Raw genomic sequence first — 70,326 nt, forward strand, 5'->3', positions numbered from 1 at the left:
AAGTTTCTTCAGTTGCACGCATACAGAACTTTACTTTTTCTTTAGCAAGACTGAGTAAATTGTTTTTTACATATGAGGTTTAAGTAATGACAAACTGTCAAAACATATTTTTACATTCTGTATAACTGTTTTAGGAAATGACATCAAAATGAAATAATCTACTGAACCTGTTCAAATTTAATGCTTAACCGGGAACAACATTCAGTTTTGAGTCTAGCTTGTTTGCAACAATTAAGATGCGTTAGAGGTTACATGTCCAGCAAGGCCCGACAGTGATAACTGAATAAGCCTGAATGCGGCCTTCTTCTTCTTCACTGCCATTGTTGGTGTATTCAGATGGTTCATTGTGTAATAACAAGTGCTCACCAGCAGAAAAGCGTAACATTTACAGCACTGACACACTGTTGTGCATGTGAGTCCTGCATGTGAATACAAAAAACTATTAAGTATTAAAAAGTATTGCTCTATCTTGGGTGTGCTTTTTGCATTTTCTTAGCATTGCCCAATAGCTGCTGCTCTATTACCAAACCACAAACACTTTGTCTACCATTACAAAAAACACAATAATAACTATATTTAGTGATGACGTCATGGGAAAATGAAACTGCCAGCTTGTTGAACGTATCTGGATGAGTATCAGTGTATTTTGTGAGAAAGGTTAAGTACACCACTGGTAGTAAACAACATCACCCCCTTATACGCATAACACAAACTGAAAACCGGTCCATGAAAATCGTCTCTGTGCAAGAGTGTTTAAGGGTTTTCGCTCAAAGTTTTAATGGGATTTTTGAAAAGGATTTCCTTTGATCTTTTTTGATACTATTTATTTGTAAATTTTCATCGTCCTGTTGAAAGGTCCAGTCCATCTTCATCTTTTAGTCAAGTTATCCTGAGCTCTCTGAATAGATTAATTGAATCGTTGAGTCAGTGACTGCACACTGACCATTTCCTCATCATGCTCTACAGTTAATATATGAGACCCATTTTATTGAAAGCTACCTTTGGTCTGGTGAATATATCTCCTTTTCACTCATCTGCACAGATAATTTGACTAAATTGGATTTTAATTTAGGGACGTCATGAGCTTTCCTCTATCACTTCTCATAAACAACAACCGGTGAACTAGTAAAACTGACTGTTCTGCATGAATACTTTTATTTTAGGTGAACTCATAAAGCGGCCTTTTAATATCTAGCCTATATGCACTTGAAATTTACTCCACATATCTCTATGCATACTGTACATTAATATAATAATGTACAGTATGCATAGTGCAATCTACGTGAAAAATCGTGCTCATTGTTTTTTTACACCCATCATCACTCTAATGCTGCTCGTGCTCGAAAAACCGGTCGGTCACGGTCAGCACGTGCCAGTGTTGTGCCACAAACTCCCGTCTGTCTCCTCCCGTCTTTGTACCTTCAAGACATTTCGCTGTGAAGGACTGTTTACGTCTCAGCGCTGTTGTGAATGCAAACGAGACATTTCCGGCGTTTCTTACTTCAAGTTAAAAGCTTTGAAATGGTGATCCAGCTTGATGCTTTTATTGTGAAGGAACTATCGGAGATGCACACAGGTGTGTTTATCGAACTTCAATAAGTTTTTCTTTTCTTTTGTCCTCAGCGCGGGTGAAAAACTCGGGCTGCACGTAACCGAAGCTGCTCACTGCAAAGGTCGGTGCTGGTAACCAGAACACGGAGGGCCCCCTCCCCCTCCACCGACTCATACAACTTTTTTGTCGCCTAGTCGTCGCCAAAAACCAAAAAAACATCTACAGCTTATACAAATTTAAATTACATACATACATTTAAATCCTACACTCCTCTTGCAGGATTGAGGAAATAGTTCGTACGTGCATGCGTGCATGGATGTTTTATGGTATTTGTGTTCTTGTGTGTGAGGCTGTGTGTGCATGTGTGTGATGTGGACTCAGTAGGATTTTTTTTGTGGTTTTTTGTATGTCTGGCTGGAGTCGTGCAGGGAACAGACAGGGTTGAAGAAGAGGTGGAGCAAGAAATGTTCTAGACAGTATTGCTAAGAGCAACGTGTTCTTTCATCTGAAAATCTTTTTAGGATCTCAGGATGGCCTGTGCACACGGACAGCTGTTTTCAACTGTGATGAACCCTGTCACTCCATTATCCCACTGTGCAAGACTAGTTTCTTGCACGTTAACTGCTGTAAACATGCACGTTTCAGTCAGCACAGGATAACTACATTTAAAGCACGATGTCAGCATCATCGGGAACATTATGAATCTCACATTAAAAATAAATCCAAGTAGGTCCTCTTTGAGTCGATTATAACAAGGAGGTAGGAGTGTTCCTGCAGGTGTGTGCACGCGTGTCAAGCTGACATTGCTGACTGAAGAATGCATCAGTTGTGTGTTTTTGACAATAAGTGCATGCATCTGCTTGTTTGCACGTGCATTTACTGTATATACTCATATCTGTCCGGGTAAATCTATGTTTATTGATCTGTGTTTACTAATCAATCCTGTCACTGTGTCACAGTGGACACTGTCTGAATTTTTATCTTTTTCACTCTATTGGTTTTGTGTAAGAATATCAAGGCTGATTGCTGACCCCAGAATGTACCCATTGTAATCTTCTGACCTCTTCGGCTGAACATGAACAAACCTATGTCATTATTGCTGAAGAAAATTGTGGAAAAATCTGGTCAAGAAAGTGAAGTTATTTGGAAAGTACAAGCTCAACTCAGCTCTGAACAAATTGGATTACTGAATCAACAGCTCAGCGTGTTCAGATCATTTGGGGCCCTTGAAACATTTGTTTGTTAATCTAAATGGTCAGCACTGAAAACTCATCTTTTCTAAATGGTCAATACTACAGTTGAGGTCCTTTTTGTTAAGACTTTATAACAATCTTATAAGAAATGGGAAGGATAAGATAAAAAATCATAGGTGCAGGCAGATGTCATTGCAATCATCAAGTCATTCAATATAAAAATGTACTGAGGTAGCGTAAACCCAATAACTCTGTTCTAACTGGGTGTTTTCTACAGACCACCTTCCTTTATTGCCTCATCCTTGCTGATTTGATGCCAAGCCGTTGACCATTTCCCCCTTTATATTGTTCAAAGGAAACCTGAGCGAGCAAGCTGCAAGAAAGTCCTTGTCCACTGTCATAATCTTATATATAATTTCTTATATATAATATCTTATATATAATTTCACTGTTTTAGTGATGCATTTACACATAAGGAGCTTTTCAGTATCTGGTGTTAACTTTGCTATGCATGATTCATTTTAGTGTTCTGGATCATTTTGCACTAGTTCTTTAAAATCTTCATCTGCAAAGCTCTCATGAAGTGTAGCTGTAAGATGAATGTACTGGACTGAAAAGTGCAACAGTGGTGTCATTCACCACTCATCCACATCTTAGCTTTGACACAGAATTCAGCTGTGCTCCTGCTAACCTTAATGGTAGAGCTGCAGAGCAGGTCAAGCTAATGTATCACTAGCTTTGGCTTTCAGGCGCTGTTGTGTAATCCCTGCATGAATACGTGCAGCCCGTGTAAGCTGTGTGAAGAGGGAGTGGGAGGGTTAATGTTCACTGAAGCTTGATTCAGCAGTTGTCCTGCTCATATAAAAAGCGGGAATGGCAGAGACTCAAGTTCAAACGCTTCATCAGCGCTGAGAGTCCTGACTGCTTCTTTAAGAGATTTTTATCGGGACATTCATCTCCATTCAGCCATGGGAGTTGCATATAGCGTTGGAGAGTAAGTAGAACAAATCAGTATATCTATGAGCATTGTTATGCTGGGTGCTGGGTGATTATGGTGGTGCTAACTGCATTTGAATCAGACAAAGCTTTAGTTAGTTTCAGCTAATTCAAAGACGTAAACGTGCCCTAAAACTGCAGAAACGTAAAAGATTTTGATTGCACGTCAGATTTCAAGTGCATGCAAAAAGAAACTGTCATGTGAAAATGTTGAAATGAGTGGTTTTTTATGTTGGATGCGTACATTGTGACATACGTTGAACCAAAGGAAGCAGTCTTAGTCATTGAGTCACTGAGATTTCCTTTCAAGAGTTTGCTGGCTTGCAGCAAAGAGTCTGGCATGGTAAACCAGAGAGGGATGGAAGAGACTAGAGGGGATTTCTGAACTGTCAGTCATGTCTGATTGAAACTGTAGACAAAGCAGACTCCAACATGGACAGATGGAAATAGTGATTTCTCATTCCCACACATGTTCCAGGATTAACTCAAAGATGATAATTGCTCAAAAAGGTTAAAACAAGTATAACTGTTGCAGTTTATTTCCAGGTACATCTTAGATTGCAGAGGCTTTTTTTTTTTATAGTTGTTATTATATTGTAACTTCTATGGAAAATGGAGAAAATGTAGCCTGTGTTATTATTCAGTATGAGTAACTCTTTAGTTTTCTGATATTGCCATGTCATTGTGCTTCTTAGCATTTTACTTGATCTCAGGAACCCTTTAAACTCTTTATCTAAGGTATAAGAAGTCAACCATCTACAGCTATATAAGTATACTGGTAACCTAAAAACCCCCTAAATTTTATAATTTTTTTTTACAGGGTTGACCACCTCTACACATTTTTTGCGCAGTGGTCACCAGAGGTCTGCCACAAAGGCGACAAGAACCAGTGGAAACCGCATTACGTCATCAAAGACAAAAATCAGAACCACATTCTGGTTGTGGAGAAGGACATCGCAGCGATCAATAAGATCCTCAGCAAGCCCATCAACACCGCCGCTAAAAAGTGGGAGGTAAGATATACACAAAAACATACATTATTATATCTCGAAGGTTAAGCACACACAGAACACTCCAAGAATCAGCTCTCTGATGCTCAGGTGTTCTTACGGTGCTTAAAAATGTTTTTAAACCACCTTTCATTAAAACAAAAAAACCCAAATACTTTTTAGTTTGAATATTCATGGATAGTTATACTTTAGCTCTAAAAAATATACATAATATTCATATTATGTATTATTCATTTGCACATACTGGTAGGTTAACAATTACAGAAACATAAAACATGATTTTGTTAATTACCAATACTGTTAATTTAGTGCGGCTGTGGCATAAACCTTATAATGAGTGGTGGCCTGACAAATTTGTTGGCAGTTATTGTTAAAAGTTAAAAGTGAGGCTGTGGGAATGCCCTCTGTCTATATATGGACATCCTGTTTCCTTCTACAAACCTAACCCAGATTTTGTTTTCCTGTTTAGTGAGAAAAGAAACTGTTCACTGTCAGAGTTGACCAATGTGCAAACGTCTGCTAAGATTTCCAACCAATAACACTTCAGACATTGAAAGGGAAAGTAACTCAGTGTATATAAAAGAGCTGCTGGATGGCAGTTTGGTTAGCAGACATGTGGTACAGCAGAAAGCAGCGCTTGACAGGGAAATCAGGAGCTATGAAGCACCTACCAGAAAATATTAAGGTGCTTTACATTGCCAGTGACTGTATGGAGCCTTATGTTGAGGTAAGATTACTCTGCTGAATGTATTCATGTTAGGAAGTGCAGTGAAGTTACTGTGGAGGTTCAAATGTTTTTCTGTCACCATACTTTGCTGCTTTGTTGTCATCCAGTAGTTCAGTTATTGTGGTACTTGTGCTCAGTTTTAAATAAATCAAAACTTTTTAATATGCAAGGCCCCTAAACTTTTCTCGAGTAACAAAAATGCGACAGCAGTGAGTATTACTGTGACAGTAAGCAGGGAGCGAATTTGTTTGATGACAATGAATATATCTTTGCAATTTTCTGCTTGCCTCACAGATCATCACTGTGAAAGACTCCAAACGCCGCCAGAGTCTGTGCAGCTCAGACGACTCTGAGGCAGAAGAACTCAGTTACCACGATGTTCTCCCTGTCCTCAGCGACCACAGCCTTCTGCTAGATGACCACCACCTGGAAAAAGTTAGTAAAACTAACCTTCACATTAAACTAGCTGGACATTTGGTGCAGATCGCAATCATCAGAGGTTTTTCTCTGAAGGTATTGAGAAAATTATTATTAGTCTGTCAGGACATAATCTGATGAGCAACTCTTTGTCAAACAGCTTGCTGCTCAAATGCCAGCAAGGACCCAGGGTTATCAATGGCAGCTGGTCTACAGCACAGCCATCCATGGGAGCAGCCTGAAGACTCTGTACAGGAACATGGCTGAGGTGGACAGCCCTGTGCTGCTGGTGGTCAAAGACATGCACAAAAAGGTTTGTATCCTGCTCTTTAGTCTCCAAGAATTTTCTGTACCAAGAAAATGAGACGCATTCCTCCATTACCAGCATCTCCTTTAACAAACTGGTGTCTTGGTGTATTTTCAGGTGTTTGGGGCTTTTTCTTCAGATCCATTCAGAGTCAGTAAATACTGCTACGGTACTGGAGAAACCTTCTTGTTCAGCTTCAATCCCGACTTCCAGGTAAGAGTTGAACTTTTATTAATGTTTTACCTCTAGTCTATTTACAGGATGATTTTTCATGAAATTATTTCACTTATTGTAGAAATCTGCACAGAGTTTAAGATGTTTTTATGTCTTTGTTATCTAGGTATACAAGTGGAGTGGGGTGAACTCGTACTTTGTGAGTGGAAACTGGGATTCATTGCAGCTCGGTGGAGGAGGGTAAGTTATACAGTTATTTATTTATTTTCCTATCAGTGAGTTTTCAAAGATCTGATATTAAAGTTCTATTGTTCTCTCTGTCTTTAGGAGTGGCTTTGCCCTGTGGCTGGATGCTGATCTGTACCGTGGTTCAAGCTTTTCCAGTCCAACTTTTCACAATGCACCTCTCTCCACAAATAAGGACTTTATTGTACAAGACCTGGAGGTCTGGACTGTGCAGAATTGACTGTGAACATCTAAAAAGCCGAGCTAAAATCAAAGCAGGATCTGTTGTTCTGTGTGGAGCTCCCAGACTTCAAGACGTGTGGGCCGTTTAGCCACTACTGTACGTATCCTGATGGAGCGTCTGCTGTCGTCTCTGCACATGGTTCAGAGTTCCTCTTGTACAGTATGAAGCCTGCTGACGGGGCTCTCGGGCTTTCTGCCTGCTGGAGCTGTGCCTATTGAAGATGAGTGCCTCCCTGTAATTGTGTAGTTCAGGGTCATGCCACTTCAGCTGCAGCCTCTGTGCTAAGCCCAGTCAGTAACTGGCACCTGAAGCTCAAAGACCTCCTAGACTTTCTCTCTGATTAAAGAGAGCAGCATTGAATGAAAGGTTTGCAGCCGCTGTAATGAGATTCAAGATTTAAGAAAGAATCTATTTTTATTTTATTTTTACATGAATGCATATTTATAAAAAGATGATTTTAAAAGGATTTTTTACAGTTTGCATTTCTGTTGAAGTATCAATGTGTTGTCATATTAAATTAAGTATTTAATAGTAAATCACTGTAACACTGGTAGGACCAAAAACAGCTGATCTGGTTTTAACATTTTCCATGTAAGTGAGGACCAAAATAGGAGCGCTGAAAGTAATATAAGGACAACATTGCACTACAAAAGCTGATTGTCTGCTAGATGTGCTGCTTGAGGAAGAAGGGACCTTAAGTGAAAAATGTTCTGCTTTATGTAAATGAAGCAACCAGACTGTGAAAAACACTTTGAATAAAACGTCAAACACATGGATTTGACGTCAAATAGACAGATGTTTATCATCTGTGCATTTAAATACACTGTTCAGGAAATGGCAAAAAATGGTACATGACCGTCAGGCAGTGCTGGCACTGCCACTGTTTTCTTGTGAAATCACATTAAAAGTTTGTGTTTCCTGTTATACTCGAGTAGAGGTGTCATTTTTTACTATACGCACTTTCACCACATCACTGAGTTAGTTACTTGTTATGAGGAATACAAAGGGACTAAACCTTGTGTGTCATTTTTAGGTGATTTCCTTATTTTAATCGGAAGCTGAGCTTTCGTGCAAAATTATGAATGAATATAAACAAGGAAATATTTCCGATTGAAGAAGCCTAAATACACGTTTACATTTTAAATCAAACTGGTAGTCTCACAGACATGAAAACTTCAGATACTTAAGAAAGCTTATCAATCCAAAACATTTTGTACAGTTTTGTAGTAAAATATATTTGTGGAAATTTTAGTCTCATTTCCAGCAACATCAAAATAGTTTTAAGCAACAGAGGACGAAAGAGATATTGTTGTTTGACTGTTGAAAAAAAGGTAAAATTCACACTTAGCTCAGAGGGAGGAACTGTTTTTCAGATCTGTGGGCCAAAGTGTGTATTATCATTATTACTGGAACATTAGCTAACATTTTAAAAGTCTCTCTTATCAAGTGTGTTTTATCAGCTGTGGTGTTGATGTCAGACGTCAGAGTGTTCACATACCCACTTATGATTCTCTATATTTAGCCAAGGCATCTCAGTCGATGAGATAATAGTCCCATATCAGTCTTTCCGTATTATTCTGACTTATTTCACATGAGCAATCTTCATTGCCAAATGTTGGTTTTCCATTTATTCTTTTCTTTTCAGCTACCTGATCTTAGCTCAGCCGAGATCAGGGATGTCAAACTCATTTTAAATCAGCTGCCACATAGAGCGCACTTTGATCTTAAGTAGGCCCGACCAGTAAAAATCCCCTTTTTGTCAGTGGAAAAAAGTTTACCTACACAGCCGATCCCTGTGATATCTAAATATAAGAAAAGAAGTGCAATTTCAACAGCATTTCTCAGTTTTACCACATAAATAATGAAACATAATGAAAGAAATCTGTCAGCATGACTCTTTGGGCTTCATTTGTAAACAATACATCTGTGAAATTACAGAAAAGGTTCAGATAGCTCATTGCCCAGACTGCCTTGTAATCATAAAGGAGTAATAGCCTATCTACCTTCCTATAAAGATGTTGATTTAGTAACAAATCTTTTTACTAATCATTGTCTTTCTTTTTTAGACAATCAAAACCAGATTAGCTCCTGTTTTAAAGTCACCCACCTGGATAATTGACAGGATTCCCTTTTGGAAAGTTGAGTAATTATGGAGGAAAACTCATTTACATGTTCATCTCCTTCATTTTATTTAACACTTCAGTTCGAGATGCGAGGGCTGCCTGTTTCTCAGACTTGGTTTCAAAGAGCAGAGGTAACCCCAAGGTACTATTTGACACCATAAGTGATATTGTTGCTCCTGCTCCACCTGTTGTCCCAATTTCATGGAATGAAGATTAGATTAAAAATGTTTCTTTCTTCGTTGAAAAAGTTAGTAATGTGAGGAACAGTATCTCTCCTTCTCTGTCTCTGTTGTCTGCTCCAACTCAAGCTAGGCCTGTTATTTTAGAAAGATTTTTACCCGTGTCCTTACCTGAGCTTGTCAAATTAGTTACTTCAATGAAAGCATCCTCTTGCTCTCTTTATATTTTTAGCTGGATCTTTGTTTAAAAATATCTTTCAGTCTATCGGTCCCTGTGAGCTTACAATTATCAATACTTCTTTGGTTTCTGGTCAGGTCCCTGTTTACTGTAAGCATGCTGTCATTCACCCACAGTTTAAGAAAAACAAGCTTGACACTTCTTTGCTTAGCAGTTATAGACCAATTTCAAAACTACCATTCATCACTAAGACTTTAGAAAAGGTTGTGGCTAACCAGCTCATAGCTGTTCTGGATGACTACAGCATTCTGGAAAAATTCCAGTCTGGCTTTCGTACAGCTCACTTTACTGAAACTGTACTTCTTAGAGTCTCCAGTTACACCTTGATGAAATGTGATGCAGGAGAATGCTCTGTTCTTTTGATGTTGGACCTGACCTTTGCCTTTGATACTGTCAACCATCACATTTTGCTAGATAGGCTGAGACACTGTGTGGGTATATCTGGGTCTGCTTTGATCGGTTCGCATCTTATTTGTGTGAACGATCCTTTTCTTTGGCTACCTCTAAGTTTATGTCTTCTTCTGCTTCTTTTGCATATTCTGTGCCACAAGGTTCTGTATTGGGGCCTTTGCTGTTTTTGTTGTATTTACTCCCTCGTCTGCACCTTCTGAGCAGTTTTAAGGACATTTCTTATCACTGCTATGCAGATGAAATTCAGTTGTATATCTCCTTTAAGCCCCAAGGTGTTTCCAAGTTACAGATTTTGCATAGGTGCATAGACTTTATCAGAGGTTGGATGGCTGACAACTTTCTTTAACTTAATGAGGAGAAAACCAAAGTCCTTGTATGTGCTTCTCATAATTGTTTGCCCAAGGTTATGGAAAATTTAGGTCCTCTTGCTACATTTGGCAAATCTTCTATTAGGAATCTTGGTGTAACTTTTGATTCAACTCTGACTTTGGACGCTTATGTTAAATCTCTGGTTTGATCCTGTTTTTATCACTTCCCCAGCAGGTCCCTGAGGTCATGTGATCAGGGCTTGTTGGTTGTCCAGCACACAAGGCTGAAATCGAAAGGTGACAGAGCTATGGCATCGTGGCCCCCAGACCCTGGAACTCTTTTCCTTTGAGCTTGAGATCTGTAGACTGAGTGGTCCTCTTTACAAATCAGCTAAAAACTCATCATTTTAAACTTGCTTTTGGTTCGTTTTTGTTTCTATGTTTTAGCTTCTGTGAAACACTTTGTGATTTTTATCTTGAAATGTGCTATACAAAGCCATCTTACAGCTGATATAATCAAAAATAAAAAGTTAACTCATGTAATTACAAACTCAAACTCATTTCTTAGTTTAGCGACAATTTTTTTGACATTTAAAAAAAAAAAAGCATATCATATTTGTCCTTGTCAATCGACTGGCCTGCTCCCCTGCTTCTTCTGTGTGTATGTGTGTGTGTGTCCAACATGCCAGTTTATGGGCAAACATCAGGCCAGAAGGATTTCCCGTCCCGTGAGTACGCCAAATTGATCATCACATTTTTTCTTCATTGGAACCTGGAAAGGAGTGTGTCACGGGAGCGGAGCTGTTGGGAATTATCAAGTGTTGGCGTTTCACCACCAGACGAGCACTGTGCAGGAGTTTGGAGCACCACAGAGGAAGCTACGTCGTTGGAAACGGTTAACTTTATTGTTCTCTATTTCACTGTAAATAAACTCACTGTTGCTAACTGGAAAGTCCTGCATTTGCATCCTGTTCTTGCACTGAACCTGACAATAATATTACATTAATCATGGAATAAAAGTACAAGATTTCTGACATAAAATCACATAGTAAAATCCAATTAATAAAAGTACTTTCCTGAAATTTTAAGCCTCATTAATTGCATTACAACAGTATAGGACAAAATTATTAGGTAATTTCACTGATTTTACACATGCAAATACATTTTTTAAATATGAAAATCTGTAAAAAAAAAAATAGCTTGTGGGGATAGGTTAATTGGATAATCCAAATTGCCACTAGGTGTGAATGCGAGTGTGAATGGTTGTCTGTCCCTATGTGTTAGCCCTGCGACAGACTGGCGACCTGTCCAGGGTGTACCCCGCCTTTCGCCCTATGACAGCTGGGATAGGCTCCAGCACCCCCCGCGACCCTGAAAAGGATAAGCGGAAGCGAATGGATGGATGGATGGATGTAAAAAAAAAAATACAATTTAAAGTTAAAAATCTTTACGTTATTATCCTATTAAAAGCACATGAATTTACCGTATTTTTCCATAATGGCAAATTTAAATTCTTTTTTTTTTCTTGCACCCGAGTTGCTGAAATCCTACCACTTTTTACATTTTTTTTTCTTTTTTGCTGATGTACATGATGACTCTTGGATTTAAAAATCCACTCTGGTGGTATACAGATGCAATACTATAAACAATTTTGTTACTGAATAATTTTTTCGGGAAATAATTAACAAAGGTCTTCCAAAGTTGATATTCTCAAGCTCTCTTACACTCAGGCATTTTTACACAGCAAGCCCTCCTTAGTGACTTACAGTAAGTGCAATCACAGAGCTTGGTGGTTATCCCTGAGGGTGTAGGGTCTATATATGGACATCCTCTTTCCCTCTACATCCCAGAACCAGACCTCACTTTCCTGTTTAGTGAGAAAAGAAACTATTCACTGTCAGAGCTGACCAATCAGCAGACATCTACTCAAATGTCTGACCAATAAGCCTGCAGACAGAAAGAGAAAGTAACCCAGTGTATATAAGAACTGCCTTCATGGCAGTTTGGTTAGCAGACATGTGGTACAGCAGAGAGCAGCGCTTGACAGGGAAATCAGGAGCTATGAAGCGGCTGGCAGAAAATATTAAGGTGCTTTACATCGCCAGTGACTGTATGGAGCCTTATGTTGAGGTAAGATTACTCTGCTGAATGTATTCGTGTTAGGAGGTTCTGTGGAGGTTCAAATGTGTTCTGTCACCATGCATTGCAGTTTTGTTGCCATTCAATAGTTCTGGTTTTGTGGTTTAAATGATTTGCAACCTTTGTACTTAAGGCCATTAAACGTATATATGTAATGCAGTAAAAACTTCCCAAATAACAAATAAAAGGAGAGCAGTGGATAGCAGTGTAACATGATGACACTTTTTCTGCTTGCCTCCTTCAGATCATCACAGTGAAAGAGTCCAAACGCTGCCAGAGTCTGTGCAGCTCAGACGCCTCCGAGGTAGAAGAGCCCGAGTACCTGCTGGAAGTTGATGATGATCTTCCTGTCCTCACTGACCAGAGTCATCTGCTAGATGACTATCACCTAGAAAAAGTAAATAACACTCATTTATATATATGTGTGTGGATCACAGCTATCAATGGTTTTTCTCCTGAAGAACTGAGAAAATTGTGATTAGGGCAATTCCTCTCAAATCGTCCAATTGTTCAGAAAATTTTCTGCTTCACCATCTCCAGTTTCACAACAGTCATTATTTATGACATAAGCGGCAGCATTGCCTGGAAGTTGTGCTCAGACCGTAAAGTTTTTTATGCAAATTGTAGACAGTCAAGCAGAAGAACAGTGTTGATTTTAGATGGAGTGATGCATTAGTCTGTCAGGACATGATCTGATGAGCAACTCTTTGTCAAACAGCTTGCTGTTCACATGCCAGCAAGGACCCGGGGTTATCAATGGCAGCTGGTCTACAGCACAGCCGTCCATGGGAGCAGCCTGAAGACTCTGTACAGGAACATGGCTGAGGTGGACAGCCCTGTGCTGCTGGTGGTCAAAGACATGCACAAAAAGGTTTGTATCCTGCTCTTTAGTCTCCAGCACTTTTCTGTACCAAGAAAATGAGACGGATTCCTCCATTACCAGCATCTCCTTTAACAAACTGGTGTCTTGGTGTATTTTCAGGTGTTTGGGGCTTTTTCTTCAGATCCATTCAGAGTCAGTAAATACTGCTACGGTACTGGAGAAACCTTCTTGTTCAGCTTCAATCCCGACTTCCAGGTAAGAGTTGAACTTTTATTAATGTTTTACCTCTAGTCTATTTACAGGATGATTTTTCATGAAATTATTTCACTTATTGTAGAAATCTGCACAGAGTTTAAGATGTTTTTATGTCTTTGTTATCTAGGTATACAAGTGGAGTGGGGTGAACTCGTACTTTGTGAGTGGAAACTGGGATTCATTGCAGCTCGGTGGAGGAGGGTAAGTTATACAGTTATTTATTTATTTTCCTATCAGTGAGTTTTCAAAGATCTGATATTAAAGTTCTATTGTTCTCTCTGTCTTTAGGAGTGGCTTTGCCCTGTGGCTGGATGCTGATCTGTACCGTGGTTCAAGCTTTTCCAGTCCAACTTTTCACAATGCACCTCTCTCCGCAAATGAGGACTTTATTGTACAAGACCTGGAGGTCTGGACTGTGCAGAATTGACTGTGAACATCTAAAAAGCCGAGCTAAAAACAAAGCAGGACCTGTTGTTCTGTGTGGAGCTCCCAGACTTCAAGACGTGTGGGCCGTTTAGCCACTACTGTACGTATCCTGATGGAGCGTCTGCTGTCGTCTCTGCACATGGTTCAGAGTTCCTCTTGTACAGTTTGAAGCCTGCTGACGGGGAAGCCACTGTAATGGGATTCAAGAAAGAGTCTGTTTTTATTTTATTTTTACATCAATGCGAGGCGTGTGTGCCGTTTAGTCACTCAGATGTGCAGATGGAGCATTTGCGGATTTTAAAAAACAGCATTGAATGATAAGTCTACAGCTACTGTAATGATATTCAGGGTTCAAGAAAACATTTATTTTTATTTTATTTTTGTATCAATGCATATTTATAAAATAATGTGTTTTTTTACAGTTTGCATCTTTGGTTAAGTGAGTGTGTATTAACAATAACTGGTTAATTATATTAACCAGTTAGTGTTAAAATCGGTATAACACTGTTAGGACAAACAATTTTAACTGGTTTTAATGTTTTCCAGTCAAATCTGTGGCTGCTAGTAAGGACCAAACTAGTAAAGTTGAACAACATTGCACTACAACAGCTGCTGGATAAGCTGGATGTGCTGCTTGAGGAAGAAGTCAACTGAAGTGTAAAATGAAAAATTCTTTTTTTTTGTAAATTAAGCACCAGCTTGTCTATTTGGAGAGAAAAGTACTTATGAAAACATCAAATACACGCACATGCCCAGTTGTTTATTTTTTGTCTTTTTAAATACACTGTTCAGGAAATGGTTAAAGTTTTTCTATGACTGTCAGGCAGTGCTGGCACTACCACTGTTTTTTGTGAAATCCCATTAAAGGTTTATGTTTCCTGTTGAAACTGAGTAGATGTCATTTTTTACTGCATGTTACATCAGCAAGGTATTTAATAAGAAGCACGTGTTACGAGAAACAAACTGAGAATGCTAAATATCAGATCTGGGTAATGTTTCTGTGTAATATTATATATATATTATGTGTAATATGAAAGAATAGAGAATTACTGACAAATACTCGCAATGTTAAAATATATATTTATCAAAACCTGCAGTCTCACCAGACATTAAACTGTTCAGTTATTCAAGAAAAGTCATCCATCCAATAGTTTTTGTCCATTGTGAAGCTTCACAGGTTTGAGATGATACTGCTCAATGACCTAAAAAATCCTGAGACAAGAAAAAGAAAAAACAACATTATTCTGTATATTTGTGGGAGATATCGTGTTATTTCCAGCAACATCAAAATAGTCTCAAGCAACCAAGGATAAAGGAAAGTTGTGGGTTGATTGTGGAAAGGAAAAAGGTGACACAGAGTGATACAGAGGGGGGCGGCTGTTTTTCACATCTGTGGGATAAAAACAAAAGAAAGGTTACATTACTGTTACTTTAACATAAACTCAAAAAAACAAAAACAAAAAAAAGTCCAATTATTCAAGTAATTCAGCCCATTTTCTGGCTATCATTTGCGGGGTTGTATTGTTGTTGTTGGTGTATCATATTCAGTGTTGGGACTAACGCGTTACAGTAACTACGTTATTATTGTGGTAACGAACACGGTAACTAGTTATTATGCCAAAACCGGGAACGCGTTACTCGTTACTGGGATTTAGATAGGCTCGTTATTCGTTACTTCGTGTGGTGGCTATCGCGGAGCTTCCACAGATTCAATAACATTAGCAAGTGGTGGAGGCCAGCAGGTGGATGAAGGAAAAGGGAGGCAAGAGGAGAGACCCGAAGCGGCCGCTGGTCCCAGTGTCAGGTGAACTGAACTTCAGGTAAGAAGTTATGACCTGCAGTCTATCTGAGTCAGATATGAACCAAGTTTAGGTGGAGTTTATTTTCATTATGCTGACTTTTTCGTACTGCGTGCTAGCTAGAATGACGGAGTTTCTATACAGCTGGGTGGGTGCTATGTTACTGATGTTGAACTTTATTTTGTTCATAAGGTTAATTATTAGAGTTGCCAACCGTCCCGAAAAAAACGGAATCGTCTCGTATTCAGAGAAAATATTACGCGTTTCGTATTGAGGTGAAAAGGAACAGTTTGTCCCGGACTTCAGCTACAATGACAAAGACACAAAGCTGGAGTTATTCTGTGTTTACGCTGCACAGCTGCCTCTTCTTCTCTCATCCTCTCCCCCTCCCTCTCCTGTTTCTACTTCAATCACAAAACTGATCAGTGATCAGCTGATTGGCTTTTCTCTCTTGTTTATTTATCGCCCACTTTGCGCCAGAAAGAGGAAACCAGAGGATGTCGCAGTAAACAACAGCAGCATGTTTAAGCTTGATCAGCTGTTGTTAGAATTTATTTAATATTAATTTCTAGTATCAGCTGATGTTTGCTGGAGCCACAGCTGTAAACCTGCTGGTCATGATATGGTTTGGTTATGTGATGAGAGGGAAACATGAAGATGAAACCAGGAGATGTCCTTACTGAATCATCAGAGCTGTGATGGAGAAACAGGTTTACCTTTTAGGTGACATGAATGAGTTGAAGGGAAGTTATGAACTGTTTCTGAGAGACAAATAACACCAGGATCCTTTTCTAAGCAGCTGACAGCTGGTAACTGTGCAGGGGCGGGTCTAGCAAAGTGTTGCCAGGGGGGCATGTAGGGCATTAACAGGGAAAGGGGGGCACAAAGAAATACTTTTCTTTCTTATTCTCATTTAAAATGTCTCACTTTTAAAAAAAAATAATTATCTGAGTCTTACAACAAACAATTGATAGATTGATACATATATACCATCAGAACAGTGTACATCACTGTCACAACAGTGTTTATTTTCATTCAAAGGTTTTATGATTTTTCCTATAATGGTGGGCTGGTCTCTAGTCAAAATGCCCGGGACGATTTTTTTGTCCCAGTCCAGCTCTGTATGCAGCTCATCTGCAGTCTGGTATTACCTACATCTTCCTATTCAGAAGGCAGAATTTCCGAGTTCTGAGCTCAATCGAAAGCACCACGACTGCAGTTTTTGTGTTGGATGTAAAAAGCAGGCTAGGATAGAATCAGGCGTGGGATTTCTCTCGTGGAAATGGGCACATTATTTTTTCCTTTCTATTGGTAGGTGGCACAGTGCACTTGTGGCAAGTAAGCAAGCTAGAAGACTGGCAATCTTGCTGGGTATCCAGTTACGGAAGCAACACATTAACAAGAGAATTCTGAGTAAAACCAAAGTTACTTTCCCTAGTAACTAGTTACTCTGAAAGTAACGAGTAACTTGAAGTAACTGAGTTACTTTTGATAGGAGTAACTATTAATGTAACTAAGTTACTAATTTAAAGTAACTTACCCAACACTGATCATATTTGATTCATGAGTTTTTGTGAGTTTTTGAGACCTCTACATCATGAGTGTCTCATGCTCTCTCTATCCTCTTTGTGCTATCTTACCTTCTCTCTTTGTTTTCCCTGTCCGTGTTCGCCACCTTGCCTCTCTACTATTACTGTGTGTGTGTGTGTCTTAGTGGGACTCGTGCCAGGTTCGTGGCTTCCTGATTCCTCTCAAAGCCACTACTCAAGGGAGTGTCTGAGATTCAGTCTTTGCAGGAATGTTAAATGAGTAACAGTTACTAGAACCCCAGCTCTGGTGCTTATTTTGTTGATTCATTTACTTGTGTGGAAAACTTACCTGTATTTTCTGTGTGTATATTCCAGTGAAGAGAGTTTTTCAATGACAATTGCGATTTAACAGGGTCTGGAGAAAGGGTATCTGGGAACAAACAATCTGATGGATATATATATATATATATATATATATATATATATATATATATACACACACACACACACACACATATATATATATATATATATATATATATATATGTGTGTATATATATATAGATATATATATATATATATATATATCGTAGTGGTTAGACTACACGCCTTTGGAACAGAGGATCGCAAGTTCGATTCCTGCCTGGGGCGTCTGTATCCAGTAAGGGTCCTAAGGCTAGACCCCCTATGCTAAGCAAGCCTACCGCAGACATGAGCGAGACAGATAAATATGAAGGCATGCCGGCTCGGACGTCGCCCGGATCAACAAGGTCCGCGTCAGGTGTTGAGGAACCAGGGCACCCTGACGAAAAGTGGGCTACTGGAACAAGAAGGCATCGGTGGGCAAGAGACGAAAACAGGGCATTGTTGGAATGCTACTACGCAAGTAACCCTGGCGGAAGGGGCTACATGAATAGGATGAGGGACCTATGGATTCTTCGATACCCAACATCCACAATGACGGCGAAACAACTAGTAGCTCAGTGTTCCAACATTCGAAAGAAGGGACTGCTCTCACAGCTAGAGATTGACGAGGTACAACACAAATGCTACGGCAAGGAGGAGTTAATGCAGCACTATGGGCAATACCTACAACCACGATTATCGACACTAACAAGCTCATCTACAATACGGCAACAGTGATCAGTGAGATGCTTGGCTACAAGTTGAACAGCGACAAGGGGCAGTACCCTCCATGGAGAAGGAGGCTAGAGGGCAAGATCAAAGTAGCACGGAGGGAAGTTAGCCAACTAACGGAGTTGCAGAAAGGTGCGACAAATAAGGTGCCTAAGAAATACAGCAAGCTGTCCATACCTGAGGCCTTGGAAACTGCCAAGCAAAGACTCACAGCCTTGGCCAGCCGCTTGAGGAGGTACACCAGAGAGATAGAAGGCAGGAGAATAAACCAGCTGTTCTCCACAGAACCAGCAAAGGTGTACTCTCAGTGGCAAGGGAACAATAAGAGAACAGCACCACCAAGGCTGGAGACGGAGCAATACTGGAAGAGCATATGGGAGAAGGATGCAACCCATAACGGCAATGCTCAGTGGCTAGAGGATCTGAGGGCAGACCACAGCGACCTCCCTGAACAGGGTCCAGTAACCATCACAGTGGCAGATATCCAAGAAAGGGTCTCCATGAAGAGTTGGACAGCACCAGGGCCCGACATGGTTCACGCCTACTGGCTGAAGAAGCTGACTGCACTCCACGAGCGTCTGGCAGCACAAATGAACCAGCTGCTAGTTAACGAGAGACACCCGGAATGGCTAACTGAAGGCCGGACGGTCCTGATCCCCAAGGACCCCAAGAAGGGACCGGTCCCCTCCAACTACCAACCAATAACCTGCCTCAGTACTACATGGAAGTTCCTGTCAGGCATCATATCGGCTAAGATGAACAGGCACATGGGTCAATACATGAGCGGGACACAGAAAGGAATTGGCAAGAATACCAGAGGCGCAAAACACCAGCTACTGGTAGACAGAACAATCAGCCGAGACTGCAAGACCAGACTGACCAACCTGTGCACTGCCTGGATTGATTACAAGAAGGCCTATGACTCAATGCCCCACAGCTGGATACTGGAATGCCTAGAATTGTACAAGATCAATGGGACCCTAAGAGCCTTCATCAGGAACTCAATGGGGATGTGGCGTACAACACTAGAGGCCAACTCCAAGCCCATAGCACAAGTCACCATCAAGTGCGGGATCTACCAAGGAGATGCTCTGTCCCCACTGCTGTTCTGCATAGGCCTGAACCCCCTCAGTGAGATCATTAACAAGACTGGCTACGGATACCGACTACGGAACGGAGCAGTTGTCAGCCACCTCCTGTACATGGATGACATCAAGCTGTATGCCAAGAGTGAACGAGACATCGATTCACTGATCCACACTACCAGGCTATACAGCAATGACATTGGAATGTCGTTCGGACTGGAGAAGTGTAGTCGGATGGTAACAAAGAGAGGGAAGGTAGTCAGAACTGAGGGGATTGAACTACCAGAAGGCAACATTGCAGACATAGAGGACAGTTACAAGTACCTGGGGATCCCGCAGGCAAATGGGAACCATGAAGAGGCCGCTAGAAAAGCTGCAACCACCAAGTACCTGCAGAGGGTCAGGCAAGTCCTGAGGAGTCAGCTGAATGGTAAGAACAAGATCCGGGCCATCAACACGTACGCCCTGCCCGTGATCAGGTACCCTGCTGGGGTAATAGGCTGGCCAAAGGAGGAGATAGAAGCCACTGACATAAAGACAAGAAAGCTCCTTACCATGCATGGAGGGTTTCACCCCAAATCCAGCACCCTGAGGCTGTACGCTAAGCGGAAGGAAGGGGGCCGGGGACTGGTGAGTGTCAGCACCACAGTCCAGGATGAGACAAGGAACATCCAAGAATACATTGGGAAGATGGCCCCAACTGACCGAGTGCTCAGTGAATACCTCAGGCAGCAGAAACCCAAGAAAGAGGAGGGAGACGAGGAACCATCATGGAAGGACAGGCCCCTGCACGGTATGTACCACCGGCAGATAGAGGAGGTGGCTGATATCCAGAAATCCTACCAGTGGCTGGACAAAGCTGGACTGAAAGACAGCACAGAAGCACTAATCATGGCAGCACAAGAACAAGCTCTGAGCACAAGATCCATAGAGGCTGGGGTCTATCACACCAGGCAAGACCCCAGGTGCAGGCTGTGTAAAGATGCCCCAGAGACAATCCAGCACATAACAGCAGGGTGCAAGATGCTAGCAGGCAAGGCATACATGGAACGCCATAACCAAGTGGCCGGCATAGTGTACAGGAACATCTGTGCCGAGTATAACCTGGAAGTCCCGAGGTCAAAATGGGAGATGCCCCCAAGGGTGGTGGAGAATGACCGAGCTAAGATCCTGTGGGACTTCCAGATACAGACGGACAAAATGGTGGTGGCTAACCAACCGGACATAGTGGTGGTAGACAAACAGAAGAAGACGGCCGTAGTGATCGATGTAGCGGTTCCGAATGACAGCAATATCAGGAAGAAGGAACACGAGAAGCTGGAGAAATACCAAGGGCTCAGAGAAGAGCTCGAGAGGATGTGGAGGGTGAAGGTAACGGTGGTCCCCGTGGTAATCGGAGCACTAGGTGCGGTGACTCCCAAGCTAGGCGAGTGGCTCCAGCAGATCCCGGGAACAACATCGGAGATCTCTGTCCAGAAGAGCGCAGTCCTGGGAACAGCTAAGATACTGCGCAGGACCCTCAAGCTCCCAGGCCTCTGGTAGAGGACCCGAGCTTGAAGGATAAACCGCCCGCAGGGGCGTGCTGGGTGTATATATATATATATGTGTGTGTGTATATATATATATGTGTGTATATATATATATACACACATATATATATATACACACACACACATATATATATATATATATATAATCAAGGATATACATATATATATGTCTATTTACACACACACACACACACACACACGTATATAAATGTCTCCCTCTGTCCCTCTGACGAAGCAATCCTTTTTCTTTTCCTGAAACTGCAGATTTCAATTTGACAAAAAGTAATTCTGAAATAAAACTGCAAACTTAATGTTTCTAATTTGAAGCAAGCAAAATCATAGCTGTTCATCCCAGCTGGCAAATAATTCAAAAACAAACAAACTGTATTAAACTAATAAAGGTTGAGATCATAAATGTCAAGATTCAACTTTCAGAATTAACTCAAAAAGAATCTGTATCAATACTAGAAATGAATCAAACAAAAGCATGATTTAATTTAACAATCAATTCAATGGTAGTTATCTCAGAATCAAACAAAGCAAACATGACAATGAATTTAGGAATTGACTCACTCAGTTAACTACATATTAAACAGATAAGAGTCAATCAAAGAAAACCATTAGAGTAAAACAGAATAGCAATTAACTGTTAATGGTTATCAATTAAATCAATTATAAGATCAGGCTAAGATCAAATGTAAAAGCGAAACAACTAACCCCAAGACCACTTACTTGTCATCAACCAGTAAAAGAAAATAATCTTAAGATCACCTACTCTATTAATAAGATCAACTGAAAGGATCAGAAACAAATACAGTTAAATCTATAGCTGTCAGTTGATTACTGACTGATAACAAAATCAATTGAAACCAATCAATATTCCAAGACAGGCAAAAACACAAAAAACAGTTAACTTTTTAGCTGTTTCCCGATATCAGAGATCAACTTAAGAGAGAATCAGAATACAAAACCAATTATGAGTTAACTTCTACTGGTATTAACTGATAACAACTGATGGCAAATCAATAGAAGAATCAGAACACAAAATGAACATAAATCAAATACCAGTTAGTTCTATAGCTGCCAACTGATAACAGAAAACAAAAATGTAAAGGAAACTCAGAATACAGTCAAATAGCAGTTACTCTGTATGTATTAAATGATAACAACTAATAACAAATCTTACCCATGCGCTCCAGAAAAAAACTACACTGAGAGCTCTCACAACTCACTCACCCACTCACGCACACACACACACACACACACACACACACACACACACACACACACAGGTTTGATCACGTGATTTAGCAATTTAAAATTGCTTTTAAAACCAATTTCCTTGTTAACCATAACCTAAACTTGTAATTCCAACTTTATGCATAAAGTATGTATCATATCATATAAACACTTTATCATTTTGACTGAGAGAACTTTGACCACTCACCGCTCACATTTAAATTTGGTATGTATGCAATTTTGCAGATTTCGATAGAAACAGGCTCTGCTTGCCGTTTCTTTGAAGGCCTTCTGTGACAGTGACCGGAATCAGGTGTCTCTTTAGTTCTGGCGTCTGACAGCAACTCCATCAGGAGCCTTCCCAGTTGTCCTTTTCTCCTTTCCAACTGAAAAAATCAGGTTGGGGTCACCAGTTTGTCGTGTACAAATTTTTTCAGAAGGAAGTACTGGAGAAATATCTGTCGTTTAAAAGATTTAATTTGCTTTGGCAGTTGAAATTACAAGTTTCAGTGCTGGACCTCTGTGTGAAATCAACCATCTGTCTTCACACAAAGCATGACCCTCATTGCAGTTTTTGTACTGCGACAATAGCAAATGATTATTATGGCTATCTTCTTCCAGAAGCAACGTGGCAGTCATGCTGTTTCCTTACAAATCCTCTCTGTTCACGTCCGCTTCTTGTCAGCCTTCTATCTGCTCCTTTTTCCTGGAATCAAAAAGACAGGCATAATAAAGGCTCTCCCTGCCCAGCCTTTATTATTTAATATTACTGATTCTAATATCTAGTTCAGGACATTCGTTTGGACTCCGTTGGCCCAGAGAATGGCCCAAGTGTGATATGTAAGCATGCTGCAAATTCCTCTACACTACTGTGTCAACCCCCAATATGTCAGCCAACTCATAACGCTAGACGAAGCTTTTGACCCTAAAGACACATTTATGAAAACACTGCCTTGTGTACACAAAAAAATGAAAACTGCTTTTTAAAATCATTTTCAACCCTAACAAAATACACAGTAATTTTCCCCTTTCCAAAACCTTTGAGTGCCCTTTGTAGTCGACAGCTGGATTTTGTTGTGGATTTTTTTGCGACATATATACCTGTATACACTGGACATATACTCACATATATACTATGTAATCATATATGCTCGTATACACCATATATGCCTACACTGGAGTGTATAATGGAATCACTGTGATAAGCATTTAACCTACATGATTGAATCACAAGAGCCATTTATTTAGGTCAAATATTATCTACAATTATATTGATGAAGCTCGTATCACTTGTTTTGTTTATTTTTTTATTCTTTCATAATCACATGTTGATTAATACTGTTTGAAATGTAGTAATTAGGATAAATAATGGGAATAGTGCTTGGATAGTTGTGTAACACAAGTGTCAGAAATGAAAAACGAACAACGTGACTCAACAACCTAGTACCTTTTAATGCTGTCAGAGGATGAGGTGGAGGATGGTCACACCTCTGAGCTTTCTCAGAGGAGGACAGCTTTTGAGGACCCTGAGCAGAGACAGTGTGACAGCGCCTAACATCCATAAGAAGAGGAACTGTCTAATATAGGAGACACAAGATTGTAGCCATTACAATATCATCTCGAAGGAGATAAAGAAAGCTTTTTAGTTGAATACACACATTTTGATTCGTTTTTTATCCAGTTGATTTATGCAATTTATGTAAATCTAGACGTCTCCTGTCTTTATCACTTTTCTTTCAGCTATAATGAAATTGCGTTGATAATTTTCTAGGATGAAACATAAAAACAGGACAAGCAGTCCATCGAAGTAACAAATGATCTCTTGATGGGGGGAGGAGAATAGAGCCCCTTCAAAAGTCAGAACTCTAAAACAGAATGCATGTTGCAGGCTGCCATGGATAGGAGATCTCCTTTTCCCCTCACAGGCTGGTGTCCAGTATGATAGCTGAGAAACCAAATCCCACAACTTCACAGCCCTACTTCTTGTCCATAATGGACTTCGGGCGTCATCATTTTGACTCTGATCAGGCTGCTCAAAACCTGGTGTGTCCTTCATCTGAACTCTCACCTTCTTTCTTTGATATCTGGCCCTCCTCCACCTCATCTCCTGGCAGCTCTAAGTATGAGTCCACTTCCACATTTCTGAGTAAAATTCCTTCTACCTGACTCAGCCAGCATATCATTCTGTGATAAGACAAGACCTAATGTTCACCTCAAGAGACAGAAGAATGACAATTTTGAAAAACAAAACAAAACAATAATGCAACATGTTTCTTTGAAATACAATACTTAGATTATCTTAAAATAACAGAAAAGACACTGAAGGAGAAACACAAGGGAGGCATAAAATACAAAATGTAAACAAAATTATAAGCAGGAACAAAGAGCTTGAGGCTAATTATAAAAAGGAAAATAGACAAAGAAAATAGAAACACTAAAGAAACTAAGACTATATATATACTGAAACCAAAACTTGAACAGAGAAAAACACTGAATCAAAGACTCATAACAATTAGGCAGTTATTGACTGTAAAGGATTTTCATCCAAGTATTTATAAAAAAAATAATTAGATTCAGTGTGACGTTCATTTGTACAATTACTTTTGAGTCTGTCTAAGTGACTTTTGAACCTTTGGCAATGCAAAGTTGACCACCTCTACATTATCTTTGTGCAGTGGTAACCAGAGACCTGAAGCTACAGCAAGAAGAAGAAGTGCAAACCACATCATATCATTAAAAAGAAAATCAGAGCAAAATACTGGTTGTGGAACACCACGTTGCAACAATCAACAAGCTCCTCAACAAGCCTTTCAACCCCACCTTTAAAAGCTAGGAAGTAAGATTTGCACCAACCTGCTCCACTAAATGTGGAAATAATTAACAAAGGTCTTCCAAAGTTGATATTCTCAAGCTCTCTTACACTCAGGCATTTTTACACAGCAAGCCCTCCTTAGTGACTTACAGTAAGTGCAATCACAGAGCTTGGTGGTTATCCCTGAGGGTGTAGGGTCTATATATGGACATCCTCTTTCCCTCTACATCCCAGAACCAGACCTCACTTTCCTGTTTAGTGAGAAAAGAAACTATTCACTGTCAGAGCTGACCAATCAGCAGACATCTACTCAAATGTCTGACCAATAAGCCTGCAGACAGAAAGAGAAAGTAACCCAGTGTATATAAGAACTGCCTTCATGGCAGTTTGGTTAGCAGACATGTGGTACAGCAGAGAGCAGCGCTTGACAGGGAAATCAGGAGCTATGAAGCAGCTGGCAGAAAATATTAAGGTGCTTTACATCGCCAGTGACTGTATGGAGCCTTATGTTGAGGTAAGATTACTCTGCTGAATGTATTCGTGTTAGGAGGTTCTGTGGAGGTTCAAATGTGTTCTGTCACCATGCATTGCAGTTTTGTTGCCATTCAATAGTTCTGGTTTTGTGGTTTAAATGATTTGCAACCTTTGTACTTAAGGCCATTAAACTTATATATGTAATGCAGTAAAAACTTCCCAAATAACAAATAAAAGGAGAGCAGTGGATAGCAGTGTAACATGATGACACTTTTTCTGCTTGCCTCCTTCAGATCATCACAGTGAAAGAGTCCAAACGCTGCCAGAGTCTGTGCAGCTCAGACGCCTCCGAGGTAGAAGAGCCCGAGTACCTGCTGGAAGTTGATGATGATCTTCCTGTCCTCACTGACCAGAGTCATCTGCTAGATGACTATCACCTAGAAAAAGTAAATAACACTCATTTATATATATGTGTGTGGATCACAGCTATCAATGGTTTTTCTCCTGAAGAACTGAGAAAATTGTGATTAGGGCAATTCCTCTCAAATCGTCCAATTGTTCAGAAAATTTTCTGCTTCACCATCTCCAGTTTCACAACAGTCATTATTTATGACATAAGCGGCAGCATTGCCTGGAAGTTGTGCAAATTGTAGACAGTCAAGCAGAAGAACAGTGTTGATTTTAGATGGAGTGACGCATTAGTCTTGTCAGGACAGGATCTGATGAGCAACTCTTTGTCAAACAGCTTGCTGTTCACATGCCAGCAAGGACCCGGGGTTATCAATGGCAGCTGGTCTACAGCACAGCCGTCCATGGGAGCAGCCTGAAGACTCTGTACAGGAACATGGCTGAGGTGGACAGCCCTGTGCTGCTGGTGGTCAAAGACATGCACAAAAAGGTTTGTATCCTGCTCTTTAGTCTCCAGCACTTTTCTGTACCAAGAAAATGAGACGGATTCCTCCATTACCAGCATCTCCTTTAACAAACTGGTGTCTTGGTGTATTTTCAGGTGTTTGGGGCTTTTTCTTCAGATCCATTCAGAGTCAGTAAATACTGCTACGGTACTGGAGAAACCTTCTTGTTCAGCTTCAATCCCGACTTCCAGGTAAGAGTTGAACTTTTATTAATGTTTTACCTCTAGTCTATTTACAGGATGATTTTTCATGAAATTATTTCACTTATTGTAGAAATCTGCACAGAGTTTAAGATGTTTTTATGTGTTTGTTATCTAGGTATACAAGTGGAGTGGGGTGAACTCGTACTTTGTGAGTGGAAACTGGGATTCATTGCAGCTCGGTGGAGGAGGGTAAGTTATACAGTTATTTATTTATTTTCCTATCAGTGAGTTTTCAAAGATCTGATATTAAAGTTCTATTGTTCTCTCTGTCTTTAGGAGTGGCTTTGCCCTGTGGCTGGATGCTGATCTGTACCGTGGTTCAAGCTTTTCCAGTCCAACTTTTCACAATGCACCTCTCTCCACAAATGAGGACTTTATTGTACAAGACCTGGAGGTCTGGACTGTGCAGAATTGACTGTGAACATCTAAAAAGCCGAGCTAAAAACAAAGCAGGACCTGTTGTTCTGTGTGGAGCTCCCAGACTTCAAGACGTGTGGGCCGTTTAGCCACTACTGTACGTATCCTGATGGAGCGTCTGCTGTCGTCTCTGCACATGGTTCAGAGTTCCTCTTGTACAGTTTGAAGCCTGCTGACGGGGCAGCTACTGTAATGGGATTCAAGAAAGAGTATGTTTTTATTTTATTTTTACATCAAAGTATTTTTATAAAATGACAATTTTAAAATGATTTTTTAAAGTTTATATCCGTGTTTAAATTCAGTGTGTCTTCATATTCTATTAACTATTTAATTGTGAAATACTGTAACACTGGTATGAACAAAAACCGCTGATCTGAGCTGGTTTGAACATTTTCCATGTAAGTGAGGATCAAAATAGGAGCGCTGGAAATAATTTAAGGGCAACATTTCACTACAAAAGCTGATTGTTTGCTAGACATGCTGCTGGAGGAAGAAGGGACCTTAACTGTAAAATATAAGTTCTGCTTTGTGTAAGTGAAATGCCAGCCTGTCTGTTTGGAGAGAAAAACACTTTGAATAAAATGTCACATACATTGCCTAGTTGTTGGTTATTTGTTTATTTAAATACACTTTCAGGAAATAGTAAAAGTTTATATATGACTGCCAGGCAGTGTAGGTGCTGCTACTTTTTTCTTGTGAAAAAGTTTCCTGTTGATACTGTCGCTGTAGTCAGCAGTTGTTACGAATAACATCAAAATATCATGTTACTGATAGTCTGATATTGCCTCTGTTCCTTTGTTAATTGTTCTTTCTTTTGAAGAACTACATTAAAGTTTTTTCTTCCTTCTTACAGTTGCTTTCATGTTTCGCTGTAGCAACTTTCACCATATCACTGAGATAAAATGTGTAAACAAGTAAAAAAGTATTGAACATATCACCAATTTTCTCATTTAATATATTTGTAAAGGTGCTATTCACACAAAACCCATCCAATCCACACGTTATGTGTAATAATGGGGAAAAGTATTGAACACACTTTCAAAAATCTATTCAAAAGCCTTTGTGCAAAAGCCTTGTTGGTGACTACAGCTTAAAAATGAATCCTATATAAAGAGAAACTAGTCACATACATTGCCGAGGTGTGATTTTGTCCCATTCTTCCACACAAACAGTCTTGATGGTTCAGTGGACCCCTTCTGTGAACTCTGACCTTTAGTTCTTTCAGTAGAATTTCATTTGGATTTAGGTCAGCTGATTGGCTGGATTATTTTACCAGCTTTATTTTATTCCTCTGAAACCTCCTTGGCTCTGTGTTCGGGATCATCAGTCTTGACGAAACGTCCACCCTTCTTTCATCATCATCATCATCCTGGCAGCAGATACATTTTTTCATTCATCCTTCCGTTAAGTTATATGAAGCATGCCAGTGTTGTGTGCTGATACGTATGTTCACGTAGTTGCCAACATCTGGTTAGAATTTCATGTCAATAAAATTCTAAGAAACATATTTACTTAGAAAACTGTTGACATGTTCAATATTTATTTTACCTGCTGTAAATACCGAAAGAACGCACTTCAGATATTTAAACAGAGAATCCATCCAGGAAGGAAAATGGTTCAATGGCCTACACTCTACATTTTTGAAAAAAAAAAAAACAAACTGTAAAAAACTGTGGACTTTACGGAGCCCCGCAGGGGACATGGGAGAAAAAAAAATTAAGACGGACTTTTGCGAGATCTCGCAAAAGTCCGTCTTAATTTTTAGTCGCAAAACAAACTCGGGATCTCGCAAAACTTTTGCGAGATCTCGCAAAAGTTGAATTCCAACAATGGCGGCAGCTACTTAGTTGTAATATTACTCTTTCTGGGTCACAAAATACACTTTTAAGATATTTTGAGGCGTGAATGTAGTTGTGTAAACGTCAGATACCTGCTCAGTTAACAAGACATCACATATTTGCAAAAGTGCTCCGACGTTTTTGGAGATCTGACACCCACTATCTCGAAGCTAACGGGAGGTTGAGACCTACTACAGCCGGGAGGAACACCACTTTCCCGGCACATCGTGCCTCGACCTCCCGGTCGGCTTCGAGCTGGCAGCCTCTGAAGAATGCGGCTAAAACTTAGCCCTGGGGGGCTCCGTAGGACTTTGAAAACTGACTAAAATAAAAGTATAAGGGAAATATCCTTAATTTTATAATCTGTTAATTTAGTAAAATGCATTTCCAACTTGCCTGATGAGGCACTGCTAGGCTTGATTATTGTGAGTCAGGATCTCTACAAGCCTGTGAGTCAACTGTTTTAAAGAAGCATGTGTTTTTTTGTAATACCTGTACTTGTTTGACCAAATTTTTCCTCTGACATAAAACTTCCATATCGTAATATTTGAAAAAAGAAAACAAGAATAAACTAAAACTGGTACTGAAACTAATAAAAACTAAAAAAAAAAACTTAAAAAAACCTAAACATTTTTAAGCAATAAAAAGTACAGTTCAAACTAGAATATCTATCCCTGGAAATTAACTGAAAATAAAATGAACTAAAAAAAATGTCAGTACGAAATTAAGAAAAAGTACTCCGAAAATACAAAATCATAATAACTAATAATTGTCAGTCTGTCGCAGGGCTAACACATTGAGATAGACAACAATTCACACTTACAGCCAGTTTAAATTCACTAAACAGAGAACACACACAGAGAGGCCCGAGCCTGGCTTTGAGCCCAGAACCTGTGCTGATCACCACGCTACAATCATCAGCCGCTTCTGTTCCAAAGAAACTAAACAAAAGCATTGTGATGAGAAGCCATGATTAAAAGGTACATACAGTAATGACTAATGATTTTAATTTGTTATTGTGTTGCACAGAATACATCAAGCCCAGCCCAAACAGGCTTTCAAGACCCCCCGCAACCAGAAATCACAGCCAGAGTAGCACCTGTGCCAAGATGTTAACTGAAGTCAGCTATGAGGTGGGGCCTCCATGGAGCAGAACGAGTTGTCTAGCAAGTGGATTGAGATCTGGGGGATTTGGGGGGCCAAGTCAAATGGTAAAAGGTCTGTATTTGTATAGCGCTTTACTTGGTCCTAAGGACCCCAAAGCGCTTTACACAATCATCCACCCATTCACACACTGGTGATGGCAAGCTACATTGTAGCCACAGCCACCCTGGGGCACACTGACAGAGGCGAGGCTGCCGGATACTGGCGCCACCGGGCCCTCTGACCACCACCAGTTGTGCTCTTCAAACCATTCTTGAACCATTTCTGCTTTGTGGCAGATTGTGGGAAGGCCCTGCTGAAAGAGGCCACAGCAATCAGGGAATGTTATTTCCAGGAAAGGGTCTGCAACAATGATTAAATAGGTGGTACGTGTCAAAGTAACATTCACATGGACTAAGTTTTCCCAGCAGTACATTGCTCAACACTGTGAAAGAAAAGAGAAACACCAGGTCATCTTCTTCCATTGCCAGTATGGATGTAATATATCCCACCCACTAACAGGTGCTGTGATGAGGAGATGATCAACATTATGCATCTGTTATGATATTAAGCCTGATCGGTGTATAATAATATCATGGCAAGCTACAGCTCACTATGTGATTTAGTCCAAAGAAAAACTTTTTTTCACATTTTTGCCTGACTGCTCAAGAAATCCATCTCATATCACCTTGAACACCTTGAACTACAGTCTTTAGCCTTGCAGCATAGTTTAATGCAGAGGAGGCGCACTTGTTTGCAAACACCTAACAACAGACCATAACGTATATGTACCCATTGCATGTGTCACAGGGGAAAGGAACTAAGAAAGACCAACAGTAAGGGAAAACCACGGCTAACCACATGAGTAAATGCAGGGGCGGGTTGGTAGGTGGTTAGTTTTGTTTAAGTTACAAAGTGGAGCAGTTTCACTGCAGCCTTGACTAACAATATAGCATCACTTAACGTCTATCTCAGTTAAGCTTTGTGCTGTTGACTTTAGACCTCAGAGTCTTTAATGCAACACTTCCACTTTAATATTCTCTAGCCTGAGCAAATTAATGCTTAGTGAATGTGTGCGTGAATGGGTGGATGACTGGATATGTAAAGCGCTTTGGGGTCCTTAGGGACTAGAAAAGCGCTATATAAATACAGGCCATTTACCATTTACTTAGTTACCCCCTTCTATTTGGATCATATAGTAAGATAACTGACTGGTTTTGTTCTCTGACAGTAAGTGTTGGGTTTATTTTTATTATTTATTTATTTATTTATTTATTTATTTATTTCTGTGAGACAACCATCCAGAGAATGCTGAAAATACAACTTATATAAAAAGTTACATATGAGGGCCCTTCTGTTTTCATCAGAGAACATCAAAGGTGCGTTTGACACAATTGTTAGTGTGCGACAGATTCGGTCACCAGAGAAAACTGAAAATATGTCGCCCTCTTCTGACAATTCTGTTCCCTGACATCTGCAATAAGGATCGACGAGCGATCGAGCTTGATGCGTTCGATGTTCTCTTGGATCGACTCAGCATGCCTGATTGTTGACAGCTCCGTACAGCACAATGGCCGAAATCCAGGATACACAACCGGCTCGGGTTGATATTTCCAAAAGCAGCAGCAATGTGCCAGCCGAAGGATATGATAAGAAATGTATTTTCTGCAGGATTGTAAACAATGAAATGGGCACAGAGCTTCTTCACTGTGTAAGAAAACTGTAATAAATAATTACGAATGCGTTGCTAGCTAGCCTAAGACACTTTAATTGTCAATACCTGCGTTTACAAGTAGTAAAAGCTCTAAAACTAGTCATTCAGAAACGTTTAATTTCACTGTATACGAGTGTAATTGAGTGGTATTGTAGCTAGTTAGTCCGATAGCTGTAGAGTTATTGATTTACTGTGTTGAAAGGTGTGGCTCACCCCCGACAGATACCGAAGGATGGTTGGTTAAACCGTAGCATAAGTTCATATTAAAAATACAGAGAATAATAAGCATATATTTATACATATACATATATATATAAATCAGACTCCAATAAATTACATTATATTCAGTATACTAATTGCATTTGGCACCAATGCTAGAGGCATTCTGTAATGTCGTTCACGTTTAAAGTGTAAATGTGTGTGTTTGTGTGTGTGTGTGTGTGTGTGTGTTATGTTGTGTTATTACTGCAGGATGAAGAGATCTCATGTTTCAGGGACATCAAACCTGGAGCCCCCCATCACTACCTTGTTGTCCCAACCAAACATGTAGGAAACTGTAAATCCCTCACTAAAGAGCACGTACCCTTGGGTAAAGTTTAAACTGCATACTTTTTAAGTAATGCTCATGGATTTTCATTTTATATCACCTCAGACAATATTGCTGACATATTACTGACTAATGCTATGGATGGTTGGAAAGTATTTTTTAAAAAGTAACTGTAAATGTTTGAAATGGATCATCTTTTTCTATTGTTTATGTCCAGTGAAGCGGATGGTCGACAAAGGGAAGGAAATCCTGGAAAAAAACAACATAACGGACCTCAGTGATGTCAGGTGGGTTTCATTTTGGTACTTCACAGCTCTCTATGGTAATTTACATTAGTGGGTTATGAATGTATGACCTTCAGACAGTTTTAGTCAGTTATCTTTTGTTGCCAGACCACCAAATATTCACCGTTTTGCGGTCAGTTTTGTTTTTTAGTTACCAATAGAACAAGCACTTAATCTAGTCAGAATTATAGTAGATCATTTGTAATGCAGTTTAATTGCTGATGACTAGCTTAACCTTAGTTACAGTTTGCTTTGTTGTTATATCAGATAAAATGAGTTTAAAAAAACTAAAAAATAAGTAGTATTTCTAAACCCTTTTCTTTGTCTGCAGATTTGGTTTCCACTGGCCTCCATTCTGTTCTGTCACACACCTCCACCTTCACGTCCTGGCACCTGCTAGTCAAATGGGCTTTATGTCACGTCTCTTCTACAGACTCAACTCCTACTGGTTCATCACAGTAAGCCCTGTACTTCAGTACTACAAGTTACTGTGTAGAAACTTTATTTAAACTTTTTGTGTGGTAATGGAAATTTCAAATGAAAAAATGTAGACCAGTGTCAGTCTCTAACTTGTTCTGTATAAGGACATTGCTGTGTAAACCTGGTTTTAAGTAACTTGATTGCATCAGTGAACTGCCCTCTAGATTTGCATTGTCAACACATTAATATATTCAGTTCAGTAACTCCTAGTGGCATCATCTTAGTTCACCCAGGTGACGTTTTAGGGTCTCACAGAAAGATTGCTGACAGTCTGACTTCTGTTCTGTCTGCCTTTGTTAATGTTTTGCAGGCAGACCAGCTGATTGATCTTCTCAACTCTAAAGGCGAGACAAACTGATCACTGGATCTGGATCATTGGATCTTGCCATATGTGACTGACTGCACTGAGGTGACTTGCAGATCAGGCGTCTTGCAGATATCATACTGGAAACTACTTTGCTGACTGTTTGTCTACAACTAATGACTGTATTTTAAACAGGTGCTATACCTGCGTGAGATTTTATATCCTAAGTAGTATGAGACATAAAGCCTTAAAGCCTCTTTTAAAATCCCTAACAAGTGCTGTAAGGAACACTGGAGTTTTGACAAGATAGGTAAATTTATTTAAATCTGCTCTAATAAAATTGTATTGCTTTTAGGGACCAATGAGCAATCAACTTTGAATTCCTATAAAATAGAACAGTGTGTTCATTATCATCCTGTTACAGAAACACTTCAGTACGCTTTGCTTCCTTCTTCCTTCTTAGATTTCTGTATAGTGAGCTCAGTTAGACAAACACACTTGGGACACTACTTGTTTTTGCATTAAAGGTACTAGATTGTTGGCTAAATATAAATACTGACATGAATGTTTGTGATAAGTCCATATTATACCAAGCATATCTCAGCAAATTACTGAAACGTCTTTCTCTCTTTCTTTTAAACTGACTGTAAATTTCCCTTTGACACAGTGCAAGATATTATACAATGTGGGTAATGGCCAGCGGTAGTGTGCTACTTTCTGTGAGGCATTATGGGCTACTTAGAGTGCCCTGTACACACTGACACAGAGAGAGCACAGAAGATACAGTGTAAAACCCACTGTATACTGAGTGTTCTGGGATTTCAGATTTCTCACAGGCCGTTTGATTTCCTGTCTTGCACAGCTGCTTTCATGCCTTGTATGTCTGCTCTATAACATGAAACTGCAGAAACCCCCACCCCCCCCGAAAGTTTGCATTATTGATATCAATCATATATAAACTGATAATCTTGGCTATGAGTTCTTACATCAAGCTTACAATTTGTGAAAACCACTCAGTAATCCTCTGATGCTGATAGTAATGTTAATTTATTTTGTTATCAATGACCTCATCAAGCAGTGAAGTACAATTGGGGGGGGGGGGGGTTCAATGTCATGTGGAAAGATGAATGAAAGTATGTGCTGTGAAATTATGTTATACTTTGCAGTGGTAATTGGAATAAAACCAACAACAACAAAATGTACTGTACAAAAGGTATGCACTTTAAGAATGGCTTTAATTTAGAATAAACAGTATTCTGTTGCTTCTCAGTGCCTTTGTAGTATCTCAGTATGGTTTACATACAGACCCTTTTTCAGTTTCACTCTTAACCCACCTGCAGTAACACTTTAACACACAAGACATCGTTTCTTATCTTTATTATGATACAATTAGGAGACAGTGTTAATCTATTAATGCTGTGTGTTTAAAAAAAATATATTCCTGTACTTTCATACTTTCAATAAGAGCTGGTACTCAGTCTATAGTTCCTTATGATGTGGTTCTTATTGCTTTAAAGCTGCACTATTAGTTTCAAAATTTGGAACTGTAGCAATATTGTGTCATTGCAAAGCACACTTAAAATAAATACATGTTGAAGCAGTCAGGCCAAGTCGGGTCAAGTTCATCCTATAGCATCATTATGTCTGTCACAGGCAGCCTCATGTTCTCTTTGGCTTCGGTTCGGTCCCATTAGGAAATCTGATGTCATCTCAACTGCTCACTGCTCCACTTTCACCTCGTCAACAAGCTGCTGGAGGGAAAAAAATGCTCAGGTTTGAAGTTACCTTTTCTCATTTTGACTGACATTTAGTGGTTTCCCCATGTTCTTTGTCTGCACAAGCTGCCACATCAAGTGCCTGTGTACCTGCGTGTACTACACGCACAATGAATCAAGGCATCTAAACATTTGTGGTCACTGCAACAAAGTGATAACTACGTGATCATCCTTCCCCTGCCACAGCATCTCCCCTTCGAAGTCAACCAGTCTCTGTTTCCTCGCTCGCAGAAGAATCCCAACCAGTTTATTCGAGATAGTCACATAATGCTCAAACAGCTTTCCAAATCTTACAGTAATCACTTTCCCATCGCTGCCCCCCGACTCCCCAATGCTCCTTATGACCTCACACAGCTCCTGAACCTCTCTGCTGATGTGTGTGTGAGCATCCCTCCCACGTTGCTCTGTCAGGGAACCCTGCAGGGGTTTCCCATACTCATCCCCTCCCCTCGGAGGGACCACCGTGCTCGGTCTGGTGTTGTGACTGAAGGGATTGTGCTTCTGGTACTCCTGGTGTTCGCTGGACCATTTCTGCCAGTTTTCCTTCAAGCCTTTAACAGAAACGATGCACGCCGCAGGAGTTTGGGCGTTCTCTTCTGTTTCCACGGTGGTGCTCTGGCTGTTTGTTCCCATGTTTGACTCTGTTCAAGACAAATTTGAATATACAATCATTTCTCAACAGAGAAATACAGCATCTTAATCTTCCTAATGTTACTTTATTGTTTCCAAATTCTTTAAGTCTCACCTACTTATTTTTCACACAACTGTTCTTGTGATCCAGCTGTGTGTATGATCACATCAGTTATGACTGGCAGCCGCAATCTTAAATCGTAAATTCAGCTGACAGCTCATTAAAACGACATTACTTATTTCCCACAGTTAATATAATATCATTATCAAAACAACGAGTGAACATCTAGCTTTGTAAAGTAACCTGGAAGTTTTCAGTCCTTCAGATTCTCGTAGTAAATATAAACAGTGACACACTGACCTGATCCTCCCTTCACCTGCAGTTACGCTTCATTGCGACCAAAGAGCAAGAATCCTGGTTACACTGTTACTAAGTAATACAACTTAACAACACTGCAGCAGTGCTGACAGAGGCAAGAGTGCGGATGGATGCCTTTTTGTCACCAGACAAAACCACTGTGATGGACATCAACTTCAGCCAGTGACACGGCAGAGACAACCCGGACAGCCAATCAGTAGGAGGGGCGGTCTTACAAGACGGCTCTGATGTAAAGCAGATTACAGACTTTATCCACACATGTATGACCAGAATAGTAAAGCATACCGATGTGTACTGATGACAAAAATTTGCTTACTTGTGACATTAAAAAGACACATACACACAGGTTTATGAAAAAAGTGATAAGGAGTTTTTTAATGCAAATAAAGGTTGCAAAATAACATTAAAAACGAAGTATTCACCTGTGCTTATGTATGATAATGTTAGCATAAAACAGCGGCAGTACAAAACTTAATACGAGTGTATCATAGCTAAATGAAACACAGTACCTCATTTTTCTGCCATTTATAGAAATACAGTCCCCAAGCGGTACTTTGTGTCAGAGCTCGGTTTCAAGCCGGACGTATTTTTAAATTGCGACAACAATGGCTGCCTTCAGTAGTCGATCATGCCTCCAGTATTTATTGCATCTTGCCCAGGATAATCTAGACTTCAGGTTACCGGTAACAAGCATCAGATATTGTCGGTTTCTCTTTGGTTCAGAGTGATTAACTGTTCGTGTAAAAAGCGATAATTTGCAGACTGGAGTCTCCTCTGACTCTCGGTTTGTGTTGGGCTCATTCAAAGTATGAGCCCATAACAAACAAAAAAGTAACCTACTTTTGGAGACGAGATGTCTACAATTTGATCACAGCAATACATCAAACTTGAGCAATGGTCTGGCAGATAGAGCATATTGCGTTGTTTTATGGCATTATTGTATGCCTACATCACATAGAAACAGTTTGTAGTAATTTAATTTAATATTTCATATGTGATTCTTCTGTTTTGTATAACATTAATATTCTCGCTTTATATGCCGTCTTATGTAGGAAATAAAAGCTCTGCTGGCTCTCAGAGGGAAACCATTTCATCCCTGTGAAAACTTCAGAGAAAAGGTTTGCATGTTGAGGGGCTTATTCTAATCTGACTCTCTATTCTAATCTAAGACATTGATTATTGGCAGCAGAATGGTGATGTTTCTCTTTAGTAGATCTCACATTTCCCGGCAGTCACTCCACATCTCTCCTCTTCTCCGTAGTCTCCTTTCTGGTGCCTGGATGGTTTGTCTGAGGAAGATGTCCACAGCATCATGGCCAGATCTGTGTGTGCAAAGTAAGTGTTTAAGCTTTGCAGTTAGGAAAGTGAAAGAGCCACATCTCTACTGATGGAATAACTGTATGCTGCACAGATTCAAGACTGGCTGAGATGTGGCTTTAGTTCATGTTGGGTTGTCGTTCTAGGTCTGCTTTTGAACTGTGGGGCCACGGGCAAACACACAGTGAACTCAGAACATCCCTTCTGAACTTCCCCTCAGAAATCATGGTTTGTTGTTTAGAGTTTGTATCATACTATTCTGTTGGAAAGACAGATTTTTGCAAGTGTATGAAATACACAATAACACATTTCATTTCTGTTTCTGCTCTTCATTCCCTGCAGAGTCCATTCATGCACAAAGACTCCACATACAGGATAAACGTCTACACATTCAACAAAACTTTGCTGTTTGCAGACAGAATCAAAAGGATCGATGTAAGTATTTAGATGTGCGAGTGCATGTAAAAACATATAAATATGCACATAAAATAATAATAATACTAATAGTAAAATGCAATCTCACCAGGCCTTGGAGTATCTTCCCTTTGAGGGGACAGTAAGCCTTAAGAATCCCCAGCACATCTTCTGCTTATTAGAGGATTACGGCACAGACCCCAACAATATCCCCGAGGATCCCAATTACATCTACTTCGGCAGATGGGTAAGATGCATTTTGCTACTTGTGTACATTAAATGAATGTGGAGCGATCTACAGCTGAACTCTTCCATTTTACAGATAGCAGACGGTCAGCGTGATCTGATTCGCTCCCACAGTGTGAAGAACAGACACTTCATAGGAAACACCAGCATGGACGCTGGCCTCTCATTCATCATGGCCAACCACGCCAGGGTCAAACAGGATGACCTAGTTTTTGACCCATTTGTAGGCACAGGTAAGTTAATCCAGTCGTTGCTTCCCCCCACAGACAGCTATAGACAGCAAAGTAAATACTTTAATGTGAGTCAATGTGTTTTAGGGAGCCTGCTGGTTGCGTGTTCTCATTTTGGAGCTTATGTATGTGGAACTGACATTGATTACAACACTATTCACGGGAAAGGTAAGCTCTGCTCATTAGAGATTACACCCTGCAGCAGTTGAAGTGTTACAGGTTAAGGATTGCAGTTTTATTTTATGCTGTTTTTCTATTTGAATCAGATCAGTCCCCTGTTCAGATTTGCTGATGGTGCCTTTTGTCTTTTAGGTCGGTCAAGCCGTAAAAACCAAAAGTGGCGAGGGCCCGATGAGAACATCAGAGCCAACCTGCGGCAGTACGGGGCACAGAAGATGTACGTGGACGTGATGGTGTCTGATGCCTCCAAGCCTGCGTGGAGGGATGCTGCTCTGTTTGATGCTATCGTTACTGACCGTAGGTCCTTTAGTTCACCCTAACCAGACCACAAGGGATTTAACATCTCCTTTCATTAAATATCTCTGTTATTCTTTAGATTTGATTGTTTCTTTGAGCTGTTACAAATACATAAAAAATGTTGTGAAAATATGCAATTATCAGGATTCTGACAGGGAGTGAAACGCTTTAGCTATGGTTCAGGCTGTAATTTGAAAATTATGTGCTGCTCATTAGAGTCTGTTGAACACATTATTTCTGCCTGTTTCATGGATCATCTTTTTATGTTTTGTGTGGCTCTTCAGCTTATGGACACTCCAAGATTTTTGATGTTTCTTTAGAATTTGAGTAGCAGTACTGCAGCTAGCATGTTCCTCAGCTACATCTATTCTGTCTGTGTTCTTCGTAAACAGGAAGAAAACTCTTCTTGTTTTATTTTTTTGATACTCACTGTGTGACTTTTCTTGTTAGCTCCATACGGTATCCGGGAAGCCACGAGGAGAACAGGCTCCCACAAGGACATTGCTAAACCTGCTGAAGGCGTGTAAGTTCATCACATATTATAGTTATACCAACATCTATCTATCTATCTATCTATCTATCTATCTATCTATCTATCTATCTATCTATCTATCTATCTATCTATCTATCTATCTATCTATCTATCTATCTATCTATCTATCTATCTATCTATCTATCTACATATATATACATATACATATATAAATAACTGGGGAATTAGTCCAATGTTTAGTCCTGAGGAAACTAGTACATGAAATGCCAAATAAAACCACAAAGTTTTGCCATCACTGCTTTGTTCTAAATGTTGTATTTTTATTTCAATATTCTGCACAGTTTTGAAGAGTCTCACGTCCCAGTCTCACAGGCGTACCACCTGAGTGACATCTTCACAGATCTGTTAAACTTCTCCGCCCACCACCTGGTCATGGGAGGGAGGCTCGTCTACTGGCTGCCTGTCTACAGGCCAGAGTGAGTAAACAGACTTGGCATCATCACCTAGTCATACACATTTTCAGAGTGATGATAAATCTGTTCAGTGTAGGAGGTAACTTACCAGTTAACTTGTCAGTACTTAAATTTGTAGAACTTCGTAATTGTTAGCATTTTGGGGTGGCGTCAGAAAGACATCTGATGCCAATTTCTGAATAAGAGGGGAGCTGAAAGCTTCTGCTTTTTCAGTGCATTCAAAGCAAATACACTCAACAAAAATATAAACGCAACACTTTTGTTTTTGCTCCCATTCCCCATGGGATGGACGTAGAGACCTAAAATTCATTCCAGATACACAATATAACCATCCCTCCCAAACAGTGGTCACAAATCAGTCCAAATGTGTGGTAGTGGGCACATCTGCCATATTGAGATAATCCATCCCACCTCACAGGTGTGCCACATCAGGATGCTGATCTGACATCATGAGTAGTGCACAGGTGTACCTCAGACTGCCCACAACAAAAGGCCACCCTGGAATGTGCAGTTTTGTCTCACAGCAAAATGGCACAGATGCCACAAGCAATGAGGGAGCGTGTAATTGGCATGCTGACAGCAGGAATGTCAACCAGATCTGTCGCCCGTGCATTGAATGTTCATTTCTCAACAATAAGCCGTCTCCACAGGCGTTTCAGAGAATATGGCAGCACATCCAACCGGCCTCACAACCGCAGACCTCGTGTAACCACACCAGCCCAGGACCTCCACATCCAGCAGGTTCACCTCCAAGATCGTCTGAGACCAGCCACCCAGACAGCTGCTGGAACAATTGGTTTGCACAACCAAACAATTTCTGCACAAACTGTCAGAAACCGTCTCAGGGACGCTCAACTGCATGCCCGTCGTCCTGACTCCAGCTCTTCGCCGTAACAGACTTGTGTGGGCAAATGCTCACATTCGATGGCGTCTGGCACGTTGGAGAGGTGTGCGCTTCACGGATGAATCATGGTTCACATTGTTCAGGGCAGATGGCAGCTGAGAATGTCCCAGTTCTTGCATGGCCAGCATACTCACCGGACATGTCACCCATTGAGCATGTTCGGGATGTGCTTGACCGGCGTATACGACAGCGTGTACCAGTTCCCACGAATATCCAACAACCTCGCACAGCCATTGAAGTGGAGTGGACCAACATTCCACAGGCCACAATTGACAATCTGATAGACTCCATGCGACGATGTGTTGCACTGCATGAGGCAAATGGTGGTCACACCAGATACTGACCGGTTCTGGGTCCCCAGACCCCCAATAGCACAAAAAACTGCACATTCCAGGGTGGCCTTTTGTTGTGGGCAGTCTGAGGTACACCTGTGCACTACTCATGATGTCAGATCAGCATCCTGATGTGGCACACCTGTGAGGTGGGATGGATTATCTCAATATAGCAGATGTGCCCACTACCACACATTTGGACTGATTTGTGACCACTGTTTGGGAGGGATGGTTATATTGTGTATCTGGAATGAATTTTAGGTCTCTACGTCCATCCCATGGGGAATGGGAGCAGTAACAAAGGTGTTGCGTTTATATTTTTGTTCAGTGTATAATATACAGCAGTGTTTCTGGGGCATTTTCACATATCTTTACTTCTTTGCATGATAGAGCTGTAACCTGCATTTATGGATGGCATGGCTGACTGTGTTTACACATAATGTTTTTAATGCAGTGTCACCCGAGGGCATCAACAAGCTAATGTTTTTTTGAAATAGTAATAACTAACTAATAAGCATCATTTTTGCTTCTTGTTTATGCCCTATCCAGTCATGAATATGTCCTTTTAAACTTGTTAGTAGGGCTGCTCGATTATGGCAAAAATGATAATCACGATTATTTTCACTGAAATTGAGATCTCGATTATTTGACGATATTTATTTAACAATAACAATGTATTGAATAATGACTTTAAAGATTGTCAAAAAATAATATAAAATAGTGTGCAAATACTGATAACAGTGCAAATGTTTGCAATATAAAAAATAAATGAAAAATGTAAACATCTATGTTTAGTGAACTTTGCAGTGTTGCTCTGTGGTGCAGCTACACTGTAGCAAAGTTTACACACTGTGTCTACTTGATCCACGTCTGACTCCGCGAACCCATAATGTTTCCACACCACTGAAGTTTTTTTTTTTTTACCTCTATTTTAAAACCAACGGCAGTCACTCTCCTCTCCAAATAACTTCTGCTTAGCTTTCCGAGCTTCCCTCGGTCCTCTTAATTGTTGTGACACGTGTTCGAAATGCAGAGAGGTGCGCTTGATTTGCCACATGGAGCAGCGTGAGAGTAAAGCACGAGGGAGGGGCTAATAATCGGCTCAGTCATTTTTAATGATCGTTGAAAGCCCAGATCGTAATCGTGATTAAAATTCGATTAATTGAGCAGCCCTACTTGTTAGGTGTATTTGGATTGACATATATACATATCAATACACATGTGCAAACACAAAGTGTATAAATAGTGGGTCAAAGCCCTAACTTCTCGCTATACCGTGTAAAAACCATATTTTTGTACATCTTTGACTTAAACTGATTTTAATTCATCATGTATCTTACAAATACCATTTATTTAAATAATGATCATGTGTGGAGCCAATACAGAACCCTGGAGGAAACCACATACAGAGTCCAAGCAGTTACAGGAGTATTCACACAGCTTCACAAAAAACATGTATTAATTAAATGTTTTTTTACTCAGTGCAATATAACCCGTAATTAATATGTCATGACTGATTGTATCAAATGTTTTTAAAAGATCTTGAAGTCCTCCAATTGCATACCGTTTCTAAACAATAGCATCTGTAATCTCTTCGCTTGATTCAGTTAATGATGGTGATGTTGAACTGAATCCATACTGACTGTCGGGGAGTAATTTAAATGTATCGAATAATTTGTTGAATCGGTTATTGAACAGTTTTTCTAGAGGCTTGAAGAATTGTGGGAGTTTAGAAACAAGCCTATAATCTTTGAAGTGGTGTCTATCCTCAATTTTATACAGTGACACAATTTAAAATATTTTTATATTGTGTGGACTTTTAGCGGCTCTGAGATGCTTTTAAAACCTTCATAGCAATCTTCATATCAGTATCATTGCAGTCAGTGGATGCTTTGTAATTATACTTATTTACAACATTAGTAATTTCTTTTTCCTTTATTCCCCTTTTCACTGCTGTAAAGAACACTGAGTTAGGATTTCAGGATTCATTGCAATATTCTTGGACTATAACAAGTTATAAGGAAACACCAGGGCTTTGTAAGGTGAGCTGGTGCGTCACTGCCAAGATAAGATAAGATAAGATAAGATAAGATAACCTTTATTAGTCCCACACGTGGGAAATTTGTTTTGTCACAGCAGGAAGTGGACAGTGCAAAAGTTATGAGGCAAAAATTAGAATACAATAAGAATAAATACAGTACACAACTGTACAGAATAGAATAAAATAAAATACTATATACAGTAGAATAAAATAAAATAAATATACAATAAGATAAAAATAGAATACAAATACAAATACTATATACAACTGAGTAAAAATACAACGATGACAGAAAGGATTATTGCACTTGGTATTATTGCATATGTATGGATGTGTGTGCTTGATCAGTTAAAGTCTTTATTATGGAGTCTGACAGCAGTGGGGAGGAAAGACCTGCGAAATCTCTCCGTCCCACACCGTGGGTGCCGCAGTCTCCCACTGAAGGAGCTGCTCAGTGCTGTCACAGTCTGCTGCATGGGGTGGGAGATGTTGTCCAACAGGGATGACAGCTTAGCCGCCGTTCTCCTGTCACTCACCACCTCCACTGGGTCCAGAGGGCAACTGCAAGATAAGATGGCAACTGCATGTTTAGTTATTGTTGATTACCAACAACAGTTTTGAATTCGGAATCCAGATTTTAAGCTCAAACCTCATCATCTCAGTTTGGAAATAGTTTTGTCTTTGCCTTTCTTTAAATAATGATCTGTACAATAGGGGGCAGGCTTACACCATAAACCAGAAGTGCACAATGCAGGCCTGTTGTAAGCACAATCGACGAGGTTTCAATTTGTTTTTGGCCAATTAATTACCCAAATAACTAAACAATATGAAGCAAAGAGGGAATACATAGCAGACACTATTACATTTTATAAAAATGACTGATTACTGTCTATAATTAAAACTGGCTTTGTGATTTTTATTAAGGGAAAAGTGAACCCGAGAGACAGACGACAGTGTTTTACTGGATTTGTACACTCACAAAGGACCTTCTACTATCTTAGGGTATTTCCCTTTATTCTGATTCCCATGTCTAACCACCTGTGTGGATTACAGTAATGTTCAGGTGTGCCGAGGCTTTCTTGCCCATACAGCTGGGCCACGGCAAACCACAACTGACAGCAATGTGCACTTTATATGCTGCCTAAGACGGCTCATCAGAGACAAAGTTGTGTATTGTTAAAGCGTCTGTGCGTTTGCAGAAAGCGAAGTGCTGACTCTCAGTGCAGGTGTTCATTTGTGTAGATATGAACCACAACAAACTAAGGCAGAAACGGACGTTAGGCGAGGAAAAGCGCCACGGGGCTCAAACTCTTTCTGGTCACTCATTAAAAGACCAGGAAGCAGATGGGATAATCACGGATCCAGTCACCGGCTATTATTGTATCCTTGTGACTGAGAGACATCAGTTTGCAACCCTTTGACTTTTATCCATTTAGCCGCTTTGTGTTTCTGCACGCATCGAAACATATGCACGAATGTGTGTGTGTGTGGTCCCGTGTACGCGCACGTGCACACGTTTGTGTCACCATGTTCACACATTTGTCTTTGCTACTCATCTCATCGGTGCTTGACCCGGTGCCTGTCAGAGCGCCGTGCCAAAATAAACATCTGAGGCCAGGCAAGTCACATATATGAACTATGTCTCTATGGTGTGCAGGCTGATCTGCGAGTGTGTGTGTTTGTGTTGTTGGATATGTGTGTCTGTGTGTATAAACCCAGACGCAGCCTGTCTCCTGGGTCTAATCTGGGGCTCTACAGGGGAGATATCAGGTTTCCAATACCCCCACATACATGTGTGTGTGTATCTGCGGCAGTGGCTGTGATAGAAACAGTGGGGACTCTGTGTGTGTGTGTGTCCGTCTGCCTCATGAAAATGGGGGCAGTGTGTGTGTGATGACAGGGGACACAGAGTCCTGTCAGCAAAAGACAGAGCCTAGACCAGGTCAGACCGCTTAAACTCTCTTCCTTTTCTGCCCTCAAAAAATAAATGAAGAAAAAGTATTGAGACGGATGATGTGTTATCCATCATCAAAGCCATAAAGTGAGCTAATTACAGCATAAATAAGGGAAGTAAATATATGAATCAACTGCATAGTCAGAGGTAATATTAGATGAATAAATGAGTAGTGGTGACATTTTCAGATTGTAATTTCTTAGTCGAGTTTAAGTTTCCAGAGAAATCGTATAGCAATAATTAAGCTTTTGCATGCTTCTACATTCAGTGTGATGCAACAGTACCGTTGTAATTTTTAGTTAAACTGTTGAACTTAAACAGCAAGTCTTCTCTGTCAGTTACAGTAAAGTAGATACTTGGAAGCAATACCTGTAGTACCCAGAAGCTGCCACCTGTCTATTGGCAACGTGAACATCAGTCTGTAAACAAGAAATACTTGCAACTTGCAACTCAGACCTTGGTGATAGATTAAGGGTGCAGCACTGAAACGGGGCAAAATAATGTGTCAGTGCAAACCCCATATAGCTCTCATAGGTGTGGTTAGTTTCTGGTTGATTTACAGAAGTTGCGCTGTTTTCTAAGCACAGGCACGGTCAGTTCATTTCAAAACCAAGCGCAAATAATAAGACGTGTTTTTTTTTCCTGTTATAATTAGTAATAAATTCTGTTTTGCAAACATTAGTAAATAAGTTTGCGCACTTGGTGCAATGGGGTCAGTCACAAAAATCTGAGTTATTTCCACCATTTAAATGCAATTTTGTCTTTATAAATACAAACACTACTGTTTCTTCTTCTCTTCTTTTTTTTGTTCGTGCTGGTGGAGTGTTAGTAAATCTGGCCCCGGAAGTCTACAGCTATCATTTATATACAGACTGTGTTTGGACTATCCATTTGTTCACTCTGTGGTGAGTTATAGTGAGTGAGCCAAACTGTTTAACTCTATTGCTTTTTAAAAAAAAAATCATTTTGTTTATTTACTAATTTATTACAGTTTCCCATTAGAAATGTGCGAAATCTTAATGTTGATAAGTCTCGAACCAGTTTTACTGTGAATCTTAAATACCTGTCCAGACAAAACAAGAATGTCAAACACACAAAAATGGGCTCGCGTGATGAAAGTTAAAAAAACTGATGTGAAAGGGGAAAAAAGAGCTAGGGCAGGAGATCAAAGCCATCTCATCTTTTGAATCTCAATAATTAAGAAAAAGTAATTTAAAGGAAACAAGTCGTTAAATAAAATAGGCTGTTAGTAACATGGTACGTTGTAATTACAAAGAGAAATAGGGATGGAAAAACAAGAAACTCATCCTTGTCATGATGCAGTTCATTTGTGCGGTAGAAATACTGAGCACCTGATTGGCAGCTCAGAATTGCTGCCTGGCTGCATCACTGCCCAGTCACCACGACAACCAAACATCCCATTACCCCAGAGCCCCAACTGCCGCCATGGCAACAAGGCAAACAGTCATGCACAAATCAGACTGAGTTGCTGGCGTGACGGTAGTTCGGAGAAAGTGCTACTGACACAAATATGCAAACACATACATCAGCTGCCGTTAATACGCCCTAACCCTGCCTGGCCGGCGATGACAGAGCCAGCAGCCAACCCGACAGGTCACCTCACTTTTTCCACCTTCATCTTCACACAAAACGAGCTACCTTAGCCTCGCCAGCCGTTGTGGCACCGAACCTCTTGAATGTTTTGTGTTTATCTGAGAAACAGAAAGAAGCACACACAGAGCAAAGAAAGACATTAGAGCGCGCTGAAAAAACCCCCAAAGAGCTGGCAAAAGTTAGGTAGTAATCTTGACAGAATTACTGTGTGTCCTGGCAGCCTTTTAATGGCCTCCAGATGACATCTGTAGCGCATTGTTATCACAAGGGACTTACACTTCCTCTCATTCAGACTTTTAGATGCGTACAATCAAAATTTATTAGAGTCAGATGATGGATATTGGTTTAGCTTTATATTTCTGTCTCTTTGTTTCCTCCTCATTTAAACTGATTTGTAGCATGTGTGTGTGTGTGTGTGTGTGTGTGTGTGTGTGTGTGTGTGTGTGTGTTTGTGTGTGTTTGTGTGTGTGTGTGTGTGTGTGTGTATCTGTGTGTTTGTGGGGACTCTTTCCAGGTACTGCGAGGAGATGGTTCCTCTTCATCCATGTCTCCAGCTCATCAGCAACTGTGAGCAGACACTCTCAAGCCACACCTCACGGCGTCTGATCACCATGGAAAAGATCAAAGAACCAGAGGTGTGTCCATGTGGGTGTTTGTGTAAGAGATGAAACAAAATGAATCAGTTGCCTAATTTACAGAGAAGAAAAATATTTTCCAGTTCCAGTGCGAGGACATGCTGTTTGTCGTCACATGATAGCAAATGCAGTAAATCAGGCTGCGTTGGATGCTGATTAGAACAATTAAATAGATGGCATTTGTCATTATTTTTCATTCTGTTAGCTGTTTGGTGATGTCATTCATCCAGTTACTGTCCAGATGAAGCCAAGGGATTTTAAAGTGCACATTTTCATCACAACTAGCTAAATATGTTGTTTTTAGGTTATCTATTGTGGTTGCATCATTACAAATGACCTCATATCTTCACAGCAGACCAAATTTGTGTGCGTGCTGCAGAATTTGTTTATGTGTGTGCATGAAACACACATAAACTGATATAACTTCTTTTTCTTCTAGTAAAATGAGAACATGTGTCCGCCTGCCTGTTCCTTCATGCGTTTAATGTTTTTTCATGGAGTTTTTTTTTTTCTTGTCATGAACGCACGCGTCATGAGACGGATGTAGTATGCGCGTATGTGTGTTCTTTTACATGTCTCCCGCTGGAAGTGATGGTGTCTCTCTGTCTGTCTCGGGTAAATCCTCACCATCTGGCTGTGATTGGCTCATTTCTTTTATACTGGAACCCTAAAAGGCATAATCACACATTGTATGGAAAACAATCCATCTTTGGATCTGACATCCATTCCGCTTCAAAACCCCAAATTGCTCCCATAAAGCGCCTGGTATGACACGCACACACCGAGACACGTTGTGTGAGGTTATCTGACTGGTATCTGTAGCTCAGGTCTGTAGAGTTTTTTTGTTTTGTTTTGTAGTTTGTTTGTTTTTTCAAATTGGCCTCCGTCTGCACCTATCTGCACGCGCTCGTCAGGATTCGCAGCCTGATGTGTGTCAACACTTTTCTATGCGTGTGTCCGCAGTTTCCCGGTTTTGACAGTGGAGGAGTTGGCCTAATTGTTTTGAAGGTTTCCTGTAAAGCTCCGTAAAGAAACCTCACCTCTTCTTATTTATGCGGTGTTACAAAATTTGTTTGGTTACCCAGACCGCTTGTCATTCACCTCATTTTTTACATTCAGTATATGTAACTCTCCACCTGAAAGAGTAAAGAACCACTGTTGTCTTCTGTGCCAATTTTGTAGTCACGTCTTTTTATCCTCATCACTCTGGGGTCGTGCTTATGTTGTCAGTCTTTTTACCTTTTAAACCTGAATCTTTTCCTCAGAATGGCAATAAAAAACGTTTCCAGGTTGCTTGGCAGCATCGGCAAGCAAAGAGGGGGTGTCTTTGACAAATTACAGGCCCCAGGATTGGAGTCATCATTTCTCAACTCACCTCATTTACCTTAATAGTGGAGGTAAAACTGAGATTCACAACAGCTGATTTTCAGCTGGGTAACAGATAAACAGTCTTGTGTGCTTGTGAAGCACTACTGGAGGGATCAGCCATTTTTCCCAGTCCTATTCCCTCAGTTGGTGTTTTGATGATGGTTGTGGAGAGTTGTGTCCTACGGGTGTTGAGTTCAGTTGAGATTTGGTGGCTGCAAAGGCCACAGCATATGATACACATTATTTTCATACTTAAAGCACATTCAGTGCTCCCTCTCTTTTGCTGCATGGATGGGGACATTCTCATCAAGGGAGAGACCACTGCAATCAGGACGGAAATGTTTCATTTATGTGATAAAGACGATCAATCAAAACAAACTTGGGATGATTGATGTCACGTTAGCGCAACAGAACCCCTCATTTTTGGGGCTGTTTATGATACTCATGCACTTCTCAGCAGTATGGTTAAGGATGCCTCACAGGCTGTCAGCACTTTTTCCACATGCAGCTTCTTCTGACAATAATATCTAATGTCATTAATGCACAAACATCACAAAGCCATAATTTGTTACCCACTATGTACTCTTTCCTGCAGATCTAAAGCCACATACCACTTTAGTCACTGTTCCTGTTAAAACACTGCCCACCTGAGAAGCCTTTGAGACTGGCACGCTTGCCATCTGCACCTTAGAAAAATCCAATTTTCCAGAAGCATTTAAGTCTTTCCCTTCTCCCATCCATACAAAACCTGGAACACCTGCTCAGCATTATTATATGTGCCACGAGGCGTCTTTTGTGTTGAGTTTTCCACATCTCCTTAGATTTTTCCTTTATTTCATCACCTGTGTGTGTATTATTAATATACGCATAACTCTTCCTATTCTATAAACATGCCAGACATGTGCACACCTTGTGAGAGAGTACTGTGTTGATTTGTAGGAGGAATTTAGCAAAGCAAAAATAAAAGCTGCCTTTTATTCAGGTGTTTCTGATTTTGTTCATTTATTTATTTACTTCATTTCTTTGTTTTCAAGATGTAATATATGTTATTCATAATGAAAACTTTATTAGCAAGATGTCATGTTGGTTGGAGCAGCAAGAATATTTTAGTAAACGGAATAATTTGTTTTAATATCTGTGGGAAACTTGTAGATTTTTAAGTTAAGCAGATTCAACAGTAACCTCTGCGTCTCTTTCCAGGAATTTGATAGCCTGGCCCATCTGTCAGATCCCCGCTTCAGCGCCTACCAGGGTCACAATGCCTTCAGAGAGAAGTACTTCAGTGGACTTAACAAAAAGTCCACCAAGGAGAACAACAAATCTGACGTTAGCGGGGACTGAACGCATCAGTGGGATGAAGATCACCAAATTTCCTCAGTGTCTTATCAAAAAAGATGAAACTTTTTAATCAGCGCATTGTTGTCAGTGCTCTCAAAAGAAAAACAAGTTATCCCATTCTTAAAAAATCTATTTGTTTTTTATTTCTTTGCAAATAAACCAAAAATGTGCGTGTTCTTTCTGAGTGGTACTTTTGAGAGTCTGAAATTGGGTAAGAGAAAGGGAAACGAAGTGCATCTCTATAACAAATATTTTCTAATGTAACATTTATAATTTAGCTGTTAATTGTAAAATGTGGTAATTAAGAATTGACCAGAGTCCCCAAAACATGGATCCATGATGCAGGTTGTGCATAGTTCATAATGTGGAACGTTCTACCTGGAAGACACCAGTGTCTATGTATGTATGTCACATGCTCAGATACTAAAACCCAAATATATGATTGCTGATGTCACTGTCATAACACAGCTCTGCCATAACCACATTCCAAAAGTGTTTTCACACTCTCTGTTACCTAGCAACTGGTCTTTATGTGTAAAATTGATAAGAGTCTATATTTTCTCATATTTACTATAATTTTACCCCCATGATGCCAGTGCATCTTATACAGAGGAGGTCAAAATGATTACCCGCCCTATAAAATTGAAATTTTCTGTCAAAAATTTTTATTAAAAAAGTGGTTTTTTTAGCGTAGCATTCCTAAACATACTGATTTTCCCCATAAAAGATAAATTATACCAGAGAATAATTCAGAACAAACAAAATTGACCAGGATCAACATTATTAGCCCCCTGAGAAACTGACCATTTCACTGAGCCATAGTACAACCCACAGCTGTGTCTAAGAATCCAAAATTAAACTGGGATGTTTGGAAAACCTGTCTTAAAAATGACTTGCTCTGTTGAACAGCGCTTTGGAAATCCTTAAACAAAAGATTTAAATTTCATAGGGGTGCTAATAATTCTGTCCTCATCTTTACATTAGCTCTGTCAGTTTAACCGACTTTAACTCTGTCATAGAGCCCACATATTGAACAAAACAGAATGGACATTTATATCCACGGTTCTGCTTTGGCTCAGAGTAAGGGAGCATGTTTAGGTGGCCTCCCTGTGCAGGCAAGAGCCCAAATCACAGGGCGTCCCCACTTCTCCACCACTACAGTTAGTCAGCAGCTTTTGTTGTTTTCTGACCACAGTTTACATGCAGCCTGGCTCATTATTCATCTCCTGAGAGCGACGTAGCTGGCCCTCATGTGCATTACCCCTTTGCTCTGTTTATCAGTTGGGCCTCTGCCTTTCCACCACACTTCCCCTTCGCCCTGCTTCACAGGGAGAGTTCCTGGCACCATCACATGATACCCGGCTCACCATCGTTTGCGGTGCGTGTTGTTTACAGTTCCCACAGCGGCCTTTTGTTGTCCATCATCATCAAGCGAAATCAAATTATTCCACAAGACAGAGACCTCGGCTTTCCTTACTTTTCACTTCTGCCCTCTTGCTCTTGGTATTTTCCTTCCCATATTCACCACAACAGAAGAACACTGTTAGTTGGAGATGGTAGTTTTAATGCACATGCTGTCTATTACTGTGTGTGTGTGCTTCCATAATACAGTGATAAAACAAGTTCTCAGGAGCCCTCAGACTCCAGTGATGCAGACTATAATTAGGGAGAGAGAGGGAGGGTATGTAGGGGGGGTTCCTCTCTACACACCACGTAATGTTGTCCAGACGCTGAGGAAATTCTGTTTGTGCCCATGTTTATACATGTGTGTACTTGCGAGATCTGGTTTTGTTTTATGTTGGATGCTAACTGCAGCAGAGCAGTTTCCTGATGTCGGTCTGTGATAATAAAATGATTCGAGACCTAACTTGTAAATATAATCATACTCCAAACACTGGTTGGATTGATAATTACAGAGATGCCTCCTTCTTTACTTTCTCCTTTTGTAGTGATATACATATTATTTGATGGGGTTTTAAGCAATGGTTCTCTTCCTGCTCCATTCATGTCTTTATACTAAATCTTTTATCCCTCCCTTTTGACCTGTAGCAGTTCTTCTCTTCAGCTCCTCATTTGGTCACCTCTGCCCCTTTCCTCCTCTCTTTTGTTTCTCAGAGGGGAACCCCCTGAAGGAGTGGAGGTCCACTGTTTTGGAACAATGACTCCTGATTAAACTCCCTTCAGTCTGAAAGTGACCTTCAGCCTGCTGAATCAGTGACAACAAACGGCACACTTAGGACACTTGCATGCAATCGATGACTTAAATCTAATTATTAGCATCAGAACAAACTGACTCCCAGGTTCTCCACACAAAAACAATTTAGAAAGCAAATTTTGAATCCAAAGGAGAAGGTGAATGCAACTGGAACTGAACAAAAAAGTTATTTGACTCATTATTGCTATTACTATTATTATTGGGATTTTTTTTTGCATGCATGGCAATAATGTCATTGATTGTGGATATAAAATCTGATGCCTTTGCACCCCGTAAGTGGGACACAGTAAAAATGAGACATTTCAGTCAAACTCTGGGCCACAGCAAGATAACTACATGAAATGTAGTCTATTCGTGACCCAATAAAATACACTACTTTCTAGCTAGTTGTCTGTCTAAAAAATATGAATTAACACATTAACAAAATGTTTTGTTGTACTGTACCACAGCGTAAGACTTGAATCTTTGTAGAGCCTACAACAAGCCCACATTTTCACTCGCATTCATGGTTGTGCGGGTGCTGTATGTGTTAATTACCATGTAGGTTGCTTTCCGATACGAATTTGCTGACATTTGTGAGTCCTTGTGTTGATGCTATCAAAATGATTCCTTATATTTAGACAATTATTTTATTCTCTCACTGGTAAATTCAAAAACTGCAATGAAAAAGTAGCCAGAAATGCACAGGAGGAATCGATGGTGCTAAACAGACCGGTCCGCAACATGATGGATAGTTAGAATTATAGAGAAATGCACATAAGGTAACACTAAGTTGCAGTATAAGGTTTCAGAGGGGTTTGCAGTTAAGGACTGGTAGCTCCAGCATAGATTTCCCGCTGAAGCAGGAAGTGTCCAGCACATAACAATGACATTTCCTTTTTACCCATTTTTTTTATCCACTGCCAAACACTTTCTAAAATGTTAATAAGAGACATCTAAAGTGTGGCTGGAGGGCTTAATTTTGTTAGCTTTGTTCTTTTCACTTTGTTCCCTCGTTGTTTCAACATCTTCTCATTCCTCTGATCCCTGGTCAGAGGTCACAGTATTGTCTCATGATGTCCTCATCAGATCTGACTTGAAGATGTGCCACGCATTTGTTTGCTAGTGACAGATAGCAAGTGATTATACACCTACTGACCCACGACACGAGCTAACACGTTGGCCTTTTTTCACAGAAATGTGTGGAGCACCTGATGCATGAGGGCTTCAGTATGTATGTAAATCCTGTGTGGGTGTGTGCGCTTCAGAAGGGGTGATGAATGTGTGAAGGTGAGAAACTTCATAGTGCACAGCTGGTGTACAGGATTGCCTAAGCTAACACACATGCACACACACACACTAACATATGTGCTGCAGGTGCTGTGCACCTGTCCATAGCCAGGGGAGTTTGAACACCTGCAAGTCCTCCACCCTTTCTCGCCTTGCATCACCCACCCTCAGGTCAACTTGGTGCCCTCATCCACCCCGTGAAACCAGGCTTTGCTCTTGTAAGTAATGATCAAGGTAAGGTGAGAACTGTCATCTTAATGTTTGGGAGGAGAAGCACAGCAGAGGAAGAGCCATTATAGTGCTACAAATCACCACCATTCCCATCTCACACAGCTGTGTGAAACTCAAACCATGCTCAGAAAAAAAGCACACAGAAAAAAAACAGAGGAAAGAGGGCGGGAGGATAACATCGTGTGATTAAAGATACGCCATTATTTTGCAATCAGCGATACAGCACATCCTGTGTATTTTCCTTCTCACACTGACTGAACATGGTGCCACTAGATGACAGCCTTGAGCAGAGAAAATGAAAACGATGTTCCTGTGTGTTATACATGTACTGTACTCTAGAATGCAAACTAATTCTGTACAATCAATGGTCTGCAGCTTGTAAACAAGCAGTTCAGAGGCGTTTGAAGTGATAGAGCTGTGGTTGAGAAAGTGCAGAGCAGCTCTGAACACATAACATCCTCTTTAAGACAATCGCATGGAAGTGATGAGGGTTGTCGACCCAGGAAATAAAGGGGGTGACTGAACGTCTTGTCACACAACTTCCTCATCCTTCTTTCACCTTTCCAGAGTTCACTGTCAGCAACCACATCCGACTGTGATATCACAATCATCTGCGGTTCTATCACACATTAAAGCTCACTGAAGCTATACTCCAAAAACTCATGCTTAACTTAGAAAAACCAACAGAAATTCCAGTTTGTGGTTTGGGTAACCCCTTGTTTTCCTACATGTGAGCCTCTAAGTTTTTAAGAGGACTTCACACATGCATTGTTGTTTTTGCAAAATGACTTGTTTTTCTTTGTGTGCACTTTTACAGTGGTCTGAAAAAGTGTTTGCCCAGATTGTGATTTCCTATTTTTTGTATGTTTGTCATACTTAAATGTGTCAGATAAAACCAATGTACTTATTAGACAAAGATGAACTAAAGATAACAAACATGTATGAAAAAGTGAATGCCACCTTAACCTAATAACTGGTTGGGCCACGCGCAGCAGCAACAACTCCAATCAAGCATTTGGTATAACTGTTAATAATTCTTTTAAAGCACTGTGGAGGAATTTCGGCTCACTCATCTTTGTGGAATTGTTGTAATTCAGCCACGTTCTCAAGCACGAACCTCCTTTTTAAGGTCATGACTTTGACTAGGCCACTCCAAAGTCTTCATTTTGTTTTTCTTAAGCCATTCAGAGGTGGACTTGACTTACTGGTGTGTTTTGGATCATTGTTCTGCTGCAGAAACCAAGTGCACTTCAGCTTGAGGTCATGAACAGGTGGTCGGACATTCTCCTTCAGGATGTTTTGGTAGTCGGCAGAATTCATGGTTCCATTTACCACAGCAAGTCTTCCAGGTTCTGAGGCAGCAAAACAGCCCCAAGACCATCACACTACCACCACCATATTTTACTGATGGTACGATGTTCCTTTTCTGAAATGCTGTCATTTTTACGCCAGATGTAATGGAGAGACACCTTTCAAAAAGTTCAGCTTTTGTCTTGTCATTTCACACAGTATTTTCCCAAAAGTCTTGGGGATCATGAAGATGTTTTCTGGAAAAACTGAGACGAACCTTTATGAACCTTTTGCTCAGCAGTGGTTTTCATCTTGGAACTCTGCCATGCAGGCCGTTTTTTGCCCCGTCTCTTTCTAATGGTGGACTCACGAACACTGACTTTAATTGAGGCAAGTGACGCCTGCAGTTCTTTGGCTGTTTTTCTGGGGTCTTTTGTGACCTCTTGGATGAGTCATTGCTGCACTCTTAAGAAAATTTAGATAGGCTGGCCACTCCTGGTAAGGTTCACCACTGTTCCATGTTTTCGACATTTGTGGATAATGGCTCTCACTGTGGTTCGCTGGAATCTCACAGTTTTAGAAAGGGCTTTATAACCTTTTCCAAAATGAGAGATCTCAGTTACTTTGTTTCTCATTTGTTCCTGAATTTCCTTGGATCCCTGTGTGATGTCTGGCTTTTCGGGATCTTTTGTTTTACTCCACGTTGTCAGGCAGATCCTATTTAGGTGATATCTGGATTGAGAATAGGTGTGGCAGTAATCAGGCCTAGGTGTGGGCAGATAAACTCAGGTTTCTTAAGATGTGTAACACCACAGTTAGTGTAGTGTTAAAAAATGCAAACTTCCTATACAAAAAATATGAAATCAGAAAGGCAGCAAATGTTTTTTTTATACTGCTAAATGTGTTTGTGGAGGGCATCACACTTATTACCACCAAAAATGAGAAGGGAGGGGAAAAACGTGTTTGTACCAAAGAGCAGCAGGGAGCAAAGGGAGCTAAAGACAAACAGGCAGTGGTTATGTGTGTGTTCTTGTATTTGTCAGTGCTGTTCTTCATTAATGACAAGTAACCACTCAATGGCTCCCTAACGCCCTTTTTTAATGACTCTTAACAGCCAAGTGGGTACTCACACACACACACACACACACACACACACACACACACACACACACACACACACACACTCGCATTCCCACACACACACATGCAGCCAAGATGGCAAACAGGGTGGCTGTGACACATTTCCTCTTCTACTCTTGCAAGGATTATAAAGCCATAATGTTGCAAAGCAAGCCTAATATAAGACACCAGTGAGGATGTATCATGAGAGCATTTTTATATCCATTCATACAATTTCCATTGATAACTAGAGATTCTCTGAGCCAAAACCAGCATGTACCAAGGCTCACTGCATGGAAACAACCTGGACAGGAGACCAATCTGCCGTAAAATACATACAAGCACACACCCACTCACTGACATTCCCACTAATGAGCAAATTTGCGTCTTCAGCCTCAGCAGACCTGCATGTATTAGCAAAGTGAGAGGAAATGGACTGGCCAAAGGAAATATGCGCAAACGCAGCGATAATTCCACGGAGAGGAAATATTAACGTTTTCTGCTTCATGTGATTTGCAGGTGTTTTAAAATCTGTGTTTTAAAATGCACTCTGTGACTCCTGCTAGAACACCTCTAATTGCACTTTTAACTGCTACATTTTCAGACTTTATCAACCACACGCTGATTAGGAAAAAGACCCAGTACATGCCCATTCCTCCATGTTCCCTTAAGGTCCCTTCTTTATCTCTCTTCCACCTCCAGCCTACTTTGCACGGTCCTGCATCCCCCACATCATCCCTCTCCCTTAGAAATTACGTCTTTCAGGATGAGCTGCTCTGCCTCTCAGCAGTGAAGTGCTGTCTAAGCAGGGCTTGAATTTCAACGATGCACCTCAGTGCCTCTTGGGAGGGTCTGATTGAGGTGTAGGGGTACTCTGTGTATGTGTGTGTCTATGCTTGTGTATACCGGCAGGTTGTGTGTCCGAGAGCATCCCTTGCTGCGTATACACTTTGCTGAAGTCACTGACAGCTCTCATGGCTGTTTAGCTGAGCGGAATTTGTTATCCATGGGGGTGTGCGTTAGTCGAGGCCAGGATACAGGCATGACGCTCAGATGTTTTCTCCTGTGGGGCTATCACACCCGTATGCCTGCTGGGTACATTCATGAGGTGCCTCCTCCACACTCACACCTGTCCTTTCTGCACAGGTGAGCTATCTGAGCTTAATTACGTGCCTGCTGGTCTGGCTGTGTGTCTATGTGAGTCAGTCAATGTATGTTTGTGTGTCTGTTTTGTTTTGTCTTTGTCTGGCTGCACTTTCTGTCACTCTGCTTTTGTTCTCTTAAACTGCTGGAGGAATAAACTGGAGCCACTTGGCAATATTTATTAATTCACACAAAAAAGTGTCTAAAGATGTGGAGCATCTTTAATAAGTCAGGCCAAAGTAAAGATAAGGAATAGAACAGCATCCCCTAGAATCTAAGCACCAGTTTTCATGGGAGACATCCAGCAGATGTATAAGAGAAACTTTCACCTGCAAGTCCCAGGATGGAGGGAATATGGGGGCAGGGAGGAGTTGGGTTTTAATGAATTTAAGAGCAGAAAACAGCCAATACCTGTCTCAGAGAACATGGCCAGAAATATCATAGATCATGTTTCAATTGTAAATGGTGGCATTTTAAAAATGTGGGAAAGTAGCATGACAGACAAGCAGAAAAGCAGCAAATATATATATATAAAAATCACTAACAAGGAATGAAGGAAGAACACGAGGAACTGGATCTTTGCTCATCTGTCACCAAAGGTCACAGCTATATGTTTTGTTCATAGAAATGTGAAATGTACTTCAAAATTATGTTACCAGATATCAGACTATTTCATCTAAATGCCAAATGTAAGTGCATTGGGAAATGCTTCCAGGGGTTCCTGGAAATTATTCATAAAGTTAATCATATTTTTATTGTATTAAACAAATAAATGCTACAAATTTATAGATGAAGCCACAACCAATACCTTACTGTACTTATATAATACTTATCCTTATTTTCAGTGCAAACAACTTAACTGGAGATAATTTATGTGAAATTCAGGAACAAGACCATACCTCACACACTCCCCTTCTGGTTTCCTTTTATACCGTCCTGTGCTCCAAGCTGTTTGCTCTCATTTTCGTACCCTTGTCCTTTTTCAGTTCATTCACCTCTCATTAGTAGCATGGGGATCTGCCTGGCCCGGGAGCTGCTGCTGGTCCTCACTGAGGCCTTCCCCAAACCGCAGCCTCAATTCATGCTTACTCCGTTTGTCATTAACTATTAGAAATGCTGTTAAGTCAATATGGGGACGTGGCCTCAGATGTTGATTGTCTTCTTTTGTTGCTATCACCTTTTTGATCTGACAAAAAGTACACATGAAAGCAGTTGGGTGAAACGCTTCTCCAGCGTCATTTTCCCTTTAGCTGTGCTGTAGGGCCAAAACCTCCTTGCCAGTATACGGACAGTGTGGAACTCAAACCAAACAAACCTGGTAGATTTGACTTAGTGCTTGCTCTTGTTGTTACAGCTTTTCAGCTTGGCGCAGGGCAGTACCCAACACGGACTCTCATCCATGTAGCGTTGAGAGCTGCCCGCAGCTGTAACTACTTTATTATATTTTGCAATATGGCAAGAAAAACTTCAATACTCTGAAAGATATATCTTTGTTGCTAAACCCAAACATGATAAATAAAAATCTCAAGGCATCTCAAGCCTTAATTGACTGTAAAAAGAAATTTAAAGGGACTGATACAACTTGGTCTGTCGGGCATAATGCTGGAGGTTTGAATAGCTGATACTGAATTAAATGTTATGGGCGGATTAACATAAGCACATCGCGTTCTCCAGCAAACCACAAGAAATGCTGTTTATTTTTCTTCCTTTCTTATGATTTTTAAACAATGTTGCTATGCTACTTTGTCTTGCTGTAACACCATAAACAATTTGCAGACCGCACAAGACCCTGCTGGTGGCTGAGGGCTTACTTGTTTGGTTGCCAGGTTGCTGGGATATCCAGTACATATAAAATACAGTCATATAAAAAGATTTTGTTGTTTTTGCCCTTCGATATTCCCATAATTCTTTTCCTACACACTGACTGGAGTGATGTCGAGGCCAAACTACAGGAAACCTTGAAAGAGCCCATTAAAAAGACGCCCTTGATGTTGAATGTTGGGTGCATATTACAATCTACACATAGTGTATATACAGTATGAGGGCGAGGGGAAGTTGGTTTAATTTGTTTACCTGGTGTGTTTGGATATTGTATGATGGAAAGTTTGTTGTTGTTGTTTTATTTCATTCTTGCTTAGCTTTTGTTGAATATTTTGAGGTTATATGAATCCAAATAAATAAGAAGTGTGTTTGTGTAAGCTTCTGCGTGTGCATGCGGGTCCATGTTAGTTTGTGTAGCAGCCCGAATACCCACAACAGCGTTCGCACGCCTGTGTAACTTTACACTTCATATCATGGGGGCTTTCCAGAACATCTTTGTATTTGCTTGTACATACTTCCTCCAGTTTGCACACACTGGAATCTACACTGTGCGCTACCTCCCACCTGCTAGACCTGTGCAATGATTCAGCAACCACGGAAAGCTCAAACTTACTACCCCTTTTTAAACGATTTCAAGTTTAAGATTAAATTGTGTGTTTCTTTAATCGGTAATTGTTATTTGTTACTGAGGGTCATGTGCTCAAATGCTATCATTTCTATAACAAAAATAATTTTATCTGCTTGCACACTGTTACATTTGTGTAAATCCTTGAAAAACAAACCTGTTAATATCTGCAAACTGTAACATAAGCTAGTGTTCTGTAGTTTTTCTGCATACCTTTAGCACCATACACTAAAAATTGCTGCTGGTTCCTTTGAATAAAGCCAGATGGCTGGGGGATTTTGGCAACCCAGCAGGGCTCTGAGAGAGACATCACACAGATTTTCAAAGTTCTCCAAAACTAGTGATGTTTGTTTACTTACTTATGATAGGTACCCAAAAACAGGAATTCTCCATTTGGGGGTTGTGAATTTGTGTCTGCTAAATAAAGATATTAACTAGCCTGTGTAGTAACAAATTAAATCTCTTTGTCAACTCTTAAATTGGACCACCAACGAGCTCCCCACTTTCTCATACCATGCCATAAACACAAGATCTCGCAATGCAAACAACAACTGGAGGTGGTCGCACTTTGCCACCCATTCTGGTAATGCAGTAAGCAAATGACCAACTTGGCTTTTAGATGCTTGGTTTAGTTGTTTAGAATAAACAGAAACTGAAACGGGTCTATGGGCCATCTGACTGCCACTCGGGTAATTCCTTGGTAAATGGTTAGTCTCTGATTGAGCTTACTAAAGGAGTATAGGAAAAGCTGTATACTTGCACCAGGAGTTTTATCTATCCCTTTATTAGACTCTTAACACTTCATCAGAACTTTCCAGATATTGTGGCTGTTAAAAAAAATGACTGGAGGCATGCCAACCTGCAGCCACGGTAAGTATGACTAGAAGGTGTTGGTGAGTGTTTCAGTGGCAGTTCCTGGAATGGGCCACACTTTACTGGGAACAGTCTGAATCTTTTATACCATTATCTGGAGGTCAAGGTTATTTGTATCAGTCGGCTAAATTTAACAGACTTAAGATGGCAGCTACACTCCATGTTTGCCTTAAAGTATTAGATATTTCATAATATTTAAAGAAACATCCATATTTTCTCCACACTCCCTGCTTTCAACCAGATAAATTGACTAATATACCTTTCAGTGTCTTATTGAAACTGGTCTCAAGAGAACCTTTAATTCCTACCTCTTCCACCAATAAGGATCAGACCTCTGTCCCTCCGTTTCTCATCAAAAGGTACATGTGTCCGCATTGTAACACTGTGTGCTTCCAACAGTCATTTATTATCATATACTTATTTCCAAAAAGGAACCATTTGGGCATTGAAAGCTTGGAGGGGAAAAATGGGAAGGGAAAAAAAAATTTCAACCTGTAATAAAAAACAGACATGCCATGTTGGAGGCAAGAAGCTGACGTCTCATTTGCTGCCAGCACTCCCCAAGGTGGTGGCGGTGGGGGGAAACGTTACATTATAAGGAATGAATTAAGGCTTGGATGCAAAGAGGGCGCTTTAGATGCTCTTCACTTTCATGAAGCCACAGGCAGAACCGAATGCACACTGTTAGGTTGGCTCTTAATAGTTGAATGCTCTTGCAAAAATGGCATCACCATCAACTGCCATGTTCCCAGAACTGAGGTACATTTTTCCACTGTTAAGATGTCCCCAAACAAATTTCAAGACTGCAAGCCCAGCAGAAGGCAGATGTCTCTGGAAAGTACACTGAGAAGCAGAAAAAGCTGTTGATGGAGCATCACAAAAGAATTAATGCTGATATTAGACACTATATATATATATGTAGATCTACATTTTGCATTTTTTTTTTTCAAATCTGTGACTGTGCAAAACTAGAACTTACATTTGACAAACAAAGCAAGATTAAGAGCTAAGCTGGTGTATATGGAGAACATGTCAGTACTTTAATCTTAGTGCCAATGCTTTCCATGCCTGCAGTGGCAGTGCCACAATGCTAATGCTACTGTTAGGCTCATGCTCATTAATTATCACCATAACTGAAGTGTGGTTTAGCTACTAATATTAACTCAGTCATACAGTGTACAGTGCTAGTTACAAAATAACACGTTACTGTAATCATATTACATTTTTTAGTAAGGTTGTAGCATAATACATTATTGTACTAAATTCAGCAATTGCATTACAGTTACGATTATTTCATTAATAATAATGGATTGGATTTATATAGCGCTTTTCAAGGCACCCAAAGCGCTTTACAATTCCATTATTCATTCACTCTCACATTCACACACTGGTGGAAGCAACTGGTAGAAGCAAGTTGTAGCAGCTGTGCCAGGGCAGACTGACAGAGGAGAGGCTGCCATACCGCGCCATCGGCCCCTCTGGCACAAGTAGGCAGTCCCTACCGCCTACTGGCGGTAACACAACGACCAGGACAGAGAGCTCGGGGATCGAACTGGCGACTTTCCAGTTACAGATGCGCTTCCCAACCCCCAGCGCCAAAAGAACACGAGTGTGATGGTAAAGTGGAAACTGCATCCACGACAGACAAAACTGTATTATGCTGCTAACACAACTTTGGCTACAAGCATGCTAACTCAAAGCAAGCAAAAACTCAGAGTGGTTTTAAAGCTGTGATTGCTGACCTCAGTCCATGGGCCAGAGCCTGATCTTCATCAGGTAACAGAAGCAATGATGAGCAGTCAGGCTGCAGCATCCACTTCTACCTTTTCATGTTTGTACCATGCAATCACTGTGGGGATTTTTGTTGTCGGCTTTGTGTTCAAGAATGATAGTATGTGTTGTCATTGGAACAGGGGTTTGTGTTGGTGTGTGAAACTGTTGTTGCAGGTTTATATTATTAACTAGTAATTATGAGACGTTTCAGGCCATTTTACGGCCTTTACTTTACTTTAAGTAGTGTGACTAATTACTTACTAAGAAAAGCAACAAATAATGTGTAATGCATTCCTTTTCTTGAGTAACTACAACACTGTTGGTGATATATGAAACTATTGTCGCCACAGACAATTCTCACCATGAAGGATGGGTCATCCTAGGACCTAGAGATCCTCTTTAACTGCAAATTGTCACGTGGAAGCTATCACAAAAAAACTTGTGTAAATCAGATCAGAATATGCATGATAGCACACAGAGTGCAATGTTAAGAGCAGGGAAAACAGTCTCAACTTTCTGAATCCATCTTGCATGGTGCAAAAGTGTGAAATTTTTAGTAAGAGTTAGAGGAAGCAGGGATGTGATGTAGAGGAGACAGGAGTGGAAGAACAGGTCATTCTCATAAAAGTGGTTTACACTTAGGTCAGTGCAAACAGATGTGCAGCACTGTTTGTGTCCTACATGGATTTCTAAGCTCCATTAGCTTAGATAATCCTAAACAGGTGAGCAGTGGGTTCTCTTTAAGTGTTGCAAAATTTGAACAATAGGCTTAGCAAAGCAGGTTCTTTTTTATAAGGAGACCTCCATGAAAGACTGCAGCATTTTTTTTAATATATGTTGAGATTAAACACTTTTACCAAATCTTGACAGAAAATAAAATACTATTGTGATTTTTCATTTTCACCTTTTTCCATTCATCGTGCTTACTAAGCCAAGTTGGCAAAATGAAATACCTACACTATTTTTATGTAGAAAGAAACCACCTAAAATCAACATCGTTCCTGTTATTATAATAGTGAAGAAAAAGATTTAAAGCTGTGACCAAATGGATTATTGTGCTGTATTTTTTCATTGATAACAGGGGAAGACATTGAAACCTCTGTGACTTTGTGTGCATTTAACGGCCAGTAAATGGACGGTAATTGATCATTGATGTAATTTATTGACCAGAACACTTGCAAAATTTAGCCAGATCATGTTTTCTTGCATAATTCTTTTGTGCATGTGGAGAGAATAATAGCCATGAACTTCAAAAATTTATGAACGTTATGTGCAATATGCAACAACTTGCAGTTTGAAGGACAGGTTTTTGGATAAGGATGAATAAAAGTTCTTTTTTATGCATGTTTTATGTGTAAAGCAGTCATGACAAGCAAGGAGAGCAGTGCTTGACCACTTAAAATATTACCAAAATGAAGGCGATTTGTCTTCACAGATTTAAGAACAGTTCCAGGACCACATGTAAATTACTGCCATCTTGTTGCAGATGGTTATTATCTCAGGAAGCTACCTCGACTACCAGCTGTGAAATCTGTCATTTTTGTGGATGTTTTCATGCTCCACTTACAAACCTTAGAGCTCGACAAGCTCAGAGTGGAAGTTCGGCAGTCCACATGCAGACCTGTTATTGACACCGACGGCGTGCTATTGTACTAGTCAGACTGCCCATGCCTTAGCTATGCCCACTCTGACATGAGTTATAATCTGCACAGTATTATACAGGTGCACAGGTGTGTGTGGAGGTAGCAGTAACAAATACTGTATACAAGGAAATCACTGTGATTTATCATCTTAGCAGATCTAATCTACTAGAGATAAGCTGATCAATGATGAGATAACAAAAGTTAGTGCTGAGTGCGAAGCAGCTTTTAATAACTCACTAGTTAGCTTTCTGAGAAGATTCAGATAATGGAAAGAGGACGATTAACACAGACAAGTTTAACATGTGGAGGCTCCGTCAGAGATCTCCCCACATGACAAATCAGCAAATTAGCTGTGCTAAGCTTAACCAACTAATTAGTGGATAACACCACCTTATTTTCTTATTTAAATTTTTAATACTGAATAGATATTGACAGTTGACTATGCCACACAGGATTCAAGTCTTTTATTTCTTTCACTTTTTATTTTTTTTATTGTATCAGAATAGTTTAATATACTTTGGTATTTCAGGTTCAGGGTCATTTTTGATTGAATGCTAACCGAAAATAATATTCTGAACCCTCTTTAAGCCAGGAAGATGTGTGGAAAGATGATGCCCAGACATTTAGCGCAGGATAGAAAGGCAGGCTGCACAATAACAAATGTTTTAGTCTGGTATTTGTCTTGGAGTGTTAAACAGTAGAATTATTATTATTATTATTATTATTAATAATAATAATAATACGATTTTTTCTTTTGTTTGTTTGCTTGTTGTGTGTGTGTGTGTGCATATATCTTCAGGCTAGCATGCTAATTGGTGTAAACTTTACGGCATCCAATCTATTGTGGGCTTTTCTTTTAGTACTTTTTGCACTAAACATAGTTTGTATATGTGAGATACAGGATATTCACAGCTGCTACTCTGTTTATAGTCCATCCATAACATCTAAGTTTCCCTTGTTTAATTTTACGTTCCAACTTGCTAATCATAGTAATCATAATCACGGTAACTATATTCTCTGCTCCCAATTATTTTCTCCTTTATTTGTGCTTTATTTCCTGCTGCTGTCATTATGGATAATGAGGAAGTTAAGAGAAGCTTACTGATACCGTGAGACAGACTCAGTGTTGCTGTTAAAAATCTTTAAGTACAAATTGTGGATTATTTTAAACAGTTGAAGGTTGTTCCCACAGTGTGTTGTGTGGTGTTACAGCTGATCATAGCAACATTACACGTATAATTGTAGAAATCAACCCACCAACAAATGTGTAGCGGAGCTCACTATTTCAGCTTATCAAAGGACTTTTCATTAAAAGTATATGAAAAGACACAAAAACTGAAGCCGCTTTTGCATTCTCTCCTCTTTGCCAGCAATTCAGTAGTAGTATGGTAAATATATTTTTATGCTGTATGGATCAGAGGATTAAAGCATTTTGCATTTAAGCATGTCGTATGTTTCTTTTAAATGAATAGGCAGTTAAATAATGAGCTCCTGCACCTATGAATCCAACTGAGGAGGAATAAACAAATGATAACGATCAACACCAACATCGATTAAGTTTGAATGATGTGACAACTGATATATGTGGAATAAAGACTAAATGCTACATCCTGAGACATGTTTGATTTCAGTTTCTAAACACTACAGCTAGCGCCAGGCTGATTGATGAAACATTTATGGTGTATGGCACAAACTATTTTCAACTATTTAACATTCTCACAACATTTATCATTGCTTGATTGTTTCCATTATCAGTTAATCTTTTTATCCATGAAAGAGTATCTGTCATATTTGCAGAAAAAAAAGTTTACAAATATCTATCTATCTATCTATCTATCTATCTATCTATCTATCTATCTATCTATCTATCTATCTATCTATCTATCTATCTATCTATCATTTTGAACAATTGGCAGGATGTAATGTAATATGTGGATGGGTGCAGTAGATATGCATGCATTTATGCACACAGTTGGAAGTGGAACAAATAAAGCCCCGAGGCCTCAAAAGGGAGAACAGGTAATATATTAGAACAATAAATGTCTTATTTATAACTTCATAGAAATTTCCTCCAATGGGAATGAATCTGCGCTTTGGATATGGTTCATGTAATTCCAATTACATATTTGAGAGCTGATGATGCCACAGATAGTGTCTGAGAAACCAAAGCAGACGTTGGATCAAGTGAAGATCAAAAGTTGCAGAACCTGCCAGACTCTATCATGACCAACTCTGCTCGCTGACCAAGTGGAAAACATTACCTCAGTTAGTTTACGAGTCTCACACCATGGTGAGCAGATATTTATAACAACAAAAAAACAGGCAAACCACAAAGACCATGTCAGGCTCTCAACCAGCTCCACAGGTGCTCAAACAGAATAAAAGTAAAAATGGGAAGAAAACCAAATTTGCCTCTAGGCTGGAGGATAGAGAAAAAAAATCTGTGTTCATTTGTGTGTTTATATTTCTTTTGGAAAGGGCGAAAGCAAGAAAGTAACAAATTAAAAACTAGCTACAATTTCACCTGCCTTGGCTACACTCCAGTGTTGCTCCTGTAGGCCACACCTGCAGGAGTAACCAGATGCAATCAAGCCAGCTGATCACGGGTCTTCTTATGTCAAAAGAAAACAGAACATAATAGTTTTGGTAACTACAGGAATATATAACAAAACAAAATCTAATTATACATGCATCATTTTAGAGACACTGGAAATTTTCTTTTAACTTAATGCAAGTATAATACTGTATATCTGCTTTACTTTAGAGTTTGAGTAATGATAGGAATCCAGTGGTGGTGTTTTTCAAGGAATATGCGAAATGGCAGTGAAGTGTTTGAAGTGTTTGTGGCGTGGCGAGTCTACAATCTTTGTTCTGTGTTTGCACAAACTTAAATCCAAAAAAGTTGGGACACTGGGTACAAAAACAGCGCAATGATTTGCTAATCTCAATAACGCATGTTTTTATTAACAATGGACCACAGAAAACATAGAAAATATGTCCAATGTTTAAATATTTAAATGTTGAAAAAATACTATTTTAATCCATAAGAACCCACGTCACCGCCCCTTTAAAGTGACATTGACTCTCCCAAAGTTTTCCTGACGGTAAAAATGTTTCTGGGCTCTTATGGGTTAAGCTCGTTTTAAATTTAATGGCAGCAGCACATCTCAAAAAACCTGGAACAGGTCCATGTTTGCCACTGTGCAACATCCCCTCTTCGTTTACAACAGTCTGTAAATGTCTGGGAACTGAGGAGAGCAACTGCCAGACTTGTTAGGTAGGACAGGATACTGGATTCTAGTAGGTAAGCAATCCTGGGTCTTTTTTGTCATATTTTTAATGTCATGATAGTCATGTCTAGTCCAGGGGTAGGCAACTCCAGGCTTTGAATGCCGGTGTCCTGCAGGTTTTAGATATCACCCTGGGTCAACACACCTGAATCAAGTGATTAGTTCATTACCAGGCCTCTGGAGAACTTCAAGACATGTTGAGGAGGTAATTTAGCAATTTGAATCAGCTGTATTGGATCAAAGACACATCTAAAACCTGCAGGCCTGGAGTTGCCTACCCCTGGTTTAGTCCCTAAAAAAGACTTCATCTAAATGGGTTCATATGTTGCTCTAAAACCTTTATATATTGTTCAGCACTAATGGTGCCGTTCCAAGCTGCCCATTTCATCCACTGATGCATCCTCATGGCATCAGACATGGAGGCTTTTGAACTGAGCACTGAAAACGAGCTGGATTGGTCCTTCCCCTCTTTAGCTCAGAGGATGTGGCGTCCATGAATTCTAAAAAGGATGTCAAATTTGGATTTGTCTGACCACAGAGCTGTTTTCCACATGTTCACATGTGGCTTCTTCTATCCGTCAGAGAGATGTAAGCAGCATTTGTGGAGGGCTTGGAGAACTGTGTTCACAGACAGTGATTTCTGTAAGCATCCCTGAGCCCATGCAATGATGTTCATGACCCAATCGTGGCTTTTTTTTAAATGCAGGGCTTGATGATCACAGGCAGTCCTATATTGATTTTTAACCTTGTCCCTTGCAAACAGAGATTTCTCCAGATTCTCAGAATCCTTTGATAATATTATTTACTGTAGCTGATCAGATCTTCACAGTTTTTAAAATTTTACAATGAGTAACATTATTTTGAAATCGCTCCACAGATGCAGTTTTTTGCACATTGGTGAAGCTCTGCCCATCTGTACGTCTAACTGTTTTTATACCCAGTCATGTTAGTAACCTGTTGCTGATTAAGCAAATTAGTAATGAAATATTCCTCCATGTTTCTTTTTAGTACTACTTGCTTTTTTGCTTACTGTCTCTTTAATGCCCCATTCCACTTTTTTGAGACATGTTGCTGCCATCAAATAAAAAATGAGCTCTTTAAAATAAAAATAAAAATAAAATGTCTCAGTTTAAGGATGTGTTTCTTTGCTCTATTGTGAATAAAATACGTATAATTATGTGATTTGAAATCATTGCATTCTGGTTTTATTAACTTTTTACACGATGACCTAACTTACTGCATACATGTGGTGTTGAATCCAGAAAAAATCTGAAGAACTGTATGTAGCCAAAATTTGCAAAAGTCAGAGTAATGGCGAGACGCTACAGTCATTTGTCAAAACTCCAAGACACTTTTATTTGTGAATATATAAAAGAATCTGACGTTGTATGAAAGGAAAAATAGATTGATGAGTCGGAAAATGCTCTAGGTGAATCCAGCATGGATGTTCACATCAGGTTTGATGTTACAGAAAGTTCATCAGGTTCAACTTTATGATACAATGCTAACAGAACCTAAAATGGAACAAGCACGATGTTGGCACTGACTTGCAAGTGGGGTGAGCCATGATTTGTTTTCATTTGCACACTATGAGGTATCAGCCCCACATAAACACATGTGACCTGTATCACTCAATCTCTCTGACATACTGAGCTCTAAAAAGCACAGAGGCACTTGGCCTTTTCAAGCTTGGTCAGCATTGTTATGATCCTCTGTCCTCATCTGTAAGCAAATGAAAAATTATAAATGAATTATAAAAAGAAAATGTCAGCTACTTGGCTCATTGTCTCAAATGAAATCAGCACATCATCTTTTTTTTCCCAACTCAGTGCTTTCTTTGAGCTAAATTTTTTTTAATGCTTTGGAGCAGCAAAGATGCATTTTCTTTGTAATTCATAAAGATTGCGCTGTTTCTCTAAACAAACCTTGGTAGCCTGTTGCTCTGCATGCCATGTTTGCAACTGGTGTGTCGAGCATATATTGGCTGATGCTGTGATGCACCTGGCACATGCTCTCTGGCTTCCTAACAGGGCCTGACAAGTCTGCTTCATGCAGGTCCAGAAGAGGAAAATGCTGTAGCTATGATGAAATGGCAGGTCATTACGAGTATCTCCATGGGATCTGTACGTCAGCCAGAGGCCGTATAAGGGAACACAAAACTCAACCTATTTAAGTACTTGCATGGCAGTAATATCCAATTATTACGAGATCGTGTTCTTGTTTTTCCCAGTAAGTACAAGTTTGTGCTAGTCTTAAGATTAGAAGGTGAGAGTGGTACATACACACATATGTACACATAAATGTACTGTATATACTAGCTCACTAAATAACACTAAATAATGGAGAAAACTGATTTGTTGCTGAAGTGATTGCTAGAAAAATGCTTCTACTGCACACGGTATGTGTCCTTCTGCCCGGTGTGCCTTTGCATGCAACGTACGTGTGCACTTAAAATGTCCTTGCATTTTTTATGCTTTTCGGTGTGCGTATGTGTGTGTGCGCATGCATTTTGCACTTTTGAAGCCACCCCTCTTTGATGTCAACTACCTTAGCTGAAAGGGTAACGTGAGAGCTCAGGAGCCACAATGCTGCTCTCACCTGTGTCCTTTGATGATAGGACAGAGGCTAAGTAGACCAAACCATGAATGTCTCTGTCATGGAATACACACACAATCATGCACACAAGAGGAGATATTCTCCATGACCTTTTATTGCGGTGAGTGGACAGTTCAAACCACTCCAACTGCCTTTGTTGGCTGCAGCTCTGATGCGCTCCTGTTACGGGGGTGAATGGATGGGTGTCAGGCAGAGGTAAACGCCTCTCCTCTCTCCATCACTCACCTCTTGCTCTAAGAGTCACTGAAAACTTTGGATGATACTTCGTGTCTCTCTGTTTCTTTGTTTAGTTGCATTTTTTATGATTCACTTCCTGCTTTCTTTTACTTGAGGACTGGCTTCAAAAGTCATTGTTACAGCAGCATTATCATGATTATTAGTTGATTCCCCCAGTCACACATATTTCGGCTGTAATACATAATTTCTGCTACAAGAGGGTGGTGGTGGTGGGGACTGTGGTGATTTTTGACAAAGTCGTAAACTATTTGTCGTAAACACAAATAAACCTTATCTTGTGAAGTATATATTCACATTTTATTTAAGTTAAATGGGCAGCATTGATGCTTGGTCATGTGGGACAGC

At 40.1% G+C, this 70,326-nt stretch overlaps 6 protein-coding genes across 8 annotated transcripts; 5 read left to right on the forward strand and 1 right to left on the reverse strand.

Annotated features, from left to right (window-relative positions):
- Positions 1 to 3,617: 3,617 nt before the first annotated feature.
- Positions 3,618 to 7,763, forward strand: LOC146563738 (nuclear receptor coactivator 7-like). 2 transcript variants are annotated; one of them, XM_085291012.1, is made up of 7 exons: positions 3,618 to 3,739; positions 4,562 to 4,754; positions 5,773 to 5,913; positions 6,056 to 6,208; positions 6,320 to 6,415; positions 6,543 to 6,616; positions 6,704 to 7,763. In XM_085291012.1, exons 1-7 carry the CDS (start codon positions 3,714 to 3,716, stop codon positions 6,840 to 6,842), a joined length of 822 nt encoding a protein of 273 aa, XP_085147138.1. In that variant the 5' UTR covers positions 3,618 to 3,713; the 3' UTR covers positions 6,843 to 7,763. The 2 variants fall into 2 exon arrangements, with proteins under 2 accessions (XP_085147138.1, XP_085147139.1); XM_085291013.1 differs by lacking the exons at positions 3,618 to 3,739; positions 4,562 to 4,754 and adding an exon at positions 4,767 to 5,478.
- Positions 7,764 to 12,091: 4,328 nt separating this feature from the next.
- On the forward strand, positions 12,092 to 14,867 carry LOC146563739 (TLD domain-containing protein 2-like). The gene is made up of 6 exons (XM_085290306.1): positions 12,092 to 12,234; positions 12,488 to 12,640; positions 12,962 to 13,114; positions 13,226 to 13,321; positions 13,449 to 13,522; positions 13,610 to 14,867. The coding sequence occupies exons 1-6, from the start codon at positions 12,100 to 12,102 to the stop codon at positions 13,746 to 13,748; spliced, it is 750 nt and encodes a 249-aa protein (XP_085146432.1). The 5' UTR covers positions 12,092 to 12,099; the 3' UTR covers positions 13,749 to 14,867.
- Positions 14,868 to 25,272: 10,405 nt separating this feature from the next.
- Positions 25,273 to 27,756, forward strand: LOC146563740 (TLD domain-containing protein 2-like). Its single transcript, XM_085290307.1, has 6 exons — positions 25,273 to 25,412; positions 25,666 to 25,818; positions 26,118 to 26,270; positions 26,382 to 26,477; positions 26,605 to 26,678; positions 26,766 to 27,756. The coding sequence occupies exons 1-6, from the start codon at positions 25,278 to 25,280 to the stop codon at positions 26,902 to 26,904; spliced, it is 750 nt and encodes a 249-aa protein (XP_085146433.1). The 5' UTR covers positions 25,273 to 25,277; the 3' UTR covers positions 26,905 to 27,756.
- A 3,647-nt stretch (positions 27,757 to 31,403) lies between these two features.
- hint3 (histidine triad nucleotide binding protein 3) lies at positions 31,404 to 34,485 on the forward strand. Its single transcript, XM_085291017.1, has 5 exons — positions 31,404 to 31,598; positions 32,073 to 32,190; positions 32,366 to 32,435; positions 32,764 to 32,890; positions 33,223 to 34,485. The coding sequence occupies exons 1-5, from the start codon at positions 31,458 to 31,460 to the stop codon at positions 33,268 to 33,270; spliced, it is 504 nt and encodes a 167-aa protein (XP_085147143.1). The 5' UTR covers positions 31,404 to 31,457; the 3' UTR covers positions 33,271 to 34,485.
- Positions 34,434 to 36,120, reverse strand: LOC146563742 (actin-binding Rho-activating protein). Its single transcript, XM_085291018.1, has 2 exons — positions 35,983 to 36,120; positions 34,434 to 35,632 (listed from the first exon to the last, which is right to left on the reverse strand). Exon 2 carries the CDS (start codon positions 35,622 to 35,624, stop codon positions 35,130 to 35,132), a length of 495 nt encoding a protein of 164 aa, XP_085147144.1. The 5' UTR covers positions 35,625 to 35,632; positions 35,983 to 36,120; the 3' UTR covers positions 34,434 to 35,129.
- On the forward strand, positions 36,082 to 50,012 carry trmt11 (tRNA methyltransferase 11). 2 transcript variants are annotated; one of them, XM_085291016.1, is made up of 13 exons: positions 36,082 to 36,229; positions 37,053 to 37,118; positions 37,262 to 37,335; positions 37,464 to 37,545; positions 37,660 to 37,752; positions 37,844 to 37,978; positions 38,054 to 38,210; positions 38,295 to 38,375; positions 38,520 to 38,684; positions 39,135 to 39,207; positions 39,519 to 39,653; positions 47,010 to 47,130; positions 49,699 to 50,012. In XM_085291016.1, the coding sequence occupies exons 3-13, from the start codon at positions 37,313 to 37,315 to the stop codon at positions 49,837 to 49,839; spliced, it is 1,206 nt and encodes a 401-aa protein (XP_085147142.1). In that variant the 5' UTR covers positions 36,082 to 36,229; positions 37,053 to 37,118; positions 37,262 to 37,312; the 3' UTR covers positions 49,840 to 50,012. The 2 variants fall into 2 exon arrangements, with proteins under 2 accessions (XP_085147142.1, XP_085147141.1); XM_085291015.1 differs by lacking the exon at positions 36,082 to 36,229 and adding an exon at positions 36,577 to 36,683.
- The last annotated feature ends 20,314 nt before the right edge of the window (positions 50,013 to 70,326 follow it).

Source organism: Mchenga conophoros, linkage group LG11 (assembly GCF_057382185.1).
Source record: "Mchenga conophoros isolate Kocher_MC1m ecotype Shallow Benthic linkage group LG11, M_conophoros_male_GT1.1, whole genome shotgun sequence".
NCBI lineage: Eukaryota > Metazoa > Chordata > Actinopteri > Cichliformes > Cichlidae > Mchenga > Mchenga conophoros.

Excerpts from the sequence above, each read along its gene's own strand:
- LOC146563738 (XM_085291012.1), top strand. The coding sequence starts at position 3,714 with ATGGGAGTTGCATATAGCGTTGGAGA. Across the intron at positions 4,755-5,772 it reads CCGCCGCTAAAAAGTGGGAG|ATCATCACTGTGAAAGACTC; the intron begins GTAAGATATACA and ends CTTGCCTCACAG. Across the intron at positions 6,209-6,319 it reads TCAAAGACATGCACAAAAAG|GTGTTTGGGGCTTTTTCTTC; the intron begins GTTTGTATCCTG and ends GTGTATTTTCAG.
- LOC146563739 (XM_085290306.1), top strand. The coding sequence starts at position 12,100 with ATGGCAGTTTGGTTAGCAGACATGTGGTACAGCAGAGAGCAGCGCTTG. Across the intron at positions 12,641-12,961 it reads ATGACTATCACCTAGAAAAA|CTTGCTGTTCACATGCCAGC; the intron begins GTAAATAACACT and ends TTTGTCAAACAG. Across the intron at positions 13,322-13,448 it reads GCTTCAATCCCGACTTCCAG|GTATACAAGTGGAGTGGGGT; the intron begins GTAAGAGTTGAA and ends TTTGTTATCTAG.
- LOC146563740 (XM_085290307.1), top strand. The coding sequence starts at position 25,278 with ATGGCAGTTTGGTTAGCAGACATGTGGTACAGCAGAGAGCAGCGCTTG. Across the intron at positions 25,413-25,665 it reads GTATGGAGCCTTATGTTGAG|ATCATCACAGTGAAAGAGTC; the intron begins GTAAGATTACTC and ends TGCCTCCTTCAG. Across the intron at positions 26,679-26,765 it reads TTGCAGCTCGGTGGAGGAGG|GAGTGGCTTTGCCCTGTGGC; the intron begins GTAAGTTATACA and ends CTCTGTCTTTAG.
- hint3 (XM_085291017.1), top strand. The coding sequence starts at position 31,458 with ATGGCCGAAATCCAGGATACACAACCGGCTCGGGTTGATATTTCCAAA. Across the intron at positions 32,191-32,365 it reads TAAAGAGCACGTACCCTTGG|TGAAGCGGATGGTCGACAAA; the intron begins GTAAAGTTTAAA and ends GTTTATGTCCAG. Across the intron at positions 32,891-33,222 it reads ACTCCTACTGGTTCATCACA|GCAGACCAGCTGATTGATCT; the intron begins GTAAGCCCTGTA and ends AATGTTTTGCAG.
- LOC146563742 (XM_085291018.1), bottom strand. The coding sequence starts at position 35,624 with ATGGGAACAAACAGCCAGAGCACCACCGTGGAAACAGAAGAGAACGCC.
- trmt11 (XM_085291015.1), top strand. The coding sequence starts at position 36,606 with ATGGCTGCCTTCAGTAGTCGATCATGCCTCCAGTATTTATTGCATCTT. Across the intron at positions 37,546-37,659 it reads ACTTCCCCTCAGAAATCATG|AGTCCATTCATGCACAAAGA; the intron begins GTTTGTTGTTTA and ends CATTCCCTGCAG. Across the intron at positions 38,211-38,294 it reads TGACCCATTTGTAGGCACAG|GGAGCCTGCTGGTTGCGTGT; the intron begins GTAAGTTAATCC and ends AATGTGTTTTAG.